General features: G+C 43.6%; 1 long non-coding RNA gene across 2 annotated transcripts; it reads right to left on the reverse strand.

The window, feature by feature from the left end:
- Positions 1–11,512: 11,512 nt before the first annotated feature.
- LOC137642298 (uncharacterized) lies at positions 11,513–53,437 on the reverse strand. 2 transcript variants are annotated; one of them, XR_011044735.1, is made up of 6 exons: positions 53,230–53,437; positions 44,175–44,275; positions 27,836–28,047; positions 15,316–15,530; positions 14,701–14,827; positions 11,513–12,547 (listed from the first exon to the last, which is right to left on the reverse strand). It is a non-coding gene; the product is annotated as an uncharacterized lncRNA (long non-coding RNA). The 2 variants fall into 2 exon arrangements; XR_011044736.1 differs by lacking the exon at positions 44,175–44,275 and having other exon boundaries at positions 11,514–12,547.
- Positions 53,438–72,089: the final 18,652 nt, after the last annotated feature.

The raw sequence follows: 72,089 nt of genomic DNA on the forward strand, positions 1-72,089 counted from the left end.
CTTAGCAAATTTATGAGTTAATGCCCTTAGGAATATTATCTTCCATAACTTATATAGTTGTATGGTACAAAATTAGTAAGATTCACTTGAGAATAGTTAAACTATCACCACAAACTAAAAGTAGATAGTATCTTAAAATCTAGGATTTATAGGGGGTCTATGTATAATAGCGGCCACCTGTATGTAGGATGATGGCTAAGAATACAGCAGTATAAGGGGGATCACAGGGTGGGGGGGGTAACCCCTATTAGGCACGTAAGGTCATGGCATGTAGGTTAGGTTAGGGGGTAGGAAGTTTAGGTTAACTGGTATCCATTCTTATACACATGGGAGGAACTGGCCGCTAATGTACAAAGGCTCCATTTATAGTTAGCCTATAGACTTCATGTAAACCAGTATTAGCCCATGTTTGTTTAACTATCTTTACAAACATTTATCTTTTAAATGAAGGGAGATGTCATGTAAATACCCTTATAATAGTTTTGACGGATTAAAGAAGCAGTTAAACGATGTAACTATATCCTTTGTGATGTATTTGTGGCCAAGTTCACACTGGGTGAATGGAGGAGTTTTGAAATGAAGGAATTAAGTTTGGTTGGAGGTGTCTGATGCATTTTATTGAATACCAAATGGAATTGGAAATACACAATATTTTACATTAAAAGCAGCTGCTTAATTTCATTTTAAAATTAGTTTAAAGATCTAAAAATTATGCACACACTTATTCATGTTGAGCGTTTTGGTATAGGTCTAATGTATACTTCTGTAAATAGATTGCTATTAGAGTATTATCATTAATGACTAAGCTACAGCCCTAGTTGGAAAAGCAATATAATATAAGCACAAGGGCTCCAACAGGGACAATAGCCTAGTGAGGAAAGGAAATAAGGAAACAAATAGAATAATGCGCCAGGGTGTACCCTCAAACAAGAGAACTCAAAACCAAGACAGTGGAAGAAGACCATGGTACAGAGGCTATGACACTACCCAAGACTAGAGAACAATGGTTTTATTTTAGAATGCTCTTCTCCTAGAAGAGCTGCATAAAGATGATGCCAATATAAAAACTGTCACTCAAATATAGATAGACGTATTGCTATAATTGTGAATATGGCATTTGATAATGATAGCTGGCAAACACAAGATGAACCTCAAACTTCATTAGAATAGTTAATTTCAATTTTGAACATTAAGAATACAGTAGGCCTTAAGTAGCCTAATGGCAGAAGAGGTTACAAAGTTCTCTTGCCTGAGTATACACTCGGGCAAACTATAATCTTCTTTCTCTTCGTTTTTTTTTTCTAGCTTTCCTAGTTTATATATGAAAGATTTTTTTTAATTTTGTTACTGTTCTTAAAATATTTTACATTAATTGTTAGTTACTTCTTTTGTAGTTTATTTTCTTGTTTTCTTTCCTCACTGGGCTCCTTTTCCCTGTTGGAGCCCTTCGGCTTATAGAATCCTGCCTTTTCCAACTGGAGTTGTAGCACAGCAACTAATAATGATACTATTAATAGGTGGACTTAACACAAAGAAGCAGTAAGACAAGGTTGAATATGATAGATTTAATAATTAAAAAAAAAGGACATCCAAATACGTAGGGTACGGAAATGCATAAGGTACCATGTAAATCGCATTGCTAACTCTCTTAACTTTGGTATTTTCTTGTCATTTAAAATGAATTCTAAGAACAAATGACATCCATTGTCATGAGGAAGTGAACTACTGGACATTAAATATCACCCCCAAAAGACTTAGAATTTCAAACTCCTCCTGTATATCAGTAGGCCTAGACATTTTTAAATACCTGTATGATTAAAAATGAATGATTTAGGAAGGTTGACAGCTGTACTTTACATTGAAAAAGAGATCACTATCTGTTGATGAATCCACTTACCGTTATACCTAAGCTTGTGTGAATCATAACAGAAAATGTTGCAGACACCAGCATTGAGCGATGGTTTGAAGGCTACAGTTCTTTAAAGGTCGCACATGAATGGAAGAAGCAAGGGACAGTGACAATGCCCTGGAGACTGACCTTATATACATATGCTCAGCACCCAAGCCCCCTCTCCACCCAAAGGACAGGGGAGGGACAGACAATGGCTGCTGATAACACAGCAGGTAGACCTATAGGCTCCCCTCAAACCATATATACTTACCTCACAAGGGTAGCGAGGTTATAGACACTACAAGAAACTATCGAGGTTGCGCTGGTCTCAAGCCCCAGTCCAACACATTACGAAGACAGGGTTGTTTTCAGTAGGTACCATTGAAGAAAATGCCTAATGACGTGAAAAACTGCTATGCTTTACTTTACGTAGGAAGATGACATAGTTTAAATTAAATAGCCATGCTAACAAATGCAAGCCTTGACTGGCACTACAGAAGGATGGCAATGTAACACCAAAAAAATTTATGGTGCCTTTTTGCAACTTGCTCTAGGCTTCATTTGCACAAGAAGAATTGCGTACCTAAAGGTAGTAGGCTGGCCAAGGCACCAGCCACCCGCTGAGAAACTACCGTTGGAGAGTTATTGGGTTCTTTGACTGGCCAGATAGTGTTAAAATAGATTCCTTTCTGGTTATGGCTCAATTTTCTTTGCCTACACATACACTGAATAGTCTGGCCTATTCTTTACACATTCTCCTCTCTCCTCATACACCTGAAAACATTAAGATAACCAAATAATTCTTCTTCACTCAAGGGGTTAACTACTGTACTGTAGTTGTTCAGTAGCTACTTTCCTTTTGGTAAGGGTAGAAAAGACTCTTTAGAAGGATACTCTAAAACTAAACCGCTGTATTGTACTCTAGTTTTGGGAAGTACCATAGCCTCTGTACCATGGTTTTCTATGGTCTTGGGTTATTGTTTTCTTGCTTGAGGGTACACTCAGGCATACTATTCTGTTTCCTTATTTCCTTTCCTTACTGGGATATTTTCCTTGTTGGAGCCCTTGAACCTACAGCATCCTGCTTTTATAACTTGAGTTGTAGCTCAGCTAGTAATAATAGTAATGCATATGTTTCCAATTATTGGCAATTAGTTGTCATGAAATTTATAACGTGAATTAGACAACAAAGATTGGTAGTCAAATCAGAATGCAGAGGACCATGCCCACTTAGTTTAGGCCTTACAGAAACGTCCCAACAAAATATACAAAGCCTTTTATCAACTCCTGGACCTTTGCATTAAATACATCTATAACATAAAAAGCATTTCTTGCAAAACAAAATACAAAATAGTTAACGCTACTTTAACATTACATAATTTACCAATAAACTAAAGGGACAACTTTACCGCAAAGTTTATCAATTAAGAATAATAACTTTTGTCTTAAGAAACCATAGAAACTTGAGGTATTTCCATGAACCTTAGTGAAGTGGAGCATGAGAACAAGCATCAAGCAGGTCAACTGAAAATATCCCATCCCTTCCTTGATAGCATCTCGGGACACAGGAGTACGAAGATATGAAATACGGCAACATTACTGGAGAGCAATTTTGGCTCTGAAACCCAGTAACAGTGGAATCATAATACCCTTATATTGAAGACCACTTGGACTGAGGCAACGTAAAACTAGCCTACTCTTTAAGCTGATGCTAAGAACAAAATAAAGTGTGTCAATGTCTGAAAGGAGATTCTTTCTATAGGGTCAAATTAAGGAATATTTACCAAATAGAAATGAATGACGAGTGATTATGCCGCAGTTCCAGTAGGCACCGTTGCTATCTTGGGTCAACTTGGTGGGCGTTGAGGTAGCGGCAGTACGGGAGTCAGCATATGAAGCTACATTTGCGGTGGAAAACGGGGAAGGGTGGGCTGTAGCACCTTAAGTCTACCAACCAAACTCAGCTAAGTCCCTTGTAAGGCTACCTCACAAAATTGGGGAATATGCCATGGTAGATAGAATTGATTTTACAAAATAAATCTCGGCAAATAGGTGTATCACATATCTATATTTCACTATTACTGAAAAATTCCATCCACTGCCCTAACTTGAGGATCTTGAGCTAGAGAAATAGATGGTATTTTCTTTACCACCAAGTTACAAACATGTCTATCAATCGCCATCTCTGACCTTTCCTTATGTTCAGATTCTTCAGTTACAAAAATTAATGCATTCAGGACTTGATCATCTTTTCCAAACAGGTAGAAGCTCTGAGAATGGCTGACAAATCCTGTATAAAAGATATAATATTCCCAGAACAAACAATAAGCTTTGCATAAAACCAGTTAAAGTTTTTTAAACATCTATTTCCCTCTGCATTAGATTAAACAATATTAAATGACAATCATGAGCTTTGACTGTGATTCATGTGACAATTGATAATAACAAGAAAAAATGTTATTTTCATTAGTAAAATAAATTTTTGAATATACTTACCCGATAATCATGTAGCTGTCAACTCTGTTGCCGACAGAAATCTACGGTCGGGATACGCCAGCGATCGCTATACAGGTGGGGGTGAACACCACAGCGCCATCTGTGGTCAGGTACTCCAGTACTTCTTGTCAACACCACCTCAATTTTTTCCTCGGTCCACTGGTTCTCTATGGGGAGGAAGGGTGGGTCAATTAAATCATGATTATCGGGTAAGTATATTCAAAAATTTATTTTACTAATGAAAATAACATTTTTCAATATTAATCTTACCCGATAATCATGTAGCTGATTCACACCCAGGGTGGTGGGTGGAGACCAGCATACATGTTAACAAAGAAGCTAAGTATCCCGTATTTTATTTTATTAGTTATTCAAAAATAACATAAAATAAATAAGTACCTGGTAAGGAAGACGACTTGAACCATTACTCTGCCTTTATTAAGTACGTCTTTCTTACTGAGCGTAGCGGTCCTCTTAGGATGCTGAACGACTCTTAGGTGCTGAAGTATAAAGGGCTGCAACCCATACTAAAGGACCTCATCACAACCTTTAACCTCGGCGCTTCTCAAGAAAGAATTGACCACCCGCCAAATCAACAAGGATGTGGAAGGCTTCTTAGCCGACCGTACAACCCATAAAAAGTATTCAAGAGAAAGGTTAAAAAGGTTATGGGATTATGGGAATGTAGTGGCTGAGCCCCCGCCTACTACTGCATTCGTTGCTACGAATGGTCCCAGGGTGTAGCAGTTCTCGTAAAGAGACTGGACATCTTTGAGATAGAATGATGCGAACACTGACTTGCTTCTCCAATAGGTTGCATCCATAACACTCTGCAGAGAACGGTTCTGTTTGAGGGCCACTGAAGTAGCCACAGCTCTCACTTCATGTGTCCTTACCTTCAGCAAAGCAAGGTCTTCTTCCTTCAGATGAGAATGTGCTTCCCTAATCAGGAGCCTGAATAGGTAAGAAACTGAGTTCTTAGACCTTGGAAGAGAAGGCTTCTTGATAGCACACCATAAGGCTTCTGATTGTCCTCGTAAAGGTTATGACCTTTTTAGATAGTACCTAAGAGCTCTAACTGGGCAAAGTACTCTCTCCAGTTCATCCCCCACCAAGTTGGACAGGCTTGGGATCTCGAACGACTTAGGCCAAGGACGTGAAGGAAGCTCGTTTTAGCAAAAAACCGAGCTGCAAGGAACATGTAGCCGTTTCCGATGTGAAAACTATGTTCCTGCTGAAGGCGTGGATCTCACTTACTCTTTTAGCTGTTGTCAAGCACACGAGGAAAAGAGTTTTTAATGTGAGGTCCTTAAAAGAGGCTGATTGGAGAGGTTCAAATCTTGATGACATAAGGAACCTTAGGACCACGTCTAGATTCCAGCCTGGAGTGGACAACCGACGTTCCTTTGAGGTCTTAAAAGACCTAAGGAGGTCCTGTAGATCTTTGTTGGTGGAAAGATCCAAGCCTCTGTGGCAGAAAACCGCTGCCAACATACTTCTGAACCCTTAATCGTAGGAGCTGAAAGGGATCTTACGTTCCTTAGATGTAACAGGAAGTCAGCAATCTGGGTTACAGTGGTACTGGATGAGGAAACTGCATTGGCCTTGTACCAGCTTCGGAAGACTTCCCCTTTAGACTGATAGACTCTGAGAGTGGATGTCCTCCTTGCTCTGGCAATCGCTCTGGCTGCCTCCTTCGAAAAGCCCCTAGCTCTTGAGAGTCTTTCGAAAGTCTGAAGGCAGTCAGACGAAGAGCGTGGAGGTTTGGCTGTACCTTCTTTACGTGAGGTAGACGTAGAAGGTCCACTCCTAGAGGAAGAGTCCTGGGAATGTCGACCAGCCATTGCAGTACCTCTATGAACCATTCTCTCGCGGGCCAGAGCGGAGCCAACCAACGTCAGCCGTGTCCCTTTGCGAGAGGCGAACTTCTGAAGTACCCTGTTGACAATCTTGAACGGCGGGAATGCATACAGGTCGAGATGGGACCAATCCAGCAGAAAAGCATCCACGTGAACTGCTGCTGGGTCTGGAATCGGAGAACAATACAACGGGAGCCTCTAGGTTATCGAGGTAGCGAACAGATCTATGGTTGGCTGACCCCACAGGGCCCAAAGTCTGCTGCAAACATTCTTGTGAAGGGTCCACTCTGTGGGGATGACCTGACCCTTCCGGCTAAGGCGATCTGCCATGACATTCATATCGCCCTGAATGAACCTCGTTACCAGCGTGAGCTTTCGATCTTTTAACCAGAAGAGGAGGTCCCTTGCGATCTAGAACAACTTCCACGAATGAGTCCCTCCCTGCTTGGAGATGTAAGCCAAGGCTGTGGTGTTGTCAGAGTCCACCTCCACCACCTTGTTAAGCTGGAGGGACTTGAAGTTTATCAAGGCCAGATGAACCGCCAACAGCTCCTTGCAATAGATGTGAAGTGTCCTTAGCTCCTGATTCCATGTTCCCGAGCATTCCTGTCCGTCCAAAGTCGCACCCCAGCCCGTGTCTGATGCGTCAGAGAAGAGACGGCGGTCGGGTTTCTGAACAGCCAAAGGTAGACTTCCTTGAGAAGAAAGCTGTTCTTTCACCACGTGAGAGTAGACCTCCTCTCTTCGGAAACAGGAACTGAGATCGTCTCTAGCGTCATGTCCTTTATCCAGTGAGCCGCTAGATGATACTGAAGGGGGGGAGGTGGGGTCTCCCTAACTCAATGAACAGGGCCAGCGATGAAAGTGTCCCTGTTAGACTCATCCACTACCTGACTGAGCATCGGTTCCTTCTCAGCATGCTCTGGATGCAATCTAGGGCTTAGTATATCTTTGGGGCCGACGGAAAAGCCCGAAAAGCTCGACTCTGAAGATCCATACCCAGGTAGACAATGGTCTGGGATGGGACGAGCTGGGACTCCTCAAAATTGACCAGGAGGCCCAGTTCCTTGGTCAGATCCATAGTCCATCTGAGAATCTCCAGACAGCGACGACTTGTGGGAGCTCTTAAAAGCTAGTCGTCTGATGGAGCCGGACACAAGATCATGGTACTGCTGCACAGTCTGTGAACTGTCAACCATGGGGAAGCGAGGAAGTACAGTGACAACCCGAAGCTGTCTAGACTGTCTGGGTCGTACAGACAACTCCTTATCGGGTTGCTGAGGTTGCCGCACTGCGTCACAACAAGTCACTTCTGGTGGTTGTTGAACGTCTTCCCAGTGACACACTGACTCCGTAAACAAAAAATCCTCTAACAAGGACTAAGCTTGGACTGCATGTCTTGCAACACAGCTCAAGGTCTATGGGAGCAGGTGTGGTAACAGACGGGGTTAGCGACTGAAGTGGAACCATTACCCTCCCTGGAAGCATGCTATGCTTAAATAAAAGTCCATAGGAGGCTAAGCAGCTAAAGGCTCCTCTCCAAATGACAGAGTCCTCAAGGGAAAATCAGAAGGAGGGAGAATAGCACTTTCTCATCTACAGGAACCATATCCGAGAAAAGCTAAGTTCTCTCAGTGAGGGTTTCACTGGTGCAAAAGCAGCAGACTAGAAGGCAACGTTATGAAACTGCTTGACAGTCTAGTGAGTTGGCAACAACCAAAGATGTGTGACTGAGAAGCATGCGGTAAGGTATGCAGAGCATGCTGTATGCAGAGCATGCTGTATGTAGAGCATGCTGTAAGGTAAGCAGAGCATGTTGCATGGCGTGCGGCTTATGCTGCATGGGATGAGGCTCATGCTGCATGGGATGAGGCTCATGCTGCATGGTATGAGACTCATGCTGCATGGGATGAGGCTCAAGCTGCAAGGGATGAGGCTTATGCCGCATGCGTTGAGGAGGATGCTGCATAGTATGAGGCTCCTGCCTCATGGGTTGAGGCGGTTGCCGCATAGCATGAGGCTCCTGCCTCATGGTTTGAGGAGGATGCCGCATAGCATGAGGCTCCTCATAGCATGAGACTCCTGCCTCATGGGTTGAGGAGGATGCCGCATAGCATGAGGCTCCTGCCTCATGGGTTGAGGAGGATGCCGCATAGCATGAGGCTGCCTCATGGGTAGAGGAGGATGTCGCATAGCATGAGGCTCCTGCCTCATGGGTTGAGGAGGATGCCGCATAGCATGAGGCTCCTGCCTCATGGTTTGAGGAGGATGCCGCATAGCATGAGGCTCCTGTGAGGTTCCTGCCTCAAGAGTTGCGTCTGCCTCAAGGGTTGAGGAGGTAGCTGCGCAGAGAGAGGCTCATGCTGTGAAGAATGCGGTTGCTGCATGCGTTGAGGCGGCTGCCTCATAGCATGAGGTTCCTCAAGAGTTGAGGCTCTTGCCTCAAGAGTTGAGGTTCTTGCCTCAAGAGTGGAGGTGGCTGCCGCAAGAGTTGAGGTTGCTGCCTCAAGGATGGTGGAGGTTGCCGCAACGCAAGAGGTTGCTGCCTCGAGGATGGAGGAGGTTGTCGCAACACATGAAGCTCCTGCCTCAAGGGTAGAGGAGGTTGCTGCAAAGCATAAGGCTCCTGCCTCAAGTGTTGAGGAGGTTGCCGCATAGCAAGAGGCTCCTGCCTCAAGGAAAGTGGAGGTTGCTGCACAGCGCTGGTATCTGGCAACTCCCAATGCGGCAGCTCACGCGTGGAGGTAGGTTGAGGAACCTCAACATCATACGTCTGGCAGGGTGGACTGCGCAGAGGTGGAGTTGAGGCGGCTGCCTCATGAGCGCTCGCAGGAGGAGGTGTGCTAACCTTCTCTGCCTGAAACTCCTGCATCAACACCGCAAGCTGAGACTGCATTGTCAGCAGCATAGACCACTAGAGTTTAAGAAAGACAACAACAAACGGAGCTACTGTCCGTTGAAACTGAGGGTCTAAAACAGCTGGTGCGGCAACAGACGGAGTTACTGTCTGTTGCGATACCACCTTGCCTCTCTGGGAGGTGTGCAGTTGTCGTACTGCAGCAAGTCCGAACTGACCCAGTGCTAATGGCACCACCTAGGAGTTGGACTTGCGCGGAAGGGACCGACTTGCACTTAAAAGCTGCAAGATTTGGTCCATGGTTTCTGCGAGAAACCTCTTCCGCAGACGAGGAATAAAAGGGCTCTCTCGTCTTTGTGTGGGTGGGGTGATCACGTCGGCTACGTGAGTTGGTAACACCCGAAACCACGGAGGGAAACGTCTGTTCGTCGATCAAGGCCTGCTGAACCCATAAGTCCTTCGACATTACTTCTCCCCTGGGCTTGGGAGCTTGTAAGAGGTCCCAGACTAGGCGAACAACTGGCACGAACAGACGAACCCTCGAACGCAACACTGTAACACTTTGCGCTTATCACTAAATCACTTTTGATTTTCTGTTTGCACTTATTTCACTGAACTCGAAACTTTAAGTGGTTTGTACCTGAAACACGCAATTCTATCCTTCATTAAAAGTTAGTAATTGCGAAAACAGTATTACAATGTAACAGAAAAACATAATGAAAGATAAATAATTCAGTGGCTGGAAAAGAGACTAAACACTAGATCAAATAAACTACGTTTAAAATCTCTCACCGCATAAAGCCTGAGAACAAGAATAAAACTCTAGAAACGTTTACCTTCTTCCCCTAAAGAGACTAGGGAGAAGAGCAAAAACGATAACAACGTTACCCGCTTGAACGAAACGTTTATCCTCCTCTCTCCCTCCGTCTCTATCTCTCTCTCTCTCTCTCTTGACTTAGCACCTGAGAGAAGAGCCCAATTATATATATCGTTAAAACATATTATTGTTAAAGGAAAAAAACTGAAAGATTTCCCAAATAAAAAGTTCCTTTATTAGAATTAAAACCATTTAAGCTAAGAAAGAATGAACAAAACGCTAGAATCGGTTTACTCTTACTGCAACGTGACACCGTGATAGACTCTCTCTCTATCGTAACGATAGAGCGCAAGTTGAACGTTCTGAACGTCAACAACTGCAGAGATAAAACAAAACGTTAGTTCAACTTTGAAAACAGTACAAGACTATCAAAGAAATTCTTTCAAAAACATTAAAATAGCATAATATGTTAACAGGTAAAAACGAAATGACGGGCTCAATGTTAATTAACTTCGGTTCCAAGAAAAGACCGCCTACTATTAGGAAAGGTCGAATATAAACAAATATAAAAATTAATTTTAATAAGTTTATAATAAAAGGAAGTTAATCAAAGAGGCCTATAAAAGGCGGAGAGATATAAAATAAATCTATAACTTTGTTAAGCAAAATTAAGAGAGTCTATACTCTCTTCGACACCAACACTTCCGTCTAAGGGAAGGGTCGGCCATTTAAAAGTGAAAGAGAGTTCATACTCTCTTCGTACCAAAATTAAATAAAAAATTAAATCAAATTAATTCCAAAAACTTGCTAAGCTAATGTTAAAGCTTCCTGAATAGCGAAGGCTAAACTCTAGAGCAAATACATCACCAAATCGTGAGCAATAACTCCAGAATCAACAGCGTATCCATGTAGGTCTAGCCGGAGGCACGACAGAGGAAAAATTGAGGTGGTGTTGACAAGAAGTACTGGAGTACCTGACCACAGATGGCGCTGTGGTGTTCACCCCCACCTGTATAGCGATCGCTGGCGTATCCCGACCGTAGATTTCTGTCGGCAACAGAGTTGACAGCTACATGATTATCGGGTAAGATTAATATTGAAAAAAACATCTACAGAATATGTCAGTAGTTTTCTTTAGATTGACACACAGATAGAGAAGACAGTGGGCCAACCCACGCCGTCTAAATGTCTCAATACTATACTAGACACTTGAAGGTTAAAAGGTCTCTGGTTTGAGTTCCAGATTTATCAGAATAGATGCTCACCTGAACGTCAGGCAGGCAAGCCCTAACCCCCAAACTGTGGTGCCCAACCACAGCAGTGGCCTCTCAAGTAAATAGCTTAAACTCCCGGTCCCGGGCGGGGATCCATCTGCCGCCAAGCGAATGCTAGGTAAACTCGCTACCACTGTACTAGCCAGGAAGCTATTAAGCCTATTAAAAGGAAAGAAAACAGGGAAATTTTCTAGCTTTTGGGGTAAGCATCAACGTAAGGAAGCAAACAAGATTTTGAAGTATATGTGAACATCAGGTGAAGTTTGGAAAAATAAAAAAAGAGAAAATGCTTAAAATTTACATTAATTTAGGATGGAAATAAATAAAATTAACTTATTCAATTTAAACAAAATTTATATATAGATTTGATACTGTTGATTGAGGCATAAAACATCTGTTCAAGAAGTGTTATTCATTCAGCGCAAAGGAAAATTCCCCAGTGAAAGAGACACTCATATTACACAATAACTGAAATTTTACATTTAATAGAAGACTGGCATGAGAAAATCATTCTTACTAATGAATATTCTTCTATAAAGGTCTCAGGGCTTAATACATTTTACCTCAAGTTAAAAAACATCCATACTTGTTTTAAATACTATAAAAGAGCTGTTTAGATAAAAGATTCTCCCTCTTCAGGTCATTATACCAATCGAGATAGTCAATGACCCCTTTAATATCAAGATTTTGAACATAGCTGATCAGTGTACACATAAGCCTAAAATGCAAATATGATTGATAAATATATATATAAAAAACTCAAAACATTTAATATGGGTAAGCAATAATTATAATAAGTAAAAAGTAAACTTTTTGTTTCTTTTATAAATGCTTGAAAAATACATTCGACTTTAATTGGGATTTGAAACTCCATATGAAAGGACATCCAAATAATTGAATCTCTCATAAATGAAGTAGTAGCACTATCAATGCATTACTTGGTGTTGTACAGTATCTTTTTGGCCACTAGCTGCCCTTTCATTTTAATCTTCACCTATATATGGGTGATGAATGAACTCCCAGGACCCATTGCTTGAGCTTTATATCCAAAATTCTTGTGGTTCCGTAACCAAAATACAAACCACGCTATTTAATATGGGTATTACTTTCGGCGTAGCTGAAATGACGAGCCATTAGAATTTTAACGAGGGTTTACTAGGGTAGGGAGGGGTAGCTAGCTACCCCTCCCCCCCTCACACCTGTGACTAGCTCACTTTGCTTTTGGCTCGGGTGATGAACAAACGTGTCTGCTCCCACCCTTGCTTATTGACAGCCTTGATCTTGTTTTGCTTTTTCTTTTCAGTGTGCTTGGAAGTTGATTTTAGTTTTGAGGCAGATACCAAGGTCTGACATCTGAAAGTATAAACAATATTAGACAAAGGAATTTAAAAAGAAAACAAACTGAATATCAATCTCGCTTCAACCAATTTAACATCATTAATGATATACTAACACAAGAGGTAGTTTTTTTAGCAAGTGTCAAAATAGTCCTTTCTCTCCTGTTTAGATTGAAATTATAAAACTTTATAAGGAAAACTTATCTAAAAGTATTTTTATAAAGCTTTCTCAATACCTACATTTTGCTTTCTATTCAGAATTGATCCAAACTACAAAAAATTATTTCATACTATAATTATCTTTTTAATCTACTCTAGTTTAATTTATTAAGAAAACTTCTCAGAGTCATTCTAAAAGCAAATAAAACGCGCTCTGGAAATAACCAATTCACTGAATTATGTGTGAAAATTCTGAGCAGCAGAACTACCAAGTATAGAATATCTATTGATTAAATTATTGATATTTAGGATAATATAAAAAATAGCAACAAGCTGAAATTAAGCAATTTTATCATCCATGGAGGTCCGGAAATAGTAAATATATTGACTAGGAAAATAAAAATATATCGACACAATCAAATATTTTTGCAGGCACATTTCAAATTCCTTCTTGGTGAAGGAAAATCTTATCAACGAACTATAGTCAATTTCTTTGAGCGAGGCAGATTTGCACCGACTCGCAGCGGTGCCCCTTTAGCTCGGAAAAGTTTCCTGATCGCTGATTGGTTGGATGAGATAATTCTAACCAATCAGCGATCAGGAAACTTTTCCGAGCTAAAAGGGCACCGCTGCGAGTCGGTGCAAATCTGCCTCGCTAAAAGAAATGGACTATAGGACAACTGTAATCTCACTCCTCTCTTACTGAACCCTATTATTATTATTATTATTATTATTATTACTTGCTAAGCTACAACCCTAGTTGGATAAGCAAGATGCTAATTTATAAACCCAAGTCCTCCGATAGGGAAGATAGCCCAGTGCAGAAAAGAAATAATGAAATAAATAAACTACAAGATAAGTAATTAACAATTGAAATAAAATATCTTAAGAACAGTAACATTGAAATAAATCTTTCATATATAAACTATAAAAACTAAAAAAAAAAAAAGAAAAATAAAATGGGGAAGAGAAATAAGACAGAATAGTGTGCCCGAGTGTACCCTCAAGCAAGAGAACTCTAACCTAGGATAGTGGAAGGCCTTGGTACAGAGGCTATGGCACTACTCAAGACTAGAGAACATTGGTTTGATTTCGGAGTGTCCTTCTCCTAAAAGAGCAGCTTACCATGGCTAAAGAGTCTCTTCTACCCTTACCAAGAGGAGAGTAGCCACTGCACAATTACACTGCAGTAGTTAACCCATTGAGCAAAGAAGAATAGTTTAAAAAATTTCTAGAAAGCCTAAAGGCTTGATTACTAGTTCTAATTATTACCAAGATTGAATTTAAAATAAAAAAACTTTCCTGATAAAAATTATAAAAATTAGCTACTGAAGAACAGTGACTTTCAGAAGGTCCTCAAAGACATCTGGTGATACAAACAAATCCAAAATACATACATATACCAAGGCACTTCCCCCAATTTTGGGGGATAGCCGACATCAACAAATGAAACAAAAACCAAAAAGGGGACCTCTACTCTCTACGTTCCTCCCAGCCTGATAAGGGACTCAACCGAGTTCAGCTGGTACTGCTAGGGTGTCACAGCCCAACCTCCCCCGTTATCCACCACAGATGAAGCTTCATAATGCTGAATCCCCTACTGCTGCTACCTCCGCGGTCATCTAAGGCACCGGAGGAAGCAGCAGGGCCTACCGGAACTGCGTCACAATCGCTCGCCATTCATTCCTATTTCTAGCACGCTCTCTTGCCACGCTCACATCTATCCTCAAATCCAAAATGAAATCATAAAATCTCAGTTATTCTATCAAAACCTCATTATGAAGTACTGTAATCAAACAATATGTAATTCAATACAGTAAGCAAGACGACACTTACAATACGAAATGTGACTATTTGTTGACCTTTGCTGCTGAAAATTGTAGGCACGCAAGTTAAATGATGCTTACCCTAGGACCAAATTTAAAAATTTGACTCGCATACAGTTTTTAGGAACCCATTAAGTTTTAAGTTGAGGACTTAGTGTAAAAATGGCTGTTGATGAGAGCTTACCAATACAGGGTCAGTGGCAGTAGTGAGAAATACACTTCTTGAGCTCTGTCCTTGTTGTTAGCTGCAACAGAGCAGTCAAAGTCCTCTAACATAGGCTTGTACTATTGTTCTTCCCTTACACACCATTCTGTAATACAATAGAAAAGGAATTAAGCTATCCAAGCATTATCATTTTTATCTGGTTATTATTATTATTATTATTATTATTATTATTATTATTATTATTATTACTAGCTAAGCTATAAACCTAGTTGGAGAAGCAAGATGCTATAAGCCCAAGGGCTCCAACAGGGAAAAATAGCCCAGTGAGGAAAGGATATAAGGAAATAAATAAATATGAGAAGTAATGAACAATTAAATAAAAATATTTTAAAAACAGTAACAACATTAAAACAAATTTCATATGTAAACTATAAAAAGAGACTTATATCAGCCTGTTCAACATAAAAACATTTGCTGCAAGCTTGAAATTTTATCCTACCCTCAACACAATAGCCTATACAGAACAGTCACTCAAAGTAACCTATAAGGTTACTTGTTTTTCTAGCCAATAACACATTTCCATTTGTGAAAAGAAAACACTTTCCAGATAATCAAAAACTAAAAGCAACTTACTTTATAAGGATTTCCATCCAGTACAAACAGATGCGATGTTTTACGAGTTCCTAAGGGAACTTTAAAGAAAGGGTCAGTGAGAGTCCCGAGACGCTACTTCTAGGCAAGTCTTGATAGCGTGCTGGGGCAGCCAGGAAAGAAAAGATACGGCTATTTCCATCGCATCGGCGTCATGATTAAAAGCCATTTTCATCTTGGGGTGACAGCAACCTTACCTGGAATATTGCTCAATTCAAATAAATCATCATAAAAAAAGCCCTTTCCCTAATAGTGTTACTTGAAAAATGCTAAAATTTTATCTAACTTCAGAGAAATTCATTGCTAGGCACCAAGACTTCATTCCAAAGTTACATAGTACATAAAATATATAAATAATTCCATTATTTTATAAATTAAGCAGTAGGCTATACGCTGTTATCCATTCACAAAATATTTGTACAACCTTAGTGACTATTCTTAACAAAACCGACATAGCTTCAGTCGGGATAGAGCTACAGGCTTCAACCTGTACACAGTACTGAACAGCTTTGAGATGAAAACACAGTTATCAAAACATAGCTTATGTTTTCGTTTATCACACTTCTGTACTTATATTTTCTCGTTATGCTATGTATAATACCATTACAGTGAACCCTCGTTTATCGCGGTAGATAGGTTCCAGACCCGGCCGCGATAGGTGAAAATCCGCGAAGTAGTGACAGCATATTTACCTATTTATTTAACATGTATATTCAGACTTTTAAAACTTTCCCTTGTACGTAGTACTGTTAACAAACTACCCTTTAATGTACAGAACACTTAATGCATGGACTAACGTACCCTAAACTAAAACAGGCACAAATATTAAGGGCGACTTTATATCATGCGTTTCCTAAACACGCCTAAAAGCACGATAAAAAATGGCAACCAATGTTTTGTTTACGTTTATCTCTGATTATAATGAAGAAACAAACGCATTTACACATCTGTGTATAGGTTAGTTTGTGCATCGATTATATTGATTATTCAGTACAGTATGTTGATTTGGTTATTACTAATGTTTTACTTAATTTTTCTTAGGACTTCCAAATGAAATGTTTTTCTTTATGACGCCACCTGAAACGACGGCGTCATAAAGTACGCTCAGTAAACAAACTAAGGAATTTAACGCGCATGATGAAAGTGATAAATAATGATATTACAGTAAAACCTTTAATAAAATATGTTATTACAAATATTTTCTGGGTCGAACCTGTGGCGCCGGGCGAAAAGTCCTTCTTGTATACCTTTTCTGATAAAAACCTTCCAATTATACCAGAGAAAGATAAAAGCATGGAATGCTGAGGTTACAACCCTCGCGCGAGCACCTTTTGGGTGTCGTGTATAAAGCAAAGGCGCGTGAAATCCACTATTCACAGGTTGTCTTCCATTTAGTTAATTCCTTCGCCAAAGGGATGGGCCGATACAGAGGCCCTAGACACATCCCCATCGCCGCACCACCCACGCCACGACGCGAGCGCCATCTGAACATCATCCTTCTTTTTGGAATTCAAGGTGTTGAATGTTTTCGTTGTGCTCTCGGTCTTTTTTATCTATCGTGGATTTATTTTGTCATGTCCGAAGCTCCATCTTCACACATTCCAATGTTAAGTACCATAGTTTGTTTTGACAGTATTTTATTGTACCGGGCTTGTGTTTTATATCCAGTATAGTCTGTTTTATTATTCCCGTCTGGCCTGTCATGGCGGCCATTGTTTGTTCACTTGTTTGGGAATTCATCTTTATCTGCCCGTTTAGTACTCTGTCACTTAGGTTCTTGGTTAAGTCCCTGGCCTTATGCCTTTAGAACCGTTATTATTTTTATTTTTATTTTTTTTTTGTGTATTTATGCTCATGGTACTTTTTGCAAGTAAGTCCAGCCTACGATCGAGATAGCGATTTAGCTTTGTTTTTGTTTAGTAACCGCCCGAGGCGTTCGTCACTCGACTCGGTTAAAGGAACAGTGCTATTTATTTTAAGTTTTAACGGATGCTATTCTTCGATCGTAGTATTATATGGATGTACATTTTTATTTTATACGTTTATAATAGTGTTTTGTGATTTTTAGTCCTGTTTTTGTGTCCAAGAGAGCGGGAGATTGGGGTCCCCGTTTTCTGTTCGCAGTCACGAGTTACCCCTTTCTCTCGTTTTCTTTCTTAGCTCCGGTGGGGGAGTGGATTTCCCGTTTTCCGTTTTGTGCGTTCAGCGGGTTCTCCCTCCCTCACCTCTCCCCCTCTGGGTGGATGATAACTTACGAGTTATTTATTTTTCGTGTCTTTTCAATTGTTAGCGTTATTTTGGTCCGTGTTTCGTCCTCTCCCCGTTACGGCTCGGGAGTAGTTATGAACGTTATCCACTCCGCCTTGAGTTATACTCCGCCACGAGGGATTCTCAATAACTTTCGTTCTATTGTTATATTTATATTGTTTACTACATGGGACGGGCTTCATATTGTTTAGATAAGACCCTCCGGTGGCCCTTACTTCGGTCTCAGGCCACGGCCATATCCACAATAGCCTTTGTTATTACAACTGTGTTGTTATTCACAATAATTATTCAGGACCTTTCTTCTCCCTCCGGCCTCACCGGAGATCGTAAATACGCTTTACTATAATCTAAGCTTTAGTCTTTAGCTACGACTTAGCTTTTTATCTTTCACAATTGAATTATTAGCCACAATTGAATTATTCAGGGCATCTCATTATCCTCCGGCGTCACCGGAGGTCGCCCAAACACTTAACACTTAAAGTTGCCTTAGCTAATTAGCTAAGGCTCCTTTATTCAGGACATTTCATTACGATCCGGCCTCACCGGAGCTCCGGCTTCACCGGAGGTCGCCCATACACTTCACACTTATATTTGCCTTGCCTTTAGCTAAGGCTGGTGTTTGTATTTATTTTAAGGGCATGTCACTGCTTCCCCGACCCTTGGAGGTCGGCGGATTACTTTAAGCTTATTATCCTTATGTCATTAACAGATATTGGGTGCATTACAAATATACAGACAATTGAATTTTAAAGTGCCAACAATGGTATGGGGCAGTATCAACTTAAAGTTAATAGTTAGTTGTTTGGTCAATGCAATATGGGTGCTTAGGTAATTCAGTGAGTGCCAGAACTCTAAAATAATAGGTTTTTATCCCTTATCAGAGTTTCAAGCATCACCAGACTCATGTCTCCTTTCTTTTACAGAAGGCCCGTTGTACTGCTGAAGGATGCTCTGCCTCGTTCAGCGACCCCGTTGGGCATGACCTCTGCCGGTCTCATGCTCACTGCTCCATTCCCTTTATCCAGGAACCGGGACAGGCCCAATACCCAGTGTGGTTCCCGGATTTGTGCTCGTTCTGTTACGAGTTGTCGTCAGTTCTGCTGAATGATGATGTAAGTGGGTTTTCCCTTTGTTCCTTATTTCTCGTTGGCAGACACTAATATAGACATGAATATGATATACACAGTATATTTAGGAGGGCAAACCCCCTCCTCCATCACTAATCACTGCAAATCTTACAGGCCGATGATGTCTCTCTTCGGTCAGCAAGGGCTACTCTTCGGCCGTGGGTGTCGGGCTTTGGCAGGAATGCCCCGTCTGGCGCTCCCTATCTCCTCGATGGGGATATGGCCTCCCGTCTCTTCCCAGGCTCGACTACTGCTGCAGTCTCTCCTGACCTTGCTGCCCCTTTAATTGAAGAAGTCAGGGCTACCATTTCCGTGGAGGACGAAACCCTCGTACCGATGGACATGGCTGGTCTGGATATAGACGTAGAACCCAGGGACGAGCAGGTAAGTGGTGCCGAGTTGGTGGAAACCCTTTTCTCTCCTACTCCCTCTTCTACCTCTTCCTTTCTAGGTTTTGATAACTCTAAGGCTTCTCCTCGGGATCCCTCTGCCTCCGTACGACCCAAGGTGAAGCCACTTCGAACTTATAAGACTTCAGCTTTGCCAGTATCAACGTCACCGGTCCCCGGACCCTCGACAGCTCCTGATATTCATATTGCTCCTCGTAAAACCACTACTCCTAAGAAGTCTAAGTCTACCAAATCCAAGAAAAAACCAACGGGTGACTTTCAGGTACCCTGGGCTGATCTCCTCCCCATCCAACTGATCAAAGGATTGGTCAGGGATCAAGTTCAACATCACTCTGGTGCAATAACAGAGATTAAGGATATGATGGCTACTCTGATCCGCGCCGGAACTCAGTTCCCTCCCCCTTCTGCCCCAGACGCATCGAAGCTGCCGCCCTTCGATAAAAACAATCCTTGGCGGTTTGCTTTGCATGCTCCATTCGTAGATGGCTCCCTAACTCTGGAGGGCATGGGCACCCGCCCTCTAGAGGACCTGGAGTTCTATCCCCCGGACCTAGCATTCCCGTTCAATGGTTTTGTACGGTTAAAGGAACATGCATTGGTCCGTATGGACAAGGTACCGAAGGAAACGGTCATATTTCCAAAAGAGCAGGCCCAGGCTATCTGGGCCAGAACACTATCAGAGTGGGGGTGTATTAACTCCAAGCTCACCCCTCACAAGGGTTCCTACACTATTTTTACGACAGCGGCCTCCATCTCTTTGCCGCTCATAGACAAAGTCACAGAGCTGACTATACAGGCCATCAAAGAAGGCTCTTCCATGCCGGCTCTCAAGGAGACGGACCCCACCTCTTTGCTTATTCCGGGTTCCACGGCAGCCTGGGATGCTGCGGCCTCTACCTTCACGGTGGGGAAACTAGACCCGGACTGTGCCTCTACTCTTTTCTCTGAGAAGCTTCCCAGATTAATAGAGAGTCTTCTCAAAACTGAGTTCGAGACCCGTACTAGACTTGCTAGGTCCCTCCAATCCATCACCTCCATGGAGTCCCTTGCATCTCTTTACCCAGAGGAAACGCTGTTCAGAGTCGCCACAAAGAACCAGCTGCTATCCTACCAAATAGATCTCCATGACTTCTGGTCAGCACGGGTTAGTTGCAGGAAGTTCGTTCTGTCGGAGGCCACCATCAGGCATGAGCCGAACAGACTGATAGCTTCCTCCTGCTGGGGTAAGACCCTCTTCCCTCAGACCGAGGTGGATAAGGTTCTTCAGGACGCAGCGAGGGCAAACCAGAATTTGCAGGTAAGGTGGGGTCTCTCAGCCAAAAAGAGGTTCGAACCCCAGAGACACACATTCTTCAAGAAGAAGCTGAGGTTTAGTCCTTACAAAGCGGCCAGGGGTACCTCGTCCCCACAGCCTTCCGCGGCCTCGACTTCTCGACAACAGGCTCCTCCTCAGCAGGTAGTCTACCTCGCTGCTCCCCCTGGTACACAGCCCAACCCCTCTTGGATGCCCTCACCTGCATACAACCCTGCCTACGAACCCTCCGGTTCCTTTCGTGGATACCAAAGAGGGAGTTCCAGAGGTAGAGGACAGTTCCGCCAACGCGGCGGGCCCAGAGCAAGGGGTTCCCGTGGAGGGAGGGGCCCTAAGTTCACTCCCTCCCAATGATGTGATGCCGGTAGGAGGGAGACTTTATCACTTCCGGGATCATTGGACCTTCAGTCCATGGGCTCACAGCATAATATCAAGGGGCTTGGGTTGGAAATGGTCACAGGGATCCCCTCCTCCACCGGTGACCTTCTTCCAGAGACCCACTCCCATCCTGGAAGAGTACACTGCGGAGTTACTCAAGAAGAGAGCAATCAAGCGGGTTCGATCCCTGAAGTTCCAAGGCCGCCTGTTTACAGTCCCGAAGAAAGACTCGTCGGCGTTGAGGGTAGTTCTGGACTTATCGAAGCTCAACTCTTACATCCTTTGCGACAAGTTCCGTATGCTGACTATCTCTCAGGTACGGACCTTACTTCCCCGTGGGGCCGTCACCACCTCTATCGATCTTACCGACGCCTATTATCATGTCCCAGTAGCTCGAAACTTCTCTCCTTATCTAGGCTTCCGTCTCGGCAAGAGAGCCTTCGCATTCAAAGTCATGCCCTTCGGTCTCAGCATTGCCCCCAGGGTATTCACGAAACTGGGGGAGACGGTGCTCGAGCAACTCAGACACCAAGGGATACAAATCGTCGCCTATCTGGACGATTGGCTCATTTGGGCCCAGTCGCACCAGGAATGCAAAAGAGCTACGTCGAAGGTACTCCATTTTCTCGCCAAACTGGGCTTCCAAGTCAACCTCCGGAAGTCCCGCCTACAACCATCAAGCCTCTTCGAATGGTTAGGCATCCGTTGGGACCTCTCAAAGCACAAGCTCTCCCTTCCTCCCAAGAAGGTGAGGGAGATAGCTTCCAAGGTCAGGAACTTTCTCAAACACAAACAGGTGTCCAGAAGAGCTTTAGAACGGGTCCTCGGCCTACTCCAGTTTGCCTCACTGACCGATCTCCTATTAAAACCCAAACTCAAAGACATCAATCGAGTTTGGAGAAAGAGGGCGACAATACCTTTAAGAGACAAGACCTCGAAGATCCCCTCTGTCTTGAAAATGAGACTACAACCATGGTCCGATCGGAGGAACCTCTCCAAGTCGGTTCCTCTACAGTTCCCCTCTCCACAAGTGACAATTCATACCGACGCGTCTCTGAGTGGTTGGGGGGGTTACTCCCAACATCAGATGTGTCAGGGCTCTTGGTCACCCGCCATGAGACAGTTCCATATCAATGTTCTCGAAGCCATGGCGGTGTTCTTGACCCTGAAGAGAATCTCCCCTCCGAGGTCGACCCACATCAGAGTAGTCTCAGACAGCACGGCCGTAGTACACTGCCTCAACAGGGGGGGGTCCAAATCACCCAACCTGAATCAGATCCTGGTCACTATCTTCACCTTGGCAGCCGACAAAGACTGGTTCCTGTCAGCAACTCACCTAGCAGGAGTCCAGAATGTGATAGCAGATGCATTATCCAGGACGAGCCCACTGGAATCGGAGTGGTCCCTGGACATGCACTCCTTCCGGTGGATACTCAGGCTGGTTCCAGGTCTCCAGGTGATCTATTCGCGACCCGACTCAATCACAAACTCCCGTGTTATGTGACACCGAACCTGGACCCTCAGGCTTATGCCATGGACGCATTAACCCTGGATTGGAACCATTGGCAGAAGATCTTCTTATTCCCTCCAGTGAATCTTCTACTGAAAGTCTTGCACAAACTCCGCTCCTTCAACGGGGTAGTAGCTTTAGTGGCACCTCACTGGCCAAAGAGCAGTTGGTTTCCTCTCCTCCTCGAGTTGAAACTCCGTCCCTTCCGGATCCCATTCCCCAAACTGACCCAGGTGGTCCAAACACGGACTGTGTCAGATTCCTCAAGGATAGCCAAAACCCTAACTTTGTGGATTTCATGAAGTTTGCGGCACGTAGGGACGCAAACATCGACCCAGATAATGTCCTCTTTATAGAATCAGACAAAAGGGACTCAACGATTCGCCAATATGATTCGGCGGTTAAGAAACTAGCGGATTTCTTAAGGACTTCAGACCATTCGGTTATGACTCCTAATTTAGCCATCTCCTTCTTTAGGTCCATTTTTGACAAAGGCCTAGCAGCTAGCACTATAACCACCATTAAGTCAGCTCTGAGGAAAGTCTTCCTGGTTGGGTTTAACATTAACCTGGCGGAGTCTTATTTCTCATCTATTCCAAAAGCATGTGCTAGGCTTCGACCTTCGGTCCGTCCTCAAAAGGTCTCTTGGTCTCTAAATGATGTCCTCAAACTGGCCTCCGACACGGACAACGAATCCTGCTCTTATATCACTCTTCTTAGGAAGACTTTATTTCTAACAGCTTTGGCCTCGGGTTCCAGAATCTCAGAACTAGCAGCTCTCTCACGAAACTCAGAGAACATGGATTTCCTCCCTTCAGGTGAGGTACTTCTTTCACCAGACAGGGCGTTCCTAGCTAAGAACGAGGACCCCCAAAATAGGTGGTCCCCTTGGAAGATTATTCCTCTTCTCCAAGATACTTCTCTATGTCCGGTCACCACTCTCAGGGCCTTTTTAGCCAGGACTGCTACCCGATCGTCTGGCCCCCTGTTTATCAGAGAACAAGGAGGTACCATTTCCATACGTGGCATTAGGCAACAGATCCTATACTTCATTAAACAAGCCAATCCGGGATCATTTCCCCATGCTCATGATATCCAATCGATAGCTACCTCCATCAACTATTTCCAGAATATGGACTTTGATAACCTTAAGAAGTACACGGGTTGGAAATCTCCTATGGTCTTCAAACGCCACTATCTAAAGAACTTACAGGCTCTTAAATATCCAACGGTTGCAGCTGGGAGCCTTATCTCTCCCCATTGATCTTTTGTTCTTCCTTTCATCCATCTCTTCTCTTCTCCCTCCTACCCGCCACTCGCACCACGACGCCGCTTCCTTGGTGGTTCGTTAGCCCTAAGTGTATTACATATTAGGTTAATATGATTGTAACTATTATTGTTTTCCCTTGTTATTAAGTTGGGATATTCTTAGCCATGTCAGTTTTGTTGCATGTTTTCCTCTGATACTCAGAGGTTTCCTTGTTATCATGTTTGTTTATCCTTACTCTCACTATGCCCTGTGGCTAGTTTATATTTTATGCCTACTTACCTGAATTATATATGATTTTCTTTACATGGTGTTGTTTCTCTCCCCTTATTAAATTAGTAGTTATTGTTGGGCTTGGAAGGCATTCTCTGGTACATTTTCGCCCGGCGCCACAGGTTCGACCCAGAAAAGGGATTTTGACGAAGGAAAAATCTATTTCTGGGGAGAGACCTGTGGCGCCCGGCGAAACCCTTCCCCTTATTTTACACGATCCCACCCTTTCCTTTCCAAGCCATCATGGTCAATACAGAAGGATGTTGTTCAGATGGCGCTCGCGTCGTGGCGTGGGTGGTGCGGCGATGGGGATGTGTCTAGGGCCTCTGTATCGGCCCATCCCTTTGGCGAAGGAATTAACTAAATGGAAGACAACCTGTGAATAGTGGATTTCACGCGCCTTTGCTTTATACACGACACCCAAAAGGTGCTCGCGCGAGGGTTGTAACCTCAGCATTCCATGCTTTTATCTTTCTCTGGTATAATTGGAAGGTTTTTATCAGAAAAGGTATACAAGAAGGACTTTTCGCCGGGCGCCACAGGTCTCTCCCCAGAAATAGATTTTTCCTTCGTCAAAATCCCTTATTTACCGTATCTATATAAAATCATACATACGTAGCAAAGCAGGAAAACAATCTACGAGAGACAGAGAGAGAGAGAGAGAGAGAGAGAGAGAGAGAGAGAGAGAGAGTTGTTTTACATACGTAAATGTAAATTTAAAAAAAAAAAAAAATAGCCCCATTTCATATAAAATAGATTACAAATATTTTACTTTATCATATTAAAGTAGTCTGTATAATACTGTAAAGTTCAGTACAGTATGTTGTTGTTAAAGTCGTGGCGATGAAACTCTCACGAAACAAAAATACGCCATTTGAGTACAACAGCTGATTCTCTCTCTCTCTCTCTCTCTCTCTCTCTCTCTCTCTCTCTCTCTCTCTCTCTCTCTCAATCTCTCCGTGTTATACAATACTTACATTTAGATGAAGAAGCTAAAATTAGTTTTCTTAGTGTCAATTAAATACGAAACGAAATAATTAGGCCGAGTCTACATCCATTTCAATCATAGCTAAAAATACGGCATCCGATTTCCTCAGCAAACCACTATTTTTTGGGAAATATCCTTTTATTCTAGAAAATTGCCACTCTTTAAATAGTTAATAGCACATTAAGAAAGCGTGTACTTTTATTTTTAAATTTCGGGTTTGTTTTAAAAATCGAGTATTGTTGACTTCGTTTTTTTTTTTACTTTTGGCTGTGATTAGATCAGCTGTCATCTAGCTGCCGCTCTTGAGTGTGTACGAATACACTAACAAAGTATCATTTATACCATTTCTTAACTTATTCAAACCGTCTACAGTATACAGTTGATATTACATAAGCACCAATGTGTTATAACCTATCAATTTTTTTTGTTTATTACATTTAAACCCCCCCCCCTCTCTCTCTCTCTCTCTCTCTCTCTCTCTCTCTCTCTCTCTCTCTCTCTCTCTCTCTCTCTCTCTCTCTCATCAATCACGATTCAATTTTCCTTACTTTCTCCAATCTCGCACCATCGGTCACTTCGCGGTATTTTTTATATTTCCGGAAAATCCGCGATATATGTATATACATGGGTTATGAAAAAAATCCGCGAAGTGGTGAATCCGCGATGGTCGAACCGCGAAGTAGCGAGGGTTCACTGTATACCATTATCAGAGATAAGTATGTACTGTATTTTCTAATTTCATGAATAGAATTGCTCTTTTTGTTGCAGAGCTCGTCGCAAGATCACGTATATCGGCATAACATGTCAAATTTGAAAGTATTTTGTATTTTTTATAACGACACAAAGATTTAGCTATTTATACGAAGCTGAAAGAAAACGGATTTTGACTTAGGAAAAATCTATTTTTGGGTGAGATAGCCATGTCGTCCTGATGGAAGATCCTTCCGGCAGCTTCCTACTGTATAATATTTCTGCGAGTGATATTACAAGAGAATTATCGTCAGGTATCAAGGGGTTCTAACCCCCAGAACGACTATCCTAAGATATCGTGTATAATCAGGGACGTATCCGTAGATAACCATAGATATCTGCACCCCTAACAGACTTAACCCAGTTTAGGAATCTAAGAAGGATAGGTGAGGAGACTTTAAACGAGGGTTAAGCACCCATCCGCTAAGTAGCAGGGTGGGGGGTGGGAGTAGTAGCTACCCCGCTCACTCACACACCTGAGCTATTAACCTAATTTTCTAGGAAGTAGGACTTTAAGATGGACAGGTACTGGCGGCCCAATCTATATAAATAACTAAAGGTTTGTATCGTTAGGAAAAACACAAATTACTTCCAAATTTGTCATTTGTTCCATCACTAAATAGAAACCAAAGCTATCTATATGGGATGACTTACCCTTGAGGAAGGTGGAAGTCGGTGCCAATTGGCTTTTTGGCTTCGACCCGAGAGTTTTCCCCTTTATGTGTTCTGCACATAATTGGTGGAAACCCTACACCTCGCTAAACCCGTGCTATGCATGGTCAGCGGCCTACACTAGCTGCGTGTTCGTGACACTAGCAATGTGACAATCTAGCTAAGAGTTCTTCCAAGCCATAGGAATCTTCAGAGGTTACCAAGACATTACCTAATACCCCATCGTTAGGGTATGGGGACACAACAAGTATTGAAACAATGCTAGGTTACACAAGGGAAAATGGTTTACCTGCAGATAGTTGAGGTCAGCTTTGCAGAGGATACTGGGTGCTGATTTCTCAAGAGAGGGAAAGATGAAGAAAAGAAAGAGCCAGCCATCCTTGAACAATCACCCCAGACTAATCCCGGATAACCTATGCCCTCAACCCTCTGCTACTTGTGCATCAAGGAGCTTGAGGTGTTAAACAACTCGTGCAGCCACCACAGGACCAATGGAAAAAGTTTCCATGTTCCTGTGGGTTACGTCTTCTAGGTAGTGGGCAATGAAGGTCGTCTGATGCTTCCTCATGCCCTAGTACCTGCGCCACAGAGTAGTTTCATTTGAACGAAAGGGATGTTGCAATGCCCTTGACGTCATGAGCTCTCGGTCAATGTGTTGGAAGAGGATAGGGATTCAGGGCCTTATGAATACAAACACAGATGTTCTTCATGATCCTCCTCTTGACATTCCTCGTGCTGACGAAGAGTGCTGACACTAGGGGGCAAGCTGCAGATGTTCTTTTGATGTAATAACTCAAAACTTCTTACTGGGCATAGTAACAGTTGATCTGTGTCATCGGTTATGGTACGGAGACTCTCAATCCGGTAGGAATCGAATCTAGGATCTGCTACCCCTGGATTTTGAGTCTTTGCAATGAAATCAGAATTGAAGCTGAGGATTACCTCTCCCCATCTCTTTGAATGGGCGATGTCATAAGCGAGTAGGAACACCGTCTTCAGAGTGAAAGGGCAATCTGTTACCTGGCGTAATGGAATGTAGAGGAGACCCTTCAGAGACTGAAGGACCCAAACCACATTCCAAGGAGTAGTTCTATCTTCCAACTAGGGACAGTAAACTCATAACTTCACATGAGGAGAGAAAGTTCCAACGAAGAAGAAATATCTACAACTTTCAGCTTCAAGACTAGACTCAAGGCTGAGTGGTAACCTTTTACTGTCGAAACTGAGAGGAGCTTTTCCCCCCAAAGGTGTACAAGGAACTCTGCTATCGTTAGAATAGTAGCATCGAGGGGAGAGATACCCCTCTCTAAACGTATTATGTCTAGTCTTCCAGTATCGCTGGAAGTATATCCCTAATAAAGAGCGAAAGGGTTTGCATTTAGCGTCGGAACAAAGATGATTTGATCCTACCCTCAACACAATAGCCTATACAGTACAGTCACTCAAAGTAACCTATAAGGTTCCCTGTATTTCTAGCCAATAGCACACTTCAATTTGTGAAAAAAAAAAAACACTTTCCAGATAATCAAAAACTAAAAGCAACTTACTTTTAAAGGATTTCCATCCAGTACAAACAGCTGTGATGTTTTACTTGTTCCTAAGGGAACTTTAAAGAAAGGGTCGGTGAGTCACGAGACGCATACTTTTCTTGACAAGTCTTTAGAGTCCACTGGGTCAGCCAGAAAAGATCTGGCTATTTCCATCGCATCGGCGTCATGATTAAAAGCCACTTTCATCTTGGGGGTGACAGCAACCTTACCTGGAATATTGCTCAACTAAAATAAATCTTCATAAAAAAAGCCCTTTCCGTAATAGCGTTACTTGAAAAATGCTAAAATTTGATCTAACTTCAGAGAAATTCATTGCTAGGCACCAAGACTTTATTCAAAATTTACATAGTACATAAAATATATAAATAATTACATTATGTTATAAATTAAGCATTAGGCTATCACGCTGTTATCCATTTACAAAATATCTGTACAACCTTAGTAACTATTCTTAACGAAACCGACATAGCTTCAGTCGGGATAGAGCTACACGCTTCAACCTGTAAGGTACTGAACAGCTTTGAGATGCAAACACAGTTATCAAAAAATAGCTTATGTTTTCATTTATCACACTTCTGTACTTATATTTTCTCATTATGCTACGTATAATGCCATTATACATTATCAGAGATAAGTATGTACTGTATTTTTTAATTTCATGAATAGAATTGCTTTTTTTGTTGCAGAGCTCGTCACAAGGTCACGTATATCGGCATAACATGTCAAATTTGAAAGTATTTTTTATTTTTCCTAACGACACAAACCTTTACCTATTTATACAGGGATATTACTTTATGCGAAGCTGAAAGAAAACGGATTTTGAAGTAAGAAAAATCTATTTTTGGGTGAGATAGCCATGTCGTCCTGATGGAAGGTTCTTCCGGCAGCTTCCTACTGTATATTTCTGCGAGTGATATTACAAGAGAATTACCGTCAGGTATCACAGGGTTCTAACCCCCGGAACGACTATCCTAAGATATCGTGCATAATCAGGGACGTATGCGTAGATAACCATAGATATCGTACCCCTAACAGACTTAACCCCATTTAAGAATCTGAGAAGAATAGGTGAGGAGACTTTAAACGAGGGTTAAGCACCCATCCGCTAATTAGCAGGGTGGGGGGTGGGAGTAGTAGCTACCCCGCTCACTCACACACCTAGGCTGTTAACCTAATTTGCTAGGAAGTAGGACTTTAAGAGGGACAGGTACTGGCGGGCCAATTTATATAAATAGCTACAGGTTTGTGTCGTTAGGAAAAACACAAATTACTTCCAAATTTGTCATTTGTTACTTCACTAAATAACAAACTAAAGCTATCTATATGGGACGACTTACCCTCAGAAAGGTGGAAGTCTGTGCCAATTGGCTTTTTGGCTTCGACCCGAGTTTTCCCCTTTATGTGTTCTGCCCATAATTGGCGGAAACTCTACACCTCGCTAAACCCGTACTATGCATGGTCCGCGGCCTACAAAAGCTGTGTGCTCGTGATACTAGAAATGTGACTGTCTAGCTAAGAGTTCTTCCAAGCCATAGGAATCTTCAGATGTTACAAAGATATTACCTAATATCTTATCGTTAGGGTAAGGGGACGCAACAAGTATTGAAACAATAAGAGGTTACACAAGGGGGAATGGTTTACCTGCAGATAGTTGAGGTCAGCTTTGCGGAGGACTCTGAATGCTGATTCCTCCAAAGAAAGGGAAAGATGAAGAAAAGAAAGAGCCAGCCATTCTTGAACAATCACCCCAGACTAATTCAGGATAACTTATGCCCTCAATCCTCTGCTACTTGTCCATCAAGGAGCTTGAGGTGTTAAACAACTTGTTGGGCAGCCACCACAGGACCAATGGAGAAAGTTTCCATGTTCCCATGGGTTACGTCTTGCAGGTAGTGGGCAATGAAGGTTGTCTGATGCTTCCACATGCCCGCTTCTAGTACCTGCGCCACAGAGTAGTTTTATTTGAACAAAAGGGATGTTGCAATGCCCCTGACGTCATGAGCTCTGGGTCGACATGTTGGAAGAGGATAGGGATTCAGGGCCTTACGAATCCAAACTCAGATGGTGTTCTTCGTGATCCTCCTCTTGACATTCCTTGTGCTGACGAAGAGTGCTGACACTTGGGGGCCAGCTGCAGATGTTCTTTTGACGTAATACCTCAAACTTCTTGCTGGGCATAGTAACAGTTGATCTGTGTTATCGATTATGGTACGAAGACTCTCAATCCGGAAGGAATCGATTCTAGGATCTGCTACCCCTGGATTTTGAGTCTGCAATAAACTCAGGGACAAAGCTGAGGATTACCTCTTCCCATTCCTTTGCATGGGCAATGTCTTAAGAAAGACCATGAAGTTCACTAACTCTTACGGCCAAAGCCAAAGCGAGTAGGAACACCATCTTCAGAGTGAAAGGGCAATCTGTTACCTGGCATAATGGATTGTAGAGGACACCCTTCAGAGACTGAAGGACCCAAACCACATTCCAAGCAGTTCTAACTTCCAACTAGGGACAGTAAACTCATAACCTCACATGAGGAGAGAAAGTTCTAACGAAGAAGAAATATCTACAACTTTCAGCTTAAATACTAGACTCAAGGCTGAGTGGTAACCTTTTACTGCCGAAACCGAGAGGAGCATTACCTCCCGAAGGTGTGAAAGGAATTCTGCTATTGTTGGAATAGTAGCATCGAGCGGAGAGATACCCCTTCCACGACACCAACCATAGAAGACAGTACACTTAGCCTGGTAGACTAAAGCTGATGAGTGTCGAAGGTGTCCAGCCATCAGGTTCGCAACTTGTTGCAAAAATCCTCTCAGAGTAAGGAGGTTCTGGATAGTCTCCAGGCGTCAAGTCGGCTACGACATTGTGGAAGATGTTCCCATGGGGCTGCTTGAGTAGATCATGTCATGGAGGGAGTTCTCTTGGGAGCTTTGTTAGGAGCTGCAGAATGTCCGGGAGCCATTCTGCGTGATGCAATAGCGGAGCTATGAGGGTTATCGAGAGATTGGTGGATACTCTGGTCTTGTTGAGAACTCTTCTCATCAGACAGAACGGGGGAAAGACCCAAACGTCGATGTTGTCCCACCATTGTTGGAATGCATCTTGCCAGAGAGCCTGGGGATCTGAGACTGGGTAGCAGTAAAGCGGGAGCCTGAAATTCGGGGATGTTGCGAACAAGTCCATAGTCGGGGAACCCCACAAAGTCAGGACTTTGTTAGCTGCTAGATGATTTAAAGACCACTCGGAGCCCAATATCTGAGTCGCTCTGCTCAGGTTGTCTGCGAGCACATTCCTTTTGTCTGGAATGAAGCATGCTGATAGGGTCACCGAGTTGTCTTCTGACCATCTCAGAATCTCTAATGCTAGATGCTAGGGCCTGCGAAAAGGTACCGGCTTGTTTGTTGAAGTAAGCCACTACCAATGTGTTGTCGCTCATCAACACCACCGAGTGGCCTGCCGAGAACTGCTGGAACTGTTGGAGGGTTAAGAAGGCTGGCTTCATTTCTAAGAGATTTATGTGCTGGTACTTTTTGGACTCTGACCATAGGCCTGAGGCTGTGTGGTGTAGCATGTTGGCCCCCATCCTTCTTTTGATGCATCTGAAAAGAGCAGCAAGTCAGAGGGGAGGACGAGAAGGTCGACACCCGTGCGGAGATTCTCGTCGTTCACCCACCATCTGGGGTTCGTCTGCTCTTCTAGTTCTATAGGAACTCGAATGTTCGGGGAATCGCTGGACTGATTCCAGCTGAACTTTAGCCCCCATTGGAGAGATCAGATACTAAGACAGCCATTCGGAACTAGATAAACCAAGGCTGCTATGAGCCCTAGGAGACATAACCACCTCTGGGCTGGGAGTTCTTCTCGTCTGAGGAATGGTCTTACTACCTTCGTCAGCCTCACTACCCTCTCGTCTAATGGGAAGACTTTCTGTTGATCAGTGTCGATGATTATATCTAATTATACCAGTCGTTGAAAGGGAAGTAGTGACGACTTCTTGAGATTTTTCATGATTCCCAGATCTTATCAAAACTCCAGAAGTTTGTCTCGGAGTTAAAGAAGGGTTGCCCCCGAGTCTGCTAAAATCAGCCAGTTGGCCAGATATCTCAGGATACATATGCCAATTCTGTGAGCCCAGAATGACACTAGGGCGAATATTCTCGTGAAGACCAGAGGTGCTGTGGAAAGACCGAAGCACAGCACCTTAAACTGGTATATCTTGTTGTCTAGAATGATCCGTAGATACTTCCTTGAGGACGGGTGGATTAGGATCTGGAAGTATGCGTCTTTTAGGTCGAGTTTGCACATGAAGTCCTGTGGTCTTACCGCTTGTCTGACTGTGTCTGCCGTCTCCATGCTGAACGGAGTTTGTTTGACAAACTTGTTCAGAGCTGAGAGGTCGATAATGCCTTTTTCACAAGAAAGAGTCGACTGAAGAAGCCTGGGAGTCGCCGAGGACCTCTTGGAGAGCAGCCTTCTTCAACATGGTCTGGACTTCGGCCCGGAGAGCCAGCTCTTTTGCGAATCCCTTCGCATAGAAGCTTGATGGAACTGGATCCTTGGTCAGTGTAGGTAGAGATTGAGTGAATGAGACGCAATACCCTAAATGAATCACGGAGGCTGTCCAGGATTTGCCCTTGAGCTACAGTCACCTCTGCCAGCAGCAATGCAGGCAGCCACCACTGGTGGACAAGTGGGAGGATTGCCCATCCTAGCGGGTGCAGCCTTGGCCGCTTTCCCTAGAACTCTTACCTCCACATGAGGACTTTGAACCCTTTCGCTCTTTGGCTGGAAAAGGCTTCTACACCTTGTTGCTGTTGTTGCTGTTGTAGCTGCTGTACTATTCGTTGGCAGTTTTAGCTGTTGCTGTTGTTTCTTCTGCAAAGGAAGTGGTCTATAGCACGAGATGTTCAAGCCCTATGGAGGAGGATGTCCTGGTTGGACTTTCTTCACCTCTCCGAAGCATGCTTGACGTTTTCATGCCTGAGCAGAGGAACCATTCAAAGTAGAGTTTCTCAGTCTCGTTACTTCATTCTATGGGAGTCCCTTTGCCGAAGGATCGTATTTGCCAACAGGTTCACAACTTGGTGGGAAAGGAACTCAATGGTTCAAGTTCCCGATAATAGAAAGGTCTACATCGCCTTCCTCGACGTCTCCTTGGACCAGTCCTCGGTCCTTATGAGGTGTCCCACTAATCCTAACCAAAAGTCCAGCCACGAAGTAGCCTGCAAGGCGTACTTCACTACTTTCTCCTGGTTAAGAATCTTCAATGCCGAGAACGAGACTTGAAGTCCTGATAGCCTCTCGAGGGAGATCCCTCTGGTAAGAGCCTCTATGGAGTGATCGAGAGGCAGGGGAGGAAGGGGCTCGGAGACCTCATGATACTTCCTCTGCTCCACAAAAGGAGGCGGAAGATGTTTAAAGGAGGAGCAAGTGATCTGTGAGAACGCCTTCCGACAGGCACTGCTGAGGGGCCACTGCTGGATCAGATAACCCCTTAATGATCTTCCTGCAGGCCAAGATCTGCTAGAAGGCGTGCTCTGACTCCTACTGCTCTGCCTCCAATAGCTTTGGACTAGCAGGTCTTGGGAGATGGTCGTCATCGTCGTTAAGTCATCCACCCACTAGATCTCCTTTCGAGGTGAGTCGACGTCGTCCCTCAAACAATGCTGACAACCCTGCAGGGTCTGGAGAAGATCATTTGGATCCTTTTAGTGAAGGCCTTGAAGTCCTTGCCAAAGACTCAATGACAGTCTTGGCATCCTAGACCCCTTACGGGATGGAAAGAATATCTCCAGGAGTGAAGGTCTTGCATACTCTTCCCTATATCCATCATTTGCTGAGTGAGCGACGTCCTCCCGTAAAGGACTGGATACCGGTAGCTGCTCCAAGGGAACCACCTTGATAAGGGAGGGGCAGGAAGACCCAGCCAAAGATCCACTCCCTTTCGTAGGTTCTCGTCTGCTACCCATCACTGGAGATCCGTCTGTTCTGGTTGTCCCATAGGGATCAAGGTGTCCGGGAAATCGTGTCCTTGATTCCACCGCGACTTGAGTCGCCACTGGAGAGATCTCATTCTGAGGCGACTATTGGGGACCAGACGGGCCAGGGAGGAGAGATGGCCGAGGAGACGTAACCACGTTGGCTGGAAGTTCTTCTCGTGTGAGGAAAGGTCTCGCGACCTTCCGCATCCTTGCTATCCTGTCGTCTGAAGGGAAGGCTCTGTGGAGATTGGTGTCTATGACCATGCCTAGGTATACCACTCTCTGAGAGGGCTGTAGAGAGGACTTCTCGAGGTCTACCATGATCCCTAGATCTTGGCAAAGTTCGAGAAGCTTGTCTCGATGGTGACGAAGGGTTGCCTTCGAGTCTGCTAGGATCAGCCAGTCGTCCAGATAACGGAGGAGACGGATGCCGATCCTGTGAGCCCCTGATGAAATCAGAGTGAACACCTTGGTGAACACTTGAGGTGCTGTGGAGAGACCGAAGTACAGCACCTCGAACTGGAATATCTTGTATTCAAGGCAAAATCTAAAGTACTTCCTTGAAGACGGGTAGACTGGGATTTGGAAGTACGCGTCCTTCAGGTCCAGGGTACACATGAAGTCTTGTGGTCTCACTGCAAGCCTGACTGTGTCTGCCGTCTCCATGCTGAATGGAGACTGTTTGACAAACTCGTTCAGTGTCGAGAGGACGGTGACTGGTCTCCAAACTCCAGACGCCTTCCTCACAGAAAGGAGTCGATTGAGAAGCCTGGGGACCGGTCTACAACCTCTTGGAGAGAGTCCTTCTTCAACATGGTCTGGACTTCTGCCCGGAGGGCCTGTCCCTTTACCGATCCCTACTCAGGGAGGAGGGAGGAGCTTGTTACAAGCACTGGATCTATTGAAGGAGGCAAGCTCTGAGAGCTGGCCCTCGACCTTGTCTCTGGCGTTCTTTATCCCCTGAGACCAGGGCAAAGCTTCACTGGCCCTAGAGAGTTTCTGGGTGCAGTAGATTCGGTCCAGGACCGTATCCTCCCTTCACGAGGAGGAATCTCTGGGTCTGGGATCCCATTGAGGTTCCTCATGAGGGTTAGGACTTGCCAGAACGCATGTTCTGACTCTTGATGCTTTCCTCCCGATGGACTAGCAGCGAAGTCTCCCGTCCCCAGAGGCTCTTCCTTGGGAGATTCGCGGACGTTCTCCAAGGGTCTTTCTGGTTCTTGTCTAGGCCTTGCGGAAGACTTTGGTAAAGTCTTCGAGTCCTTCGGTTCCCTCCTAGGAGAGATACAGGACTCCAGCAACGATGGGTGTAAGGTTTTCCCTACCTCCGCGAGAGAAGACTTGTCAGGAAGAGGAGGAGTTTCCCCCATTGGTGCGATGGGGGAACGCACCGGCTCTTCCGACTCTCCTGAGGATGGGTAATACTCATCCGCAGGGGTGGGAGAGAAAGTCTGTGGAGGGGGAGTAACCTTACGCAAGGGCTTTCGAGGAGACAAGATAGTCCTTGGAGAAGTTACCACGGAGGGGACTCCTCTCTTTCTCTTCAGGGGGGTGGAAGCTGCCACTGATTTGTGGCCTAGGTCAGAGAGCACAGGCTTTATAGCCTGCATAAGGGCTCTGAACACGGCACCAAACCTGGGCTGCTGACTGACAGTTGCACTGTCAGACACTCCCTCTGGAGGGAAAGGAATCGTTCGATCCCTTGGAGGAGTCGACAAACGAGAGTTCGCCTGTTGAAAAGCTGCAGAAGAAACAGAAGAGTCCTTAGACCTGTCTGGAAACCTCCCCTCCTCCGACAGGCGTGCTGTTGTGCGCTTGCGGGGAGGGGAACGCAATGATGCCCTGTAGCCCTGTGACTAGTACATGATCGTGTTGGCGATCAGGGCGCCGTGAAGATCCCTGTTCTGGATCGCGTGTGAATAATTTGCGCGCAGCAGGGTATTCGCGCTCACGCGCACGCGCGTGGGAGTGCGAGGTTAAGGGTGTGGGCACGTGGGCGCGCAGCCGATGGCGCGGGCACTTGGGCACGGGCGCGCGTAGGAGATGGCGAGGGCGTGTGGCGCGCAGGAGCTGGCTTACAAGGGATTAAAGGATGGATGCGAGAGTCAGTGGGTTGATGAGCTGCTGATGAGCGCTGGCGCGTGTCTGTAAAGACAGGGCACGGGCGTGAAAGCGCATTCAGGGATTGGTGCGCTGGTGAGATTGCGCGTTGGCGCGCAAGTTGCGCAGTTGCCTTCGGCGATCGTGAGATGGCCAGGCGAACAATTTGCGCAGGTGCCCTTGGTGATCATGGGCGAGCATGGCGCCCATCAGGATGTGGGCGCACAGGTGTGCGCAGTTGTGGTGGGCGCGCAGGGCGTGCAGCAGGAATCGAACGCGTGGGCGTTCGCTGCTGATTTTGGCGCGCAACTTGCGCAGCTGGAACTTGGCGCGCATCTAGCGCAACTGGACCTGGGCGCGCAGACGAAGCTGGAACATTGTGCGCCGTTGAATTAATACGCACCGCTGGAACAGAGTCCAGGGGAACCTGTGAGGTTCCTCCTGGACTGCGCGCTGAGTTGTAGAAGCGCGCTGGTGCGTTGGAGAGTCCAGGGGAACCCGTGAGCGCCCGTGCGCTATCTTGGGGACCTCCTGGACTGAGAGCTGAGATGTAGAAGAGCGCTGGTGCATTGGCGAGCGCGTTTGCGCTATAACAGGAATCAGCGCGAGGTTGGCGCACATCACTCTTGGTAGTATAAGTGTGTTGGGGGTCTAGAGGTACCTGTGAGCGCCTGTGCACTAACTTAGGTGCCTCTTGGACCGTGTGTTCCACAGGAACTGCCGTGCGCATTTGCGCAGGCGAGTGCGTGTGCGCAGTTGGGCGCGGGCGCGCTAACTCAGGAACTGTTGATGGGCGCGGGCGAGCCGAAGGTTGTGGGCGTGCAGGGAAACCCTGGCGCGTAACTGGAACATTTGCGCGCACGCGCGCAGGTGAGCGCAGTGGCGCTAAATCAGGATCAGCAGCAGCAACAGCAGAAGGGTGCACAGGTATAACCTGGCGCGCAAGGGTTTGATGCGCAGTTTTGCGATCATTACCCTTAGGTCCTTACGGGACCTGTGCCTGCGCAATGACAGGTTTAGATGGTACGTAGCACGCATCATCCTTGAAAGGAGATGGCAGGACAGCATGTCTGGAGGATGACTGGATACAAAGTCCCGAAGGACGACCATCCCCCGACGGGGATTGCGAACGTATGTTGCGAGACCCCAAAGGATTTGAGTTGCGAGACTGTGAGGGTCAGCGCAACGAGAAACCGAAGTTTCCCTGTCACTAATCACCGAAGTGTAGGAGTGACTAAAGTTACGAGAGCCCAAGGGATCTACGTAACTAATGTTACGAGACCTCGAAGGGTCAGTGTAACGAGAAACCGAAGTTTCCCTGTCACTAACACCGAAGCGTTAGTGACTGAACAGCAAGTTGTTCTAACAGGAACAATCCTCCGAAGAGGAGTCTCTATGAGTGGCCTCTCTCGCGAACGAGAGAGGTGAACACTTCATAAAAGACTGGTGATGGTGCCCCTAAGGGCCGTTGGATCAGCAAGCTGACCTTAACGGGAACAAACCTCCGGAGAGGAGTCTCTATGAGTGGCCTCCCTCGCGAACGAGAGAGGTCACAAGACTCACTTGTAGCTGCTCAACCCCTTGAGCATAGCTACAGAAGCGACTGCTCAGCCCCAAGAGCATAGTCACATCAGTTTCCATGGTCCGGCCTTGCAACCGCTCAGCCCCTTGAGCATGGTTAAAGGGCGGTCGCTCCGCCCCAAGAGCATAACCGCCTAAGGACCAGGAAAATTAAGGGAAGAAGGGAAGTTAACTAACTACCCTTGGAGGCGAACCTCCTTATCGTTCTAGGATGCACTGAAGAGCTGACAGTTGTCACGGGAGAACTTCTCAGAGAAGGGATAACGCCCATGACGATGTCCTAGAGAGACGGCAGCAACAGCAGACTCCTCAGACATAAACCGGACAGCTCTGCTTCGTTGGCACACTTCCGTCAAACAAAGAAACTGCATAGTTAACTGGGAAATAAATAAAAATAATTATTTAACAGAAATTCCCCCTGGTGAAACTCCGAAGAGTAACCCCGAGGGAAAGAAAAACATAAGAACGAAAGTTAGGTATGCGCCCTCCTCCCCCACTGACATTCACGAGAGAAGGGGGAGGGCGGAGAACATTAACAAAAAACAGAATTATAATAACTATCATTATGTAACTGATTTTGAATGTTCCCAAGAATCACAGACCCCCGAAGGGAAGTGTTCCCAGAGCTGAAAAGTTAAAAATACAATTAGATTTCATAAAAATAATTGAGACAAATAAAACGGAGTAGCAACTCAGCCCACAACGGGAAAGAAGCTATCGTAGTAGAAGTAGTAGTAGTACGTAGTAAGAGGTGAACAACCTCGAGAGAGAGACCGCTCTCCATGAAGGCAACTTTGGTGGCCTAGGAGTGAGAGGCCGCGGCCATGAAGATGGAATCGTAGTGGCCTAGCGCTAAGCCGGTGATCACTCTCGTTGTCATCACTACACACATCGCAGGCACTGAAAAGGAAACTTACCATATCTTATACACAAAAATATATATATAAACATCAATAATGTTTAAATATATAAGTATAAGAGAAAGTAAGTAAAAGACAAAACATTAATGGCCGTCAAGCGAGGATGGGAGCGGAGACATGCGCTCGCCATCCGAGCCAGAAGTAAACTGAAGCACTCACTGAGTGTGTGAGGGGGGAGGGGTAGCAAGCTACCCTTCCCTACCCCCCGCTAAGTAGCGGTGGGGTAGTAAACCCTCGTTAAAATTCTTATGGCTCGTCATTCAGCTACGCCGAAAGTAATTACCCTATGTAAATAGCGTGGTTTGTATTTCAGTTACGGAACAAATGAACTCTAAATAATTTAAATTATTAGATATCGCCTTTGAAAGACTGAAAAATTTTCCTTCCAAGCTATTAATATTTTCCTTGAATGGAAATTGAATATCAAAGCAACATCAAGTTAAAGAAACCAAACGGCTTAGTAAGAAGGAGGCAATTGATAAGGTTCAAAGGCACTAGAGAGGATTCTACTGCTGTCTGCATTCAGTGGCCTCAAAATCACTGGATTAAGATAATATCGAGTAGTACAGTATACCCTTTTACACTGAATACAATTCTGACATCCATTAAAATAATTCATAAATAAGGGATTTTGACGAAGAAAAAATCTATTTCTGGGAAGAGGCCTGTGACGCCCAGTGAAAGTGGTAGGTCTTACTTTTCAAGCTATCAAAGAAGGTTCTGCCATGCCGGCTCTTAAAGAGACGGACCCCACCTCCATGAGCTAGCACTATCAATAGGTTACGTTAGTGTATGAGTCATTAATTGGGGTCGGAACCTTCTTTGATAGCTTGAAAAGTAAGACCTGCCACTTTCACCGGCCGTCACAGGCCGCCCCAGAAATAAGATACAGAAAATTCCACTAAGAAAAGTTTTGATCAAATAAACAAGATTTATCTAAGAAAATCTTTCATGGATCTTTTTCTGCAGGAAAAAAACAAACTTGCCAGCCACTGAATGCTACATAACCATTTTGAAATCAAAAGAATTTACACGATGAGATCTATTGCATAAATTACTGAGAGAGTTATGCTATAATAACCTTGAAATTTACTTAACCATTATGGAGTTAAGACCATAAACTGTACAGCAAGGGGACTGATTTTCTTATATAAGTGAATTTTCAAATCCTTACATAATACTATAACAATTTTAAATCCTTTCTATTTGGTTTTATATAACTATAAATACTATTAAAATTGTCCTCCTTTCTCTCAAGTGGAAACATCACAAATATTTAAAGTAATTTGTATTTTTCCTAATTATACAAACCTGGGTCTTTACATAGGATTGTGATTCAGTGGAGCTAGGGTTATCGTTTAATATCTATTATAATCATAATAATTGTTATTGGCCAAGCTCCAACCCTAGTTGGAAAAGCAAGATGCTATAAGCCCAAGAGCTCCAACAGGGAAAAATAGCCCAGTGAGGAAAGGAAACAAGGAAATAACTAAACGATATAAGTAGTAATGAAAAATTAAAATATTTTAAAAAACATTAACAACACTAAAAACAGATAATTCATATAGAGACTATAAAGAATTATATCAGCCTGTTTAATATAAAATCACTTGCTGCAAGTTTCAACTTTTGAAGTTCTACTAATTCAACTACCCGATTAGGAAGATCATTCCACAACTTGGTCACAACTGGAATAAAACTAGAATACTGTGTAGTATTGGGCTTCATGATGGAGAAGGCCAAACTATTAGAATTAATTTCATGCCTAGTGTTATGAACAGTCCAGGAAGATGTAAATGTAAAGGATGGTCAGAATTATGAAAAATCTTATGCAAAATGCATAATGAACTACTTAAACAACTGTGCCAAAGGTTAATATCTAGATCAGGAATAAGAAATTTAATAGACCGTAAGTTTCCGTCCAACAAATTAAGAGGAGAATCAGCAGCTGAAGACTACACAGGAGAACAGTACTCAAAACAAGGTAGAATGAAAGTATTAAAACCCTTCTTCAGAATAGATTGATCACCAAAAATCTTGTAAGACTTTCTCAATAAACTAATTTTCTGTGCAATTGAAAAAGACACAGACCTAATCTAACATGGTAGTTAGCCCTCTATTATAGTCATTATCATAGAGGTAAGAGAGCATGCTAGAAATAGGAATGAATGGCGAGCGATTGAGACGCAGTTCCAGTAGGTCCTGCTGCTTCCTCCAGTGCCTTGGATGACCGCGGAGGTAGCAGCAGTAGGGGATTCATCATTATGAAGCTTCATCTGTGGTGGATAATGTGGGAGGGTGGGCTGTGCCACCCTAGCAGTACCAGCCGAACTCGGTTGAGTCCCTTGTCAGGCTGGGAGGAACATGGAGAGGAGACGTCCCCTTTTTGTTTCATTTGTTTGATGTCGGCTAACCCCCAAAATTGGGGGAAGTGCCTTGGTATATGTATGTACTGTATGTATTATTATTATCATTACTAGCTAAGCTAAAACCCTAATGCAGAATGCTGTAAGGCCTAGGGCCTATTTCAACAAATTCAAATTCACATTCCACAAGTTATATGAAGCAGGTATAAATGTCAAAATATGCTGAGTCATTTTGTGTGAAGTTATGGAAGGAAATGAACCAACTGATGAAGAAGCCAAAGCTGCAGACACTTCCTTCCAATGGACAACCACGGTGAATCTTGTTTGCCTTCCTTAAGGTAACATTGTCTTACAAAACATTACCTCTGGCATTCTCCTTATGACCCCAAGACACAGGTAACTCACCCACGTGCTCAGGGAATGAGATCCCTTGTCACCCGTTCTTTCTGTGTGTGGCCAGTCCACAAGATGGGAAGTTCCCACAAGCTTGCCTTACCTGTAATAGGGACAGGTGACCACCCAGGACTCCTCTTAACAATCTCATGAGCACAAATTTGGGATAATCTCTAAGTATCCTGACCTGTAAGGAAGGATGTTTGATTGTCTTTCAAAACTCTCACTCCTTCTGATGTAGGAGGAATTTTAGTGCCCTCCCAGAACCCAGGGGCAAGTCATTCCAGTTCCTACTGGTCACTTCTCGTAGGAAATCGATGAGGAAGGATCTGAATTCGTGAAAGGTTGGGCTCTAGGTCCTGTACCCAAACTCAAGAACCTATGTGATGGATATCCTCTATTCTTCAAAAGGAAAGTCATGCCATTTCATGCTTGTTTGGTCAGGACTAGGATGGAAGAGGATAGTTGAGGGTGGATGCCTTACCTGCCATCTGTTCAGCCGTTTGAGAGATCGCTTGATAGGCTTGCGAAATAGAGGAACACTTCCTGTGGCATGAACGCCCTAGGAACTCCCCAACATGGTGGTGCGTTAACAAAACGCTAGCGCGCAGGTGAAGAATCGCGCGGGCGCGTAGGCGATTGCCAACGCAAGAAAGACTAGTGATGGTTAGCGCGCATCGCGCTAACAGAAGGTGCGCAGGTGCATCAGGAAGGTGAGCACTGAGGCAAGCTGTTAATCAGGCGATCCTAGATGGTCAGAAAACCGTTGGCGCCCATTGGTGCATGGCAAAGAAGGGCGTGCAGATGTGCGCTGGCAATTGAAGAAAGCTGGCGCACAGAAGGACAGAAGTAAAGGTGAGCGCTGGCGAGCAGGAGGAAGATCTACGGCAAGACTCAGCTACCGGAGATAGTGGTCCACAGCAGGCGAGCGCTAGATCGCTACTGATGGTGTTCCGGGGAACTGACACGCGTGGCAGATCGATGGTGATCGTTGACGCGTAGGAGATCGCTGACGAGCAGGTGAACGTTGACGCGTCTAAGGTCGCTGGTGAGCTGGTGATCGCTGACGAGCAGAAGGCAACGCGTGGAAGCCTGCGCGTAGAAGAAGAGTCCTTGACCCAGACCTGAACCGAAGTTCTAGATCGCGAGCGAACGTGGGCGCACAGGGCGCGTAACAGGAACCAACAGGAACAGCAGAGATGATCATCATGAGAGCGCTGACGAACAGGAGAGTGCTGGCTAACAGGAGAGCGCTAGCGATCAGGAAAGCGCTGATGAGCAGGAGAGCGCCTGTGCGCTAACACTGAGCAGGAGCAGGAGACCAGAAGGGCGCGCAGGGGAATCCTGACACGCAAGGGAAGAACCCCCGTGGGAGGCAACCCTTTGCCCCGAAGGGATCGTTGTCCGTCGGGAGACTGATGTCCGTCGGAAGACTGTTGTCTGTCCGCCAGGAGACTGATGTCCGTCGGAAGACCGTAGTCCGTAGGGAAGACCGTTGCCCGTCGGAAGACGAGGTCAGACTGCTGTCCACGGAAGATCAAGAAGAAGGAGTTGTAGGCTGCATACGGAGATTCAAAAAGGTGCCTCCTAGCACCCTTATAGGGAGATGAGAGGCCCTTACGACGAGGCGGACGGTGAGCCTTACGGCGAAGGAGGCCAACAGCAACAGCAGCAGAAGAATCCTCAGAAGAGGAGTCTCTATGAGTGTACTCTCTCGCGAACGAAAGAGAAACACTTCGTAGAAGAGACTGGTCAGCCAGTGACCTAAAAGGAGCAATCCTCCGAAGAGGGGCTCCTGCAGTTGCCCAGCCCCTTGAGCGAAACTGCAGGTGCGACCGCTCAGCACCAAGAGCATAGTCGCACAAAAAAAGGCAAGAGAAGAACCCCCCAAAAAGGGGAAAAACTCAAGCCTGGACAGGAAAAAACTTCCCTCGGAAGGAAAGTTACCCACAAGAGTTCTAAAATGAACTGGAGAGCTGTCAAACGTCACGGGAGTACTTCCAGTAGAAGGAGACACGCCCCTGACGAAAAGCCAAAGGGGAGGCAGCAACAGCCGAATCCCCAGGCCTCAACAAGACAGCTCACAACGTTGCCATATTACAGAAACGAAGTAGATCGGTAACTGTAAAAAAATAAAACAAAAATCATTAGTACACATTCATTCCCCTGGTAAGGCTCCGAAGAGGAATCCCGAGGGAAAGGAACAAGAATTACACAACAGGCACGTGCCCTCACAACCACTTACACTCACGGAAGGAGAGCTGTAACCAAAACAGAATTATAACAATTATAATTATGAAACTATGTAATTATGTAATTTAAAAATGAATGAACACTAAAGAAAGAACGAAAACCCCACAAGGAATCTTTCTACAAGCTGAAAAATTAACAAATACAATTAGATTCATAAACTAATTGAGACAAAACGTACGGCGTAGCAACTCCCCCACACGGGAAGGAAGCTACAAGGGGCGTAGTAAACGTAGTAAAAGGGTGAACGACCTCAAGAGAGAGAGAGAGAGAAAGACCGAAGTCAAACTCGACCGCAACCCATAAAATTACACCATGGTGGCCTAAACTGCCGAGGGCTCCACGGAGATATCGTACACTACACACACAACTCTGAAAAGGAAACTTACTGATTTCTATACTCAAATATATATACAAACATGAAAACTGTTTACATATATATTGAAGTAAAAGAAAAGTAAGTGATTAAGTAAAGACAAAACAAACAATGGCTGCCAAGCGAGGACCAAGACAGAGACGTCTATCCCAGTCCGAGCCAAAAGTGAAAGTGAGCTTCACCGGTGTGTGAGGGGGTGGGAGGGGTAGCTAGCTACCACTCCCCTACACCCCCCCCCGCTAACTAGCCCGGGGGTAATACACCCTCGTTAAATTCTAATGGCTCGCCATTTCTAAACCCAATGTAAATAGCGTGGTTTGTATTTCGGTTACGGAACAACTACTAATGACACAATAGAAATTCACCAACCTGCACAATTCTCCAAAAGGTTCCAGCTTTATTCTAGGTAAGCATGTTTTCAAGTACACCATCTCTGTGAAGAGTGCCTTTGGATCTACGTCAACTTCACACTGAAAAGCATTAATTACATATTAAATTATAAACTTACGAAGACCTGCAGTAATTTCTACTTCTGGGAAAACTTTCATGAAAAAAATTACTGATGAAGACCTATACCAGATAAGAATTAATTTCATGTCTAACCCAATCCACGTAAAAGCAGACTCAAAACCGATAAAAACTAATGCTTCATTTGTACTATCAAAAATCCATTGCTCTACTGTACTTCCTATTTAATGGAATCACAAAAGATTGAAATACAGTAGTATTGGTCAGGAAGCTCCATTATGGGAACTTTAATTTTTTGGGATTATCCCTAACCTTCCAGCTTCTTAACTAAGATATACAGTAATAACAATATATTTTAATGGCTGCCAATATGACGGCGAGGATGAGAGCGGACACGTCCGACCACCATCCGAGCCAAGAACAAAGTGAGCTCAAGCACAGGTGTGTGTGGGGGGGTAGCAAGCTACCCTCCCCTACCCCCGCTAACTAGCAGTCTGGGTAGTAAACCTTCGTTAAAAAATGTTATTTTCATTAGTAAAATAAATTTTTGAATATACTTACCCGATGATCATGTAGCTGTCAACTCCGTTGCCCGACAGAAATCTACGGTCGGGATACGCCAGCGATCGCTATCCAGGTGGGGGTGTACTCAACAGCGCCATCTGTGGTCAGGTACTCAAGTACTTCTTGTCAACAAGAACTCAATTTTCTCCTCGGTCCACTGGTTCTCTATGGGGAGGAAGGGCGGGTTCTTTAATTCATGATCATCGGGTAAGTATATTCAAAAATTTATTTTACTAATGAAAATAACATTTTTCAATATTAATCTTACCCGATGATCATGTAGCTGATTCACACCCAGGGTGGTGGGTGGAGACCAGCATACATGTTAACAAAGAAGCTAAGTATCCCGTATTTCATTTTATTAGTTATTCAAAATAACACACATAAAATAAATAAGTACCTGGTAAGGAAGTCGACTTGAACCATTACTCTGCCTTTATTAAGTACGTCTTCCTTACTGAGCGTAGCGGTCCTCTTAGGATGCTGAACGACTCTTAGGTGCTGAAGTATAAAGGGCTGCAACCCATACTAAAGGACCTCATCACAACCTCTAACCTAGGCGCTTCTCAAGAAAGAATTGACCACCCGCCAAATCAACAAGGATGCGGAAGGCTTCTTAGCCGACCGTACAACCCAAAAACAACAATAAAAAGTATTCAAGAGAAAGGTTAAAAAGGTTATGGGATTATGGGAATGTAGTGGCTGAGCCCTCACCTACTACTGCACTCGCTGCTACGAATGGTCCCAGGGTGTAGCAGTTCTCGTAAAGAGACTGGACATCTTTGAGATAGAATGATGCGAACACTGACTTGCTTCTCCAATAGGTTGCATCCATAACACTCTGCAGAGAACGGTTCTGTTTGAAGGCCACTGAAGTAGCCACAGCTCTCACTTCATGTGTCCTTACCTTCAGCAAAGCAAGGTCTTCTTCCTTCAGATGAGAATGTGCTTCTCTAATCAGAAGCCTGATGTAGTAAGAAACTGCGTTCTTAGACATTGGTAGAGAAGACTTCTTGATAGCACACCATAAGGCTTCTGATTGTCCTCGTAAAGGTTTTGACCTTCTTAGATAGTACCTAAGAGCTCTAACTGGGCAAAGTACTCTCTCCAGTTCGTTCCCCACCAAGTTGGACAGGCTTGGGATCTCGAACGACTTAGGCCAAGGACGTGAAGGAAGCTCGTTTTTAGCCAAAAAACCGAGCTGCAAGGAACATGTAGCCGTTTCAGATGTGAAACCTATGTTCCTGCTGAAGGCGTGGATCTCACTTACTCTTTTAGCTGTTGCTAAGCACACGAGGAAAAGAGTTTTTAATGTGAGGTCCTTAAAAGAGGCTGATTGGAGCGGTTCAAATCTTGATGACATAAGGAACCTTAGGACCACGTCTAGATTCCAGCCTGGAGTGGACAACCGACGTTCCTTTGAGGTCTCAAAAGACCTAAGGAGGTCCTGTAGATCTTTGTTGGTGGAAAGATCCAAGCCTCTGTGGCGGAAAACCGCTGCCAACATACTTCTGTAACCCTTGATCGTAGGAGCTGATAGGGATCTTACGTTCCTTAGATGTAACAGGAAGTCAGCAATCTGGGTTACAGTGGTACTGGTTGAGGAAACTGCATTCGCCTTGCACCAGCTTCGGAAGACTTCCCATTTAGACTGATAGACTCTGAGAGTGGAAGTCCTCCTTGCTCTGGCAATCGCTCTGGCTGCCTCCTTCGAAAAGCCTCTAGCTCTTGAGAGTCTTTCGATAGTCTGAAGGCAGTCAGACGAAGAGCGTGGAGGTTTGGGTGTACCTTCTTTACGTGAGGTTGACGCAGAAGGTCCACTCTTAGAGGAAGAGTCCTGGGAACGTCGACCAGCCATTGCAGTACCTCTGTGAACCATTCTCTCGCGGGCCAGAGGGGAGCAACCAACGTCAGCCGTGTCCCTTTGTGAGAGGCGAACTTCTGAAGTACCCTGTTGACAATCTTGAACGGCGGGAATGCATACAGGTCGAGATGGGACCAATCCAGCAGAAAGGCATCCACGAGAACTGCTGCTGGGTCTGGAATCGGAGAACAATACAACGGGAGCCTCTTGGTCATCGAGGTAGCGAACAGATCTATGGTTGGCTGACCCCACAGGGCCCAAAGTCTGCTGCAAACATTCTTGTGAAGGGTCCACTCTGTGGGGATGACCTGACCCTTCCGGCTGAGGCGATCTGCCATGACATTCATATCGCCCTGAATGAACCTCGTTACCAGCGTGAGCTTTCGATCTTTTGACCAAATGAGGAGGTCCCTTGCGATCTCGAACAACTTCCTCGAATGAGTCCCTCCCTGCTTGGAGATGTAAGCCAAGGCTGTGGTGTTGTCGGAGTTCACCTCCACCACCTTGTTTAGCTGGAGGGACTTGAAGTTTATCAAGGCCAGATGAACCGCCAACAACTCCTTGCAATTGATGTGAAGTGTCCTTTACTCCTGATTCCATGTTCCCGAGCATTCCTGTCCGTCCAATGTCGCACCCCAGCCCGTGTCTGATGCGTCCGAGAAGAGACGGTGGTCGGGGGTCTGAACAGCCAAAGGTAGACCTTCCTTGAGAAGAATGCTGTTCTTCCACCACGTTAGAGTAGACCTCATCTCTTCGGAAACAGGAACTGAGACCGTCTCTAGCGTCATGTCCTTTATCCAGTGAGCAGCTAGATGATACTGAAGGGGGCGGAGGTGGAGTCTCCCTAACTCGATGAACAGGGCCAGCGATGAAAGTGTCCTTGTTAGACTCATCCACTGCCTGACTGAGCATCGGTTCCTTCTCAGCATGCTCTGGATGCATTCTAGGGCTTGGTTGATCCTTGGGGCCGACGGAAAAGCCCGAAAAGCTCGACTCTGAATCTCCATACCCAGGTAGACAATGGTCTGGGATGGAACGAGCTGGGACTTCTCTAAATTGACCAGGAGGCCCAGTTCCATGGTCAGATCCATAGTCCATCTGAGATTCTCCAGACAGCGACGACTTGTGGGAGCTCTTAAAAGCCAGTCGTCTAAATAGAGGGAGGCTCTGATGTCTGCCAAGTGAAGGAATTTCGCAATATTCCTCATCAGTCTGGTAAACACAAGAGGTGCCGTGCTTAGGCCAAAGCACAGGGCTTGGAACTGGTACACAACCTTTCCAAAGACGAATCTTAGGAAAGGTTGGGAGTCTGGATGGATGGGGACGTGAAAGTATGCGTCTTTCAGGTCTAACGAGACCATCCAGTCCTGCCTGACCGCTGCTATGACCGACTTCGTCGTCTCCATCGTGAACGTCTGCTTGGTGACAAAAGCATTGAGAGCACTGACGTCCAGCACCGGTCTCCAACCTCCTGTCTTCTTGGCTACCAGGAAGAGACGGTTGTAAAAGCCCGGGGATTGATGATCCCGGACTATGACCACCGCTTCCTTTTGTAGCAAGAGCGACACCTCTTGTTGCAATGCTAGCCTCTTGTCCTTCTCCTTGTAGTTGGGAGAGAGGTTGATGGGAGATGTAGCTAGAGGGGGATTGCGGCAGAAAGGAATTCTGTATCCCTCCCTTAGCCACTTCACAGACTGAGCGTCTGCACCTCTGCTCTCCCAAGCTTGCCAGAAGGTCTTGAGTCTGGCTCCTACTGCTGTCTGGAGAGGAAGGCAGTCAAAACTTGCCTTTTGCGGACTTGGAACCCTTCTTGGACTTGCCACGGTGACTGTCTGCACGGGTACCTCCTCTGCTGGAGGTTCTGCCACGAAAGGGCGGGATGAACCTAGAAGCAGGTGTATCAACTGCTGCAGGGCGGAAGGGTCTAGGCACGGAAGGTAAGGTTTTAGCCTTACGTGCAGAAGAAGCCATCAGATCATGAGTATCCTTCTGGATAAGTGAGGCAGCCATCCCCTTAATCAATTCCTCCGGAAACAGACACTTGGAGAGAGGAGCAAACAACAACTCTGACTTCTGGCAAGGAGTGATACCAGCAGATAAGAAGGAGCAAAGATGTTCTCTCTTCTTGAGGACTCCTGATACATATGAAGCCGCAAGTTCACCAGACCCATCCCGAATTGCCTTGTCCATGCTAGACATGATCAGCATGGCCGAGTCCTTATCTGAAGGGGAAGTCTTCCTGCTTAAGGCTCCCAAACACCAATCGAGGAAGTTGAATATCTCGAAGGCACGAAAGACTCCCTTCAACAGATGATCTAAATCGGAAAAGGACCAGCAGATCTTCGAACGTCTCATAGCCAACCTGCGGGGAGAGTCAACCAGACTTGAGAAGTCGGCCTGGGCAGAGGCAGGAACCCCCAAGCCAGGTTCCTCTCCCGTAGCATACCAGACGCTCGACTTAGAAGCAAGCTTGGGAGGAGGAAACACAAAAGAGGTCCTTCCCAGTTGCTTTTTGGAATGCAACCAGTCCCCCATAACCCTCAAAGCTCTCCTAGATGATCTGGCGAGAACAAGCTTGGTGAAGGCAGGCGCAGCAGACTGCATGCCCAGAGCAAACTCGGAGGGAGGAGAACGAGGGGTTGCAGACACAAAATGCTCAGGATACAAGTCCCTGAACAAGGCAAGGACTTTGCGAAAGTCTAAGGAAGGTGGCGAAGACTTGTGTCCTTCAACATCAGAGTGAGGATCATCCAGATGAGCAGCTTCATCATCCGATACATCATCATCCGAAAGTTGAGTTGTGAGTGGCAAAGGCAGAGCAGCAAGCTGAACGGCTGAATCCTGCAGAACGGGTGCATGCGTACCTGCGGATCCAACATCATGCCTCTGCTGGTCAGTCTGCGAGCTGGCAACAACAAAAGCAGAGGGCTGTTGTGTGGGAGGGGCTGCGGTGGTCTGAGGAGCATGCGGTATGGGATGCAGAGCATGCTGTAAGGTATGCGGCTCATGCTGCATGGTATGCGGAGCATGCTGTAAGGTATGCAGAGCATGCTGCATGGGCTGAGGAGAATGCCGCATAGTGCTGGAACCCGGCAACTCCTGATGCGGCAGCTCACGCATGTTAGCAGATGGTGCAGCAAGAACATGCGTCTGGCAGGGAGGACTGCGCATCGGTGGAGGAGCTCTCACAGGTGGGGTGTGGGAGCAGGCAGCCGCAGTATCTGCTGAGCGCACAACCTCTGCGGGTTGTAGGTTAACAGGAGAGGTGTTAACTTTCTCGGCATGATACTCCTGCATGAATGCCGCAAGCTGAGACTGCATAGTCTGCAGCATGGACCACTTAGGGTCTACTGTGGTTGGAGCAACAACAGACGGAGCAGTAGCCTGTTGAGGGACCACTCTACCTCTCTTGGGAGGTGTGCAGTCATCAGATGACTGTGGCGAGTCCGAACTGACCCAGTGGCTACACCTGGGCCGTTGGACTAGCTCGGAAGGGACCTTACGTTTGAGCGGTCGTGAGACCTTGGTCCACCGTTTCCTCCTGGAAACTTCTTCCACAGACGAGGAATGTAAGGGCTCATTCGTCTGTATGTGGATGGGACGATCCTTAACAGATACGTCCGCAACCACTGAGGATACATCCGTGCGCCGATCAAGGCCTGCCGAACCCTTTGGTCCTTCGACATTGCTTCTCCCCTGGGCTTGGGAGCTTGCAAGAGGTCCCGGACTGGGAGGACGACTGGCACGCACAGATGTACCCTCATGCGCAACACTGACACTGACACTATGCACATCACTAGCACTAACACTTCCCACTGCACTCTTCGCTTTCAGCTCTCTGACATCTGCCAAGAGCTGATTGCGGTCACTAACCAACGACTCCACCTTCTCACCGAGAGCCTGAATGGCACGCAACATATCAGCCATTGCAGGCTGAGCACTCGTAGCAGGTTCGGGAGTCACCACCACAGGGGAAGGAAAAGGTTGAGGGGCATGGGGAGAGGAAAAATCCACAGAGCGAGAAGAACTCCTCCTATCTCTCTCCTTCTCTCACCTACGTGCATATCTAAGGAATTCGTTAAAATCGAATTCCGAAAGCCCAGCACATTCCCCACATCGATCTTCCAATTGACAGGATTTACCCCTACAATTGGAACATACGGTGTGAAGATCTATAGAGGCCTTCGGAAGACGCCTAGTACAAGTCCTAACACTACACTGCCTGTATTTAGGAACTTGGGAATGGTCAGACATCTTGAATTTAGAAGTAGTCAAGGGGGAATTCCAAAATTAAGCAAAGTTCGTTAACCAATAAATCAAATTAATTCCAAAAGCTTGCTAAGCTAAGGATAAAGCTTCCTGAACAGCGAAGGCTAAACTTTAGAGCAAATACATCACCAAATCGTGAACAAAAGACTCCAAAATCAACAGCGTATCCAAGTAGGTCTTGCCGGCGGCACGACAGAGGAAAAATTGAGTTCTTGTTGACAAGAAGTACTTGAGTACCTGACCACAGATGGCGCTGTTGAGTACACCCCCACCTGGATAGCGATCGCTGGCGTATCCCGACCGTAGATTTCTGTCGGGCAACGGAGTTGACAGCTACATGATCATCGGGTAAGATTAATATTGAAAATTAATAGCTCGTCATTTCAGCTACGCCAAAAGTAATACCCCTATTAAGTAGTGTGGTTTGTATTCCAGTTACGGAACAAACTAATTTGTTATACCTGTATATACAACCAAAGGTTAGGGTAGGCAACATCTAGTTAAGATGTTTAGGAGGATTAAGTCTGTGTCAATCAGCTCAACCAAACCAACCTTTCTTTTCCGTGCGCTTGTAGGCCTGCTTTTGTTGGCCGTGTGATTTCAAACTTTTTAACCCACCCGCGACCCAAGATTGATCTGAGCGAGGTCGGCCTTCCCAGCGCTAACCTCCAAGATGGACAGACGTATATCCTATACTGTAGTTTTCCTTTGCGCAATGTGGTTGAATTTATTACTCATATCGGTCAGCTTGATACTTTGAGGACGATCGTGTATAATAGGAGATGCAGGAACCACAATTGCCGTAAAAAATGCACATAAAGGTAATCCCAAGTAATATTTTTATTACAGTGTGGTTAAGATATAATTTAGTGCTGCCCACCATTTTATTGTGTAGGAGAGAGATTTATTTGTGATTCACTTTAACATAATGTAAGGATTTATTTTTTATTCCGTTTTAGTTTGTGACCTGGAGGGGGTCTGGGGCTTGCCCCAGGCGAGGGGTTATGCCCTGGGAACTATTAGGTTAGGTGGGTTTGTGAGGTTCTATAACCTTTTACAAATCTGGCAAGGGGTTGTGACCTGGGAAGGGGATCGGGGGGGGGGGGGGGGGGGGGCTTGCCCCGCCTAGGGGGTTGTAACCTGGGAACTATTCGGTTAGGTCAGGTGGGTTTGTTAGGTTCAGTGGCCTTTTACAAATCTCACAAGGGTTAAATAATCACGTTTAGTCCTATTTAACCACACCCAAACCCCAAGGTTCCCACCTGTGTCAGTCGAGTGTTCCTAGTACAGTATGTAGAACGTTAGGACAAACGAGTGAAATTTCAGTTATTTGACATCGTATGAAATGCCAAGCACAAAATTAGGGTTTTCTCGGTGTTCCAACACGTTTCTTGTTGGCTATTCTCACGTTTCCGACATTCATGCGCAAAGTGGTCCTAGTATGTAGATTGTTGGGACAAGCCTTTACAAAACTAGTGAATTCATCGATATCTCATTCGGTTATAATTCCAGTGGGGGTGTATGTATGATAGCGGCCACATGTATGTATTATTATGTCTAACTTAGAATACGACAGTGTGAGGGGGGGTCGCAGGGGGGCGTCAGCATCCCCCCCCCTCATTAGGTAAGTAGGTAAGGGCAGGGGTTGTAAGTTAGGTTAAGGGGGAAAGATTAGTTAGTTGATGTAAATTCTTATTCCACATGGGAGGAACTGGCCCCTGAAATACAAAGGCCCCTCATATGGTTATAATTCCAGTGAAAAAACAGCCAATTTCTGACGTTTATTACTCTATTTTCTAGTTATCCCAAACCTCTCCCAACAAACTACGAAAGCAACAAAGATTTACCTATCCACCATAGGTGGGCTAGGGTCTACCCTACAACCCTGTCAAAAGTGGGACTGAAATGGAACAAAACACGACATATTTCCGTAACAAAACAGTTATTTCAAATATTGGATTAAATTTACAAACTGAAAAATCAAAGTTTTGAAACCCCAAGCAACACCCATAACCTACGATTTTACCGGCCAAACAGTGCCGAAATAAAGGCCAAAAAAGCTGGTTTCATTTAAAATATGAATGAAAATTGTGAAAATAATCAATAAAATAAGAAATAAATCAATTAGATACATAAATATGGTACGTGACATCTAGTCAAAAACATCCCCAAATGATACGCCGACAAATCCTGCTTTATCGGTTAAATAACATAATTCCCGGCTAAATAACGTCAAAATAAACCATATTCATCACTTACTGTCTTCTGTTTCTTCCAATCTGAAGTCGACATCTTTTTCTACACTTCAAAATAGGAAAATATTAATGATTTGACGACGGGAGAACTTGGGACTCATGGGAGGACTATAGACGACTGAATCTTGATATATAATGGATCAAAAGTATCCATTTCAAGGCTATTTAATCCCTTAAAGCGATACTTATGATCCATTATACTTCCAGATTCAGTCGTCTATACATGTAAACAAACGTGGCAGTTGATTCTTCTTCTTAAAACTTCTTCAAGGACGCCATGACCAGTTTCTAGGATAAATATATCCCTTTTAAATTATGTAAATACATTCGAGTGATGGTGTTTAGGATAAATATATACCTGTTATATTATGTAAATACATTTGTGTGATGTTGTTTAGGATAAATATATACCTGTTAAATTATCTAAATACATTCATGTGATGTTGTTTAGGATAAATATATACCTGTTAAATTATGTAAATACATTCGTGTGATGTTGTTATGAATATATTATATTCTCAATAGAACAAAAATTAAATGATTTAGATGTTTTTAGGCAGCTTATAGTGTTATCAAGCCATGAAATGACATAATTGCTCTCAAAAGTTGCAAAGATACATAATATTATAGTTATATAAACTAAAACCATATATGTTATATTTTAGTGTATATATATATATATATATATATATATATATATATATATATATATATATATATATATATATATATATATATATATATATATATATATATATATATATATATATCATATTCTCAATATAGCTAAAAAAATTACAATTTCATACTTTTTATCCAATTTATAACGATTTTAATACATAAAACGACTTAATGTTGTGTTGTTAGACATTGAAATTTATGTTGATCACTTACCAGTTCTTTTGTGGGATTAAGAATTAAAGTCACGAGTATAATATAAAGAAATTATGTTTTAATTTTGGACGATAAATTAAAACACGCACATGTGTAAAACGAGGAAAACTCCATAGTTGCAGTGAGAAGGACAAGGAAAGGAACCCAGTTGATCAGAATCCAACAAGAGCAGTATATGATTATCAAACTTCACATTTAAGTTTGAAATGTGACATCTCCAATGGAAGTTTAAATGTGAAGTTTGAACATGGATTAAGAAAATGAAGATTGATAATGAGGTTTGAGAGTAAAGTTTGGAAGTGAGGTTTGAAAAAGGTTTAAACCTGAAGTATGAGTATCGCTTGAAAGTGAAGTTTGAAGGTAAATTTGAAAAAGGTTTGAACATAAAGTTTGAGGTTTGAATATAAACTTTTGGAAGTGAAGTTTTTAAAGCGAGGTTTGAACGTCAAGTTTGAAAGAAAGATTTAAACATGAAGTTTGGAGTGGGTTTGAACAGTTCAAAAGTGTGGCCTAAAAATGAGGTTTAAATGTGAAGTTTGAAAGTGACGTTTGAATGTGAAGTTAGAAAGTGGGGTTTAAATGTGAAGTTTGGGTATTTTGAGTGAGGTTGAACATGAAGTTTGAAAGTGAGGTTTGAAGTTTGTAAGCGAGGCTTAAATGTGAAGTTTGAAAGTAAGTTTTAATCGGTAAGTTTAGGTAGTTTGAATGAGAGGTTTGAACGTGAATCTGAGATTTGAACGTGAATGGGAGGTTTGAACTAGAAGTTTGAAAGTGAGCTTTAAATGAGAAGTTTGGGTAGCTTAAAAGTGAGATTTGAACATGAAATTTGAAGGTGAAGTTTGAACATAAAGTTTAGAAGCAATTTGAAAGTTAGATTTGAATATGAAGTTTAGAAGCAATTTAAGTGAGGTTTGAATATGACGTTTGGAAATGAAGTTTGAAAGCGAGGTTTGAAGACAATTTTGAAACGAGGTTTGAATATGAAGTTGGTGAGGTTTGAAAGTGAGGTTTGAACATGAAGTTTGAAAGTGAGGTTTGAACATGAAGTTTGAAAGTGAGGTTTGAACACAATTTTGAAGGGAGGTTTGAATATGAAGTTGGTGAGGTTTGAATAAGAAGTTTGAAAGTGATGTTTGAACCTGGTTTGGAAGTGAGGTTTGAACATGAAGTTTGAAAGTGAGGTTTGAACATGGAGTTTGAAAGTGAGGTTTGAACATGAAGTTTGGAAGTGAGGTTTGAACATGAAGTTTGAAACAGGTTTGAATAAAAATTTGAAAATGAGGTTTGAAAGCGAGGTTTAAATGGGAAGTTTGAAAGTGAGGTTTGAACATGAAGCTTGAAAGTGAGTTTTGAACGTGAATGTTGGAAATGAAGTTTGAAAGTGAGGTTTGTATGTTAAGGTTGGAAGTGAGATTTGAATGTGAAGATTGAGTGTGGTTTGAACACAAAGTTTGAAAGTGAGGTTTGAACGTGAAGTTAGAAAGTGAGATTTGAATGTGAAGTTTGAGTGTAGTTTGAACACTAAGTTCAAAAGTGAGGTTAGAACATGATGTTTGGAAATGTAGTTTGAAAGTGAGGTTTGAATGTGAAGTTAGAAAGTGAGGTTTGAACACAAAGTTTAAAAGTGAGGTTAGTATAGGCCTATGTTTGGAAATGTAGTTTGAAAGTGAGGTTTGAATATGAAATTTCAAAATGAAGTTTGAAAGTAAGGTTTGAACTTGCAAGTTGAAAGAGAGGTTTGAATGTGAACTCTGGAAGTAGTCTGAAACTGAGATTTGAATGTGAAGTTTGGAACGTGAGATTTGGAAACAAGGTTTGAATGCAAAGTTTGATAGTGAGGTTTGAACATGAAATTTGATAGTGAGGTTTGGAAGTGGTATGAAAGTGAAGTTTGAATGTTAAGTTTGAAAGTAAGGTTTAAACGTGAAAATTGAAAATGGAATTTAAATGTGAAATTTGATTGTGAGGTTTTAAAGCAAATAGCCTAATGAGGAAAGAAAATAAGGAAACATAATAGATTCGTGTGCTTGATTGTACCCTCATAAGAGAACTCCAACCCAAGACAGTGGAAGACCATGGTACAAAGGCTATGGCACTACCCGAGACTAGAGAACAAAAGTGTCCTTCTCCTAGGAGACTTGCTATAGCTAGAGTCTCTTCTCCCCTTACCAATAGGAAAGTAGCCACTGATCAATTACAATATTAGAAAGGCCATGGATATATATATATATATATATATATATATATATATATATATATATATATATATATATATATATATATATATATTATTATTATTATTACTATCCAAGCTACAACCCTAGTTGGAAAAGCAAGATGCTATAAGCCCAGGGGCTCCAACAGGGAAAAATAGCCCAGTGAGGAAAGGAAATAAGGAAATAAATAAATGAAGAGAACAAATTAACAATAAATCATTCTAAAAACAGTAACAACGTCAAAACTGACATGTCATATAATAAACTATCAACAACATCAAAAACAAATATGTCATAAATAAACTATAAAAGACTCATGTCCGCCTGGTCAACAAAAAAGCATTTGCTCCAACTTTGAACTTTTGAAGTTCTACTGATTCAACCACCCGATTAGGAAGGTCATTCCATAACTTGGTAACAGCTGGAATAAAACTTCTAGAGTACTGCGTAGTATTGAGCCTCGTGATGGAGAAGGCCTGGCTATTAGAATTAACTGCCTGCCTAGTATTACGAACAGGATAGAATTGTCCAGGGAGATCTGAATGTAAAGGATGGTCAGAGTTATGAAAAATCTTATGCAACATGCATAATGAACTAATTGAACGACGGTGCCAGAGATTAATATCTAGATCAGGAATATATATATATATATATATATATATATATATATATATATATATATATATATATATATATTTATATATATATATATATATATATATATATATATATATATATATATTATGTATATATATATATATATATATATATATATATATATATATATATATATATATATATATATATATATATATATTTACAGTATATATATATATATGAATATCATGTTAATAATTTTTAAAGCTATATTTAAAGATAGACAATGAAATGACATTTTGTCGAAACAAATAATAATAATAATAATAATAATAATAATAATAATAATAATAATAATAATAATAATAATAATAATATGCTTTTAGATTGAAAATGCTTGCCAGCATATTATTATTATTATTATTATTATTATTATTATTATTATTATTATTATTATTATTATTATTATTATTATTATTATTATTATTATCATTATCATTATTATTATTAGCCAAGCTACAACCCTAGCTGTAAAAGCAAGATGCTATAAGCCCAAGGGCTCCAATAGGGGAAAAATAGCCCAGTGAGGAAAGGAAATAAGGAAATAAATGAGAACTCTGTCTCTTGGAAATAGTACATTAAATAGGTACATTAAATATATGTAAAACATAAAATAAGATGAAGAGAACAATAATTATCATTTTTATCAACTTTTTCATCTATTTTAAAGCAATAATAGACATTTAATTCATGTTTTTCTATGAACTGGATTATTAAAGGAGAGCCGTTGCATAAAAAGAACCTCCTCCTGCCACTACTACTACCACCATGTTGTTTACAAGCCAGGGTTGCCAGATATGGGAATTTATCCCCTAGATTTGGAGACTTATCCCTACATTTGGGAATTTATCCTTAGGTTTGGGGATTTTGGATGACTAACTACTATATTCTATACATGTATCTATGAAGAAACAGAGATGAGTAAACCTTTATATTGTTACAATTAGTTTATTTATAATTACATGAAGTGTAGCGAGTATTTTTTGGGATTTTCTGTATTAGAAGAAAATATATTTCTGGAAATGGGGATTTTTTATCAAGAGTTTTAGGGAATTTTACACTAACCCAACTGGCAACACTGTGTTTACCCGCCCAATCTTTGTGGAAGGTAGTGAGTCGTGACGGAAATTACTCAAAAATAGGATAATATCTACATATTACTGTAAGTTAACTATGATTTATAGTAATTATTAGAATGTATAAACTTACTTTTAGGGTTAAGATCGGGTTTTAAGTGTAATTAAAACGGGAAACAAGTAATTTCATGTACTTAAGTGCAGCCACCTGTAGCTTACGGTAGCGTTGTTAGTTTTCTACACTTTACGGGTAAAATAAATACTGATATCTGATTAAATATTGTATTTAATTATATTTAAATTATTTGGGAGTTTGCCTGCTCATAATTATAAGGTTGATATAGTTTTTTATATACAATTTCGTAAAAAAAAAAAATTTCACCTTGACCCAACCTAAGACATCGTCCTTGCCTATCGAAATTTGGCTAAGGGCTTCTAAATCCCTCTATTTATCTATAAAAGGTTAAAATTGTGTTCTTTTTCATCGTACAGTGAGGCATGAATGACATACAGGGAGTGAGTGATGCTATTAATGGTGTAGGGTTTTGTCGGGGTGTATGTACGATAGCGGCCACCTGTATGTATTATGGCTAACTTAGAATACGGCAGTTTGTGCGGATTAAAAATGAACATCAACTAACCTAAACTTTCCCCCTAACCTAACCTACAAGCTGTGTCCTTACCTACTTAACTAACAGGGGGGCTAATGCCCCACTGCGACCCCCCTTACATAGCCGTAATCAAACAGACAGGTGGCCGGTATCATATATACACCCTCCCCCTAAATTTTTGTCCACCTAAATACTCACCCACTCGGTTAACTTGCATAGCGCAACGTGTACTGCTTACCAGGACAGAAAAGCAATGAAATAATTTTTATTTGCGAGCGAAACAAAGACCTGAAAGTGAATAATTAGCGTTAGTTCATTGAACACTTATAAATACACTTATTAGTGTCGGTATGACAGATACGGATAGTAAGAATTCATATTATCCATGCGAGTGGCAGGCCTAGTGACTCAACGTTTGGAGCCTTTGTATATCAGCGGCCAGTTCCTCACGTGTTCTTTAAAAATGGACAACGACTAACCTAAACCTTTCCAACGTTCTACACACATAACCTGATAAGTGGGGTTTCAGTCGTAAGTTAATAGGAGCCTTTGTATAATGATGAACAGGAACGCATACCTAGAATACTTCCTTACCTAATTTAACCTACAAGTAGTGTCATTATTTATATACCTAATGGGGTCTAATGCCCCTTTGTGACTCCCCTTAGACGGCTGTAATCTTAGCGATAAGGCTGAAAATAAAGTAGTTATGTAGTATGGCCGTCTTCTTATATACACCAGGTTACTTGTTTGTATAGAATAAATGGCCCAACGTTTTTATTCTAAACCTCTTAAATATTTTTTTCCAATATTGGCTTACATTGTACAGTATAATTAAAGCTCTTCTTTTATTCACGGTGTTATAAATGATAGGTTAGGGTAGAAAATTATGGTGGTCAACCCACCATTACAGAAAAACTGGAGTTTTTGCCAAAAATCATTATTAAAGCCATTCAAAAGACCATAAAATACATTGTCTTATTTTTTACAAAACTTATTATTATTGTTATTACTAGCCAAGCTACAACCTTAGTTGGAACAGCAAGATGCTATAAGTAGAAGGGCTCCAACAGGGAAAAATAGCCCAGTGAGTAAAGGAAATAAGGAAATAAATTAATGATCAGAAAAAATTAACAATAAATCATTCTAAAAAACAGTAACAACACAAAACATATGTCATATATAAACTATAAAAAGACTTAATCTATAATTTTACCCTTGTTTTAATCCCTTTCTTCCTGCGGGGCGCTCTAACATTCCCTAACCCTATTGTATACCTATTAACCCTTTTCCCCTCAAAGGACGTACTGGTACGTTTCACAAAAGCCATCCCTTTACCCCCATGGACGTACCGGTGCGTCCTTGCAAAAAAATGCTATAAAATTTTTTTTTCATATTTTTGATAATTTTTTGAGAAAATTCAGGCATTTTCCAAGAGAATGAGACCAACTTGAACTCTCTGTGACAAAAATTAAGGCTCTTAGAGCAATTTAAAAAAAATATACTGCAAAATGTGCTGGGAAAAAAATAACCCCCTGGGGGTTAAGGGTTGGAAATTTCCAAATAGCCTGGGGGTTAAAGGGTTAACTAGCATATTGGAAAGAACCCCTTCGTGAAACGCAGTTCTTTGGGATTTTGGTGATTGACCCGGTCGATACTGTAATTAATTTGACTTTTAGAGTAATAAGCTTAATTTTGATGAATTCAGATGTCGTGGGGCTCTTAGGTTTTAGAATAACAAATTAGAATACCATAAAGATAAAAAGCGGGTGGGCAGGGAGTGGCTGAGGGGTACCCAGCCGCCTCTATATATACTCTCATATCTGTGAGACGTCACTTTTTATTGCAGGCAGGACTTAAGGGAGATGGGTGATGGTGGGCCAATTTATATAAATAACTCCAGGTTTGTGTTAGTTAGGGAAAAATGCAATTAATTTCCGAATTTGTCATCTGTTCCCATACTGACAAACCTTCCATTATTTAGGTGGATAACTCACTCTTAAGTGGGTGGAAGTCCTAGGTCTGGCATGGACATTAAACCGGTTTTACCTAGTACAGTATATAACTGTGGTCTAGGGAAAACTTTGACACCTCGCTGAAATATAAAAAGCGAGTGTATTCGCAGCCTGTACAATTTATTAAAATAAGAGGTTGGTATTTGTATGAACGTCTTGAGTTTTAAACAGGAAAAAACAACAAGACTCATCCCATCACTCCCTCGCACAAAGCAATGGGGATGTGGACAGTATAAAAATTCTATGACTTAAACTAGGCTACACAAGGGAAGGGAAGGGAAGAGGTTGAAGCCAGCTTGCAGAGGGACCCATGGCGCTGTACCCCAAGAGAGGGAAAGATGAAGGAAGGAAAGCCAGACATTCTCCTCAGTCATCCCAATCTTAACCCGGGAAACCAATGCTATCAACTAACTGCTACTTGCTACTTGTCCATCAAGGAGCTTGAGGTATCTAAGACCCCTTGTTGAGCAGCCACCACAGGACCGATAGTAAACGTATCGAGCCTCCTGAGGGTCACGTCTTTGAGGTAATGGGCTGTGAATGTGGTTTGTCTTTTCCACACACCCATTTGGAGAACCTGCAACACGGAAAAGTTGCGTCTGAACGCCAGGGAAGTACTGATTCCCCTGACGTCATGGGCTCTAGGTCGACGCAAATATAGTCTAATGGCTACCTCCAGTTGCGGCTGAAAGAAAATCCACAAATAACTCAGTGTTTGTTATAGGGAAGAATACAAATCATCTCCGAATTTGTCATATTTGTTAGACGACTGTACATTAATGTTCATTCTATAACTTACAAGATATTTTCTGCCTCGTTTTTGTAAATTTCAACACGATTAAATGTTTCAGAAATGCTTTGCTATAGTTAGGTTAGGCAGATTAATTAATATACATTAGTTAAGTCTGTTTTTCCCCCACTATATTTGTTCATAAACCTTCTACTTCATGGTGTATTATTATTATTTTTATTACTTGGCTAAACTACAACCCTAGTTGAAAAAGCAGGATGCTATAAGCCCAGAGGCTCCAACAGGGATAATAGCCCAGTAAGGAAAGAAAACAAGGAAAATTAAGATATTTTAAGAACAGTAACAACATTGAAATGTAAATATAAACTATAAAACTTTAACGAAACAAGAGGAAGAGAAATAAGATAGAAGTAGAAGTGTACCCGAGTGTACCCTCAAGCAAGAGAACTTTAGCTGCGGCTGTTTCCCTTCAGTAATACATTGGCGCGAAATGACCTTCTGCCTTCATCACTTGGCCATAGGGCACAAATTCATGAATTTCGTGCCGTTCAGGGACATTTTTCCATAGTTTTCCATTTACAACGGTACCACGGTTTACGAGTTTCATTTTTTCTGGGAGCCGGCTCGCAAACAAAAATTCTAGTATCCACATGTCCATAAATACACGCATTCATATGCTTCTGCGCGAATGTACACCCTCGTCCTTTAACCCTTTAACCCCCAAAGGACGTACTGGTACGTTTCACAAAACTCATCCCTTTACCCCCATGGACGTACTGGTACGTCCTTGCATAAAACTGGTATTTACATTTTTTTTTTTTTTTAAATAACTTTATGAGAAACTTCAGGCATTTTCCAAGAGAATGAGACCAACCTGACCTTTCTATGACAAAAATCAAGGCTGTTAGAGCAATTTAAAAAAAATATATTGCAAAATGTGCTTGAAAAATAACCCCCTGGGGGTTAAGGGTTGGAAAGTTCCAAATAGCCTGGGGGTGAAAGGGTTAATACAGTAGAAAAACAAGATTTCTATTAACCTGATCTATTTCATATGAAACCCGACTATTTTTTTACTTTTGTAGCTGGAAATTATAGGCTTGGTATTCAGGTTATGCCAAAATGTAATGAAATTTAACAAGTCTTGGGTAGTGCCATAGCCTCTGTACCATGGTGTTCCACTGTCTTGGGTTAGAGTTCTCTTGCTTGAGGGTACACTCAGGCACACTATTCTGTCTTATTTCTCTTCCTCTTGTTTTGTTGAAGTTTTTATAGTTTATATAGAAGATATTTATTTTAATGTAACTCTTCTTAAAGTACTTTATTTTTCCTTGTTTCCTTTCCTCACTGGGCAATTTTCCCTGTTGGAGCCCCTGGGTTTATAGCATCTTGCTTTTCCTACTAGGGTTATAGCTTAGGACGTAATAATAATAATAATAAACAGTTCGACTTACAGCTTCTTGGAACCAATTGAGTTTGTAAGTTGACGACCTTCTGTACTTTACTCCTGGTGCCGTCAATTGGCTGTTTTAATTTCTTTCCATTTAGTTTATGGTTAGCAATTAACCGTTGAGATACTACCACTAGAGAGTTATGGGGTCTTTTGACTGGCCAGATAGTACTAAATTGGATCCTTCTCTCTGGTTACGGTTCATTTTCCTTTTGCCTATACACACACCGAATAGTCTGGCCTATTCTTTATATATTCTCCTCTGTCCTCATACACCTGACAACACTGAGATTACCAAACAATTTTAAATATAAAACTTACCCGCTGGTTATATAAAAGAGCTGAAGTCCCTGACGCCAGGGCAGAAATTCAAATCTCGCGCTATCGAAGATACGCCAGGTGTACCAACCGCACCCTAGCGGTAGAACAGGTGGAACTACACACCAACTTCAGTTCTTCTCTCTGCCGTCATAGCTGACTGACATATAGAAGTTCGCTCTCGTGTTTTTACTCTTTTATGAAGTTGTTTGGTGATGTACAACGTTCTTTTTTGAGTTTAAGCTATCGTTGATTAATTTTCCTTGGTTCTTATCTTGAAATCTTTTTGTTTGAGATTTTCTTTATTGCTTTTTCCCTTACTTTTTGCTTGTCGGTCTCTCACGTTAGCTTTAAAAATGGCCGACTCCTCCCCTGCTCAGCGTAGGTGTGTTAGTGAGGGTTGTCGTACACGACTTCCTAAAGGATCTATTGATCCTCATTCTATTTGTGTAAAATGTAGGGGTAAATTTTGTTCATTAGATGATAGGTGTAATGAGTGTCTTTCCTTAACTAATGATGATTTTGTTACTTTCGATCGTTATGTTAGGAGACTAGAGAGAGATAGAGTTAGGCGTAGTTCTTCCCGATCTGTGGATAGAGCCTTACCTAATTTACCTGTTCCTAATCCTGTTCCTTCCCCTGTGGTGGTAGATCAGGAACCTACTATGAAGGACATGTTTACTGCTATTTTGTCTCTTGGTGAGAAAGTTGAGTCCTTAGCAGCCGATAGAAATACTATCTTTTCCGAGTTAAAGGTATTGAAAAACCGTGAGCCTATCGGAACTGTGGAAAGTGTTTCAGTGTCTGATGTGGTACCGAAGAATCGTGACTCGCTCGGTGTTGTGACAAGTGTTGATAATGTGTTTAGTGTTGCGGAGGGTGCGTCGGCACGATCTTGTCGTTCACCTAGCCTAAGACCTCTTTCGAGCTCTCGAACCCATGGGAGAAGTAATGTCGAACGGCTTAAGGGAACGAGAAGCATCATCAATCGTGCAGACGTCCCCTCGAACGTTCCTGTTGCCGTAGCTCAGGTCGTTCACCCTCATCGTAGGAAAGGTGAGGTTCATGCGTTATCCCCGTTTTCCGATGAAGGGTCGGGGAGTGAGATCTGGCGTCGAGCGTCTAGACCGCTTAAACGGACCCATGTTGATTCACAGCGTCGGGAATCGCCTGTGCGTCCAGGATGTAGTTCGTGGGGTTCACCGGAACGTTTCCGTTCTCCCAGCGCTTGCACTCCGGCCAAACGTTCAGATCACCGTGTTCGTGTGGATATGATTCCTTCCGATTCGGACCTTGTTACTATTCATGCACCCCCTCTTCCATCGGATTGGCTTTCTTCCCCCGAAGTGCGTGGTGACGTTGGTGCGAATCTTCCTTCTAGGAGTTCTGTTGATCCGAAATGGTCTGCGCTTTTGTCTATGAAGGAACAACTCTCGTCGTTGATGGATTCTTATCAACCAGGTGTTGGCGTTGTGTCTGGGCGTTCGATGTCAGACCAGTTATCGCACAAACGTTCGATGGTATCTGGTCTTGACGAGTTATCACTTAGGCGGTCTCCCAGTCATAGTGTTCAACGCCAGGTTGATTTTGATGAGTCGCGTCAGAGAGTTTTGGTTGACCAGTTTTCGTTTTCTGGTCGCGGGGAAGAACATCGGCGTCGACAAGTGGACGACACGCGTCAACAATTTGAAGTAGTGGATCGCCCGCGTCAACAACTTTTGGACGCGTCGCGTCAAAACATTGGTTTGCAGCGTCGACATCCTGACTACTTTGATCGTTCGCAGCAACAGTCCTCGGACTTTACGCGACCTCGCGGCGATCTTCAACAGTTACCTTCTGATTTCAAGCGTTCTTCTGTTCAACAGCAGTCGGATTCTAAGCGGTCTAGGCAGTTGTTGGTTGAGGATGATCGTCTACACGTCCGTGTTTCGCATCAATCTACTTCTACTTCTCCCCATCAGATTGACACAGATGTTGGCCTTGACAGGCAGTCCCATCCAGACGTTGTTCCTTCGGTTCAGGCTGCGGCTGTTGCTGCACTGCCAGAAGACGAACCAGAGGAAAAGTCGGATGAGGATAATCCTATTGAGGAAGTCTCTGAGAATGAGGAGGAGAAGCATTATCAGCATGCTGTGGACCTTCGCAAGTTTATGCTTATTCTGACTGGAATTTTCCCGGATTCTTTTACCCCTGTGGCCCCTCGTTCTCCGCCTTCTGAATTCATCTTAGGTAAAGCTACTAAGGTTCCAGTTTATACCAAGATGGTCCTTTCTCGATCCTCTAAGCGGGCCTTGAAGTTAATGGGTTCTTGGTTGGACTCCAAGAAATCTTTTGGCAAGACGGCCTTTGCCTTTCCTCCCGCTAGGTTAGCCTCTAAATCTAGTGTGTGGTACGAGACTGGTGAAGTGTTGGGCTTGAGTTTTCCTTCTTCTGCTCAAGGGGATTTTTCAAGTTTGGTAGATGCTTCTCGTCGTCTTGCCTTAAGGAAGACGAAGATTTGGTGGTCCATTCCAGAGTTCGACCATTTGCTTAAAGGTCTTTTCAGGGCCTTCGAAGTTTTTAATTTTTTGGACTGGGCTTTGGGGGCTTTGAGTAAGAGGGTCTCTGATATGACGGAAACGGACACTAGTGGTTTGGTTCATTTGATGTCCTGCTTGGACAAAGGTGTGAGAGATGGCTCCAACGAACTTGCTGCCTTGTTTACAGCTGGAATTCTCAAGAAAAGGGCCACGATGTGCTCTTTTCTCTCCGCAGGAGTGTCTCCCTATCAGAAAACGGGCCTTCTTTTCGCACCTTTGTCTAATTCCTTATTTCCTCAGGAATTGGTAGGCGAGGTGGCTACTGCTCTCACGCAGAAGGCCACACATGACTTAGTTACTCATTCGACTAGGAAGGTTTTGCCTCCGTCATTCTCCTCTCGTAAACCTAAGGAATCTTCTTCTGGGTTTCGACCTCAGTCCTTTCGTGGGAAGTCCTCTGGAAGAGGCTCTTTTAAACCAGAAGGAAGGAAGCCTAGAGGCAGAGGGGGCAAGTCCGGCCGAGGTAAAGTCTGACTGCCCTCTCCTTCAGACAGCAGTGGGGGCCAGGTTGACTCACTTTTGGGAGGCTTGGGAGAGGAATGGAGCGGACCCCTGGTCCGTCCAGGTGTTAAAGGAAGGCTACAAGATCCCCTTCCTGACCAATCCTCCTTTAGTCACAGATCCAGTGGATCTTTCGCCCAAATACAGAGAGGGTCCCAAGAAGCAAGCCATGCTTCTACAGACGTCTCTTTTATTAGAGAAACAAGCAATAGAGGAAGTGCAGGATGTTACGTCTCCGGGGTTTTACAACCGCCTTTTTCTAGTACCCAAGAATTCCGGGGGCTGGAGACCGGTTCTGGACGTAAGTGTGCTAAATGGTTACGTCCAGAACTCGACGTTCATTATGGAGACTCAGAAAACAGTTCTGGCAGCTGTGAGGAAGGACGATTGGATGGTCTCTTTAGATCTTCAGGATGCCTATTTCCACCTTCTGATTCATCCCAGCTGCAGACGTTATCTGAGGTTCATGGACGGAAACAAGGTCTTCCAGTTCAGGGCTCTTTGTTTCGGACTCTGCACGGCTCCTCTAATGTTCACCAAGATCATGCTGAACGTGGCAAGCATGCTGCATTCGAGGGGAATCAGGGCCTCTCTGTATCTGGACGATTGGCTGATAAGAGCCTCCTCAGCCGATTGTTGTTTGAAGGACCTCAAGATGACTTTGGATCTCTCCAGAGAACTGGGTCTCCTGGTGAGCTCGGAAAAATCACAACTCATTCCATCCCAGGAGATTCTTTATTTGGGGATGGAGATTCACAGTCGGAGTTTTCGGGCTTTTCCGTCGTCGGTGAGAATCTAAACAGCCCTCCTAAAAGTCCAAACGTTCCTGAAGAGAGATCTTTGCTCCGTCAGAGATTGGATGAGCCTTCTGGGGACTCTCTCGTCGTTAGAGAAGTTCGTGACCCTGGGGAGGTTGTACTTGCGTCCTCTTCAGTTTCATCTCAACCGCCATTGGAAGAAAGGGGACAGCCTCGACAGGGATTGCATTCCCATCTCGGCTTCCATCAAGTCTCATCTTCAATGGTGGGACAACGAGCCCAGACTGAAAGAAGGCTTGTCTTTACTTCAGAGGAACCCAGACCTCGTGTTGTGTTCCGACGCCTCCAATTCGGGGTGGGGAGCCACTCTAGAGAAGCAGGAACTTTCGGGGACTTGGACGGTGGAGCAAACCTCTCTCCACATCAATCAAAAAGAGCTTTTAGCTATTCATCTAGCTCTCATCGGCTTCGAAAAGCAGATCAGGGGCAAGGTGGTCCAAGTCAATGCGGACAGCACGACAGCTCTGGCCTATATTGTGAAACAAGGCGGGACCCACTCTTGGCCTCTGTTCGAGATTGCAAGACTGCTCCTCATCTGGGCGGAGGAAAGGAAGGTGACTCTTTTGACGCGGTTCATCCAGGGGGTCAACAATGTGAGCGCAGACAGACTCAGCAGGAAAGGTCAGGTTCTCTCCACAGAATGGATTCTGCACCCGGACATCTGCAAGAGTCTGTGGCGGTTATGGGGTCGATCTCTCGTGGATCTCTTTGCCACCGCGAAGACCAAACGGCTAGAGTGTTACTGCTCGCCGGTTCCAGACCCCGAAGCTTTACACATAGACGCTTTTCTGATGAACTGGTCACACATGGAGGTTTATGCTTTCCCTCCGTTCAAGATCCTTTACAAAGTGATTCAGAAGTTCATTTCACACGAGGAGACCAGAATGACACTGATAGCTCCGTTCTGGCCGTCAAGGAGCTGGTTTCCAGAGGTACTGGAATGGATGGTGGATGTTCCGAGAAGCCTTCCCATGAGACCCGATCTTCTCAGACAACCTCACTTGGCCCGAAATCATCAAAACCTCCGAGCTCTACGTCTGACTGCCTTCAGACTATCGAAAAACTCGCTAGAGCTAGAGGATTTTCGAAGAAGGCAGCCAAGGCAATTGCAAGGGCAAGAAGGTCTTCAACCATCAAGGTGTATCAGTCCAAGTGGGAGTTGTTCAGGGAATGGTGTAGAACTAACGCGATTTCCTCTTCCAGTACATCGCTTTCCCAAATAGCAGATTTTTTCTTGGACCTTAAAGTTAAGCATAACTTCTCGTCATCGACTATTAAAGGTTACAGGAGTATGTTGGCGACGGTTTTTCGACACAGGAACCTAGACCTTTCTAATAATAAAGATCTACGAGATTTACTTAGGTCTTTTGATACGACCAAGAAGATTCAAACAGCTCCCATCGCCTGGAATTTGGATGTTGTCCTTAAATTTCTCATGAGTGACAGATTTGAGCCTTTACACTCGGCTTCATTTAAGGACTTAACCTTGAAAACCCTTTTTCTAGTTACCCTCGCCACTGCGAAAAGAGTTAGTGAAGTTCACGCTTTAAGCAAGAACATTGGTTTTCGGAATGGGAAAGCCATTTGTTCTTTGCAACTGGGGTTCCTGGCCAAGAACGAAAACCCTTCTCGACCATGGCCCAAATCCTTCGAGATTTCTAACCTTTCTGATTTGGCTGGCGATGATTTGGAAAGGGTTCTCTGTCCAGTTAGAGCTCTACGGTTTTATGTGGACAGAACTAAGAATCTGAGAGGTAACTCAGACGCTCTGTGGTGTGCAGTCCGGAAACCCTCGATGCCCATGTCTAAGAATGCCTTGTCTTTTTTCGTTAGATTGTTGATTCGAGAAGCTCATGCTCAGTGTGATGAGTCGGATCAGAGGCTCCTCAAAGTCAAGACACATGAAGTCAGAGCGGTAGCGACTTCAGTGGCCTTTAAACAGAACCGTTCTCTGCAAAGTCTGATGGATACAACATTTTGGAGAAGTAAGTCTGTTTTTGCATCCCATTATTTGAAGAATGTTCAGACTCGCTATGAGGACTTTTTTACGTTGGGTCCTTTTATAGCGGCTAATGCGATAGTAGGTGAATGATCTACCACTACGTTCCCTTTTTTCAATATTAAACTTAGCCGGTGATCATATAGCTGTCAGCTCTGCTGCCCGACAGAAAAACCTAAGGACAAAATACGCCAGCGATCGCTATACAGGTGGGGGTGTACAGTACATCAACTGCGCCATCTGTCGAGCAGGTACTCAAGTACTCCATGTCAACACAGAACCAATTTTCTCTCTGTCGTGCCACTGGCAAGACCTACTAAATACGCTGTTACTAACTGGATTTGTTTTCACAAATATTTGGTGAAGTACACTATTCTAGTTTTGAGCTTTCGCTATGCAGGGGTTTTATCTTCATCTCAAAACTTGAACTCGTTTTGGATAGATTTAATTATGGTGACAAAGAGAGTATGGACTCTCTTTCACTTTTAAATGGCCGACCCTTCCCTTAGACGGAAGTGTGTTTAGGTTTTTAGTAATTTTGCTTAACACGTTATAGATCTATATATTTTATATCTCTCCGCCTTTATTAGGCCTCTTCGATTAACTTTCCATTTATTATAAACATATAAAAATAAATTTTTATGTTTTGTTTATATGCAACCTTTCCTGATAGTAGGCGGTCCTAACTTGGAACCGAAGTTAATCAACGTTGAGCCCGTTATATCGTAATTAGCCTTTAAAGAATTTAAAACTTTTTAAATTTAATGTTTTATGAAAGAATTTCTTTGATAGTCTTCGTACTGTTTTCAAAGATGAACTACGTTTAGTTTTTTAGACTACGCAGTTGTTGACGTTCAGGACGTTCAACATGCGCTCTATCGTTACGATAGAGAGAGAGTGTATCACGGTTTCACTTTGCAGTAAGAGTAAATCGATTCTGACGTTTTGTTATTTCTTTCTTAGCTTAAATGTTTTAAATTCTAAATTAAAGGAACTTTTTATTTGGAAAACCTTTCAGTTTTTTCCTTTAGTCAAATAACATGTTTTTTTTGACGATATATAATTGGGCTCTTCTCTTAGGTGCGAAATCAAGAGAGAAAGAGAGAGAGAGATAGAGACGGAGGGAGAGAGAGGAGAGAAAACGTTCCGTTCAAGCGGGTAACGTTGTTCTCGTGTTACTCTCGTCCCTAGTCGCTGTACGGGGAAGAAGGTAAAACGTTTCTAGGGTTTTATTCTTGTCCCCAGGCTATGTGCGGTGAGAGATTGTAAACGTAGTTTATTTGAACTAGTGTTTAGTCTCTTTCCCAGCCACTGAATTTTTTATCTTTATATATGTTTTCTGTTTTTTGCTAGTATTAATGAGCTGCATTATACGACTGATTTCGCAATTACTACCTTTTAATGAAGGGTAGAATTGCGTGTTTCAGGTAGAAATCAGTAAAAGTTTCGATTTCAGTGAAATAAGTGCAAAACAGAAAATCGATAAAGTGATATGCGCAAAGTGTTACAGTGTTGCGTCCGAGGGTTCGTCTGTTCGTGCCTGTCGTTCTCCTAGTCCGGGACCTCTTGCAAGCTCCCAAGCCCAGGGGAGAAGTAATGTCGAACGACTTATGGGTTCGAGAGGCCTTGATCAACGAACAGACGTTTTTTCCCTCCGTGGTTTCGGGCGTATCTACCCAAGATCGCCCCACCCACACAAAGACGAGAGAGCCCATTTATTTCTCGTCTGCGGAAGAGGTTTCTCGTAAGAAACCATGGACCAAGGTCTCGCGGCTTATTAAGCGCAAGTCGGTCCCTTCCGCGCAAGTCCAACGGCCCAGTTGTAGCCACTGGGTCAGTTCGGACTCGCTGCAGTCTTCCGACGACTGCTCACCTCCTAAGAGAGGCAAAGCGGTACCGCATCAGGCAGTCACACCGTCTGTTGCCGCACCTGCTCCTGTAGACCCTAAGTGGTCTTTGCTGCAGACCATGCAGTCTCAGTTAACGTCATTGATGCGGGACTTTCGTGCGGAGAAGGTTGACACTGCACCAACCTCTAGCCTACAACCAACCACGGTTGTGCGTCCTGTGGATGCTGAGGCGACCTTCTGCCGCACTCCAGCTGAGAGAGTCCCGCCACCCATGCGTTCCAGTGTACCCTGCCAGCCGCATGTTGACGTTCAGTAACGCACGGAACCTTCCGTTGACGATCGAGAGGTAGAACAACAGTCTAAGTTGTTTTGTTTTGACGCGGTGCGTCAACCTCCGCATTCTAGAGTTGTTCTGACTGCTCAGTCTAGACAGTCAAAGCAGTCTCGAGTGGACACTGTATGTCCTCACGCACCTGTTGTGGTTGACAGTTCAGTTGTTGACAGTTCACAGACTGTCAAGCAGTTACATGACGTTGCCTTCTGGTCTGCTACTAATGCACCAGTGAGAGACTCACTGAGGTAACCTAGCTTTTATCGGACAAGGTTCCTGTAGATGAGGAAGTTGCTGTTCTCCCTCCTACTGATATTCCCTTGAGGACTCTGTCATTTGGAGAGGAGCCTTAAGCTGCTTAGCCTCCTATGGACTTTAATTAAATCATGATGATTTTTTAAGGATCTTCGTCCGGATCTTGTAACTGCTGCTCCTCGTTCGCCTAAACGTCAGAACTTACACTAGGCCTAGCTACTTCGAAGCCGTTGTTTTTAAGCTAGTGCTCTCTCGCTCTCCTAGAGAGCGTTACGTTGGCTAGGCGACTGGTTTTTGCACCAGGAGGAGTTATAGGAATACAGCCTTTGATTTCCCTTCTTTTAAACTGGCTTATAGAGCGAGAGTCTGATAGGACACGAGAGAAGTTCTCGGCTTGGGAGTTCATGCCTCTGCCCAGATAGACTTCTCAATTCTGGTAGACTCGCCCTGGCGCCTAGCCAGGAGACGCTCCAAGTTGTTTACAGGTCAACTTCTCAACTTTTGTCGAGCCTTTGAAGTTTTGCTGTACTATTATGTCACACATAA

This window comes from Palaemon carinicauda, chromosome 6 (genome assembly GCF_036898095.1).
Source record: "Palaemon carinicauda isolate YSFRI2023 chromosome 6, ASM3689809v2, whole genome shotgun sequence".
In the NCBI taxonomy this organism is placed as follows: domain Eukaryota; kingdom Metazoa; phylum Arthropoda; class Malacostraca; order Decapoda; family Palaemonidae; genus Palaemon; species Palaemon carinicauda.